This window comes from Cuculus canorus, chromosome Z (assembly GCF_017976375.1).
Source record: "Cuculus canorus isolate bCucCan1 chromosome Z, bCucCan1.pri, whole genome shotgun sequence".
NCBI lineage: Eukaryota > Metazoa > Chordata > Aves > Cuculiformes > Cuculidae > Cuculus > Cuculus canorus.
Window position 1 is genome coordinate 14,319,975 of NC_071441.1, and position 69,325 is coordinate 14,389,299.

At 39.6% G+C, this 69,325-nt stretch overlaps 1 protein-coding gene across 2 annotated transcripts; it reads right to left on the bottom strand.

The window, feature by feature from the left end:
* Positions 1-4,997: 4,997 nt before the first annotated feature.
* On the bottom strand, positions 4,998-46,045 carry SCAMP1 (secretory carrier membrane protein 1). 2 transcript variants are annotated; one of them, XM_054055482.1, is made up of 9 exons: positions 45,888-46,045; positions 34,645-34,722; positions 22,182-22,280; positions 21,836-21,947; positions 18,162-18,290; positions 13,178-13,337; positions 11,401-11,502; positions 9,438-9,555; positions 4,998-7,960 (listed from the first exon to the last, which is right to left on the bottom strand). In XM_054055482.1, exons 1-9 carry the CDS (start codon positions 45,942-45,944, stop codon positions 7,796-7,798), a joined length of 1,020 nt encoding a protein of 339 aa, XP_053911457.1. In that variant the 5' UTR covers positions 45,945-46,045; the 3' UTR covers positions 4,998-7,795. The 2 variants fall into 2 exon arrangements, with proteins under 2 accessions (XP_053911457.1, XP_053911458.1); XM_054055483.1 differs by lacking the exons at positions 34,645-34,722; positions 45,888-46,045 and adding an exon at positions 22,833-22,950.
* Between the last annotated feature and the right edge of the window lie 23,280 nt (positions 46,046-69,325).

Sequence of the window (69,325 nt, forward strand, 5' to 3'; positions counted from 1 at the left end):
ATCAAAATAACTAGCACAAAGTAGTGTCTGAGGACAGAAGCCACTAAGTCCTGCCTGGACCTGTTTCATTCTTGTTTTTTCTTGTCCCCATACATAGAGAGGGCACGCGCTTGGCTTCCACCTCAGGTCTAGCACAGCCACTGGGTGACTCAAACCATCCCGCTGACGTTCCTTCTGAGCCCTGTGCTGGGATTGTGCGCCGCAGGGCTGAGGCACCAGCTCGGCTGTGCTCTCCTGGGCTCTGCAATTAGAAAAGAGGACTAGGAAGAGTATCATGTAAGTCAGCTAAAAATTAATTGCAAAATAGAGTTACTGTTTTAGCTTTTCTTAGGTGGGTAGCAATCCAGTGTCCACACTGCCACTGCTGACAAATCTTGACACTGTATTAGTGTGACCAACGCTGCTTTGGCTTGAGCACCTGATTAGTCAGAATAAGGTCAGTGCTTCCAAAAGGTATAGAGCACAAATACTGCTTTGGCTTAGAAGAAAGCAATGACCAGCCTGCATTGACATTACTTGCTGACCTCAGAATGCTTGAAGAATTTTAATAGTGTGGTTTTTAAGTACAAAGAAAGCTTTTTCAGTGTCATGTGTTGCTTTTGTTTGCATTTGGTTTAACCGAGAAGAACCAGCTTTTCTACCAGCTTTTCTGCTTGTTGCTGGTATATTCTCCACTTGCTCTGCAACAATGTAATCCACTAATTTGTAACAATAGCCATGTTCATCTCATAGCACAGAGAAAAGACAAGCTAGTAGGAAATGAAGAAGAAAAACTACCCAGAATTTCTTTTCTCAGGGTTTTGCTTTTCTAGTGAGTGATAAGATGGTATATTGCAGATATTTTTTTTCCTGGATGAGGTTATTCATTAAATCTGACAGCTGTTAAATGCTGTTCCTGAAGTTCACCTCAGCAGCAGCTTTCAAAGATATTGTGGGGGGAAAAGAAAAAATCAGCTTCAAGCTAATTTAATTAATTTTCTGAGGAATCTGTGGAGTGTAACTGCTTCTTAATGTACATGCACTGCATACGATCTAGAAGAATTTGCTGTGGACTCTAAAACCTGTGTGCCGATTAGTTCCATTTAACTTTGTTTTTGTGGTATTGAAGAATTCTTCAAACATCTGTGGTTTGATTGACTTCATAAACTTATATTCTGTAAAGTGCCATAGACCTTTTTTTTTCTAATTAATTGTAGCATATTTAAAATACACACATATACATATATATATATATACACAAACTTGTGTGAGATGTGCAATACCAGGAATGGGTTCTGTTATTGTTTTGTTGTGGGTTTTTTTCCTCCCTCCTTAGCTTTTTTCTTTTAAACATGGTATTGGAAAAGGGACTTTCCAAGGAAGAAGTGGCTGGATTGTTGGTGTTGACAATCTAAAGCATACAATAGAATGCCTGATTTTGAAGACTAATCCAACAGCAATATCAGCACCATGAAGATTTTTGTTAAATCTCTTCTAAATGGATTTGAAATACTCAGATCTATGTAATACAGACAGTTCAAATGTGAAGCTGTTTCCATCTCTGGCTACATGTAATCTAAAATCTGAAAAGGCTCGGCAAGGTTTCTTAATGTGCTTTATTTATAATGTGGCACTGCAAAAAAACATTGCTATTGAGCTATTTCTGGGTTGTCTTTATCACCTTTGTATCTATTTTATTCAATAAAGTTCCCTGGATTCTCAACTTTTTTTCAGCCACATCATTTCCATTTTGCATTGTTATCCCACATCAGTGTATCTCGCATCCTAGTGGTAAACCGACAGGAACTCATGGCTTCCTTGAAAGCAGTGGGCACTGGTGCCTATCCTCAAGGAAAAGACAGAGCCCAACAAAAGCAGAGCGTGGCAGCAACACGTACACCACAGCCACTTGGTATAGGAGGAGCGGCTGTGGCAGTTCAGCTAGAGTAGGTTTTGAGCCATGGTTTATTTGTGGTACTGTTTTTCTGTTCTTGAGTCACCACTATGTACATTTGTTAGCATGAACAATGTACCTAACGTTATTTTTAATCTAAATTGCAATTAAAATGAGAGTTTTCAAACCTTAACAGGAGTCTGACTACCTTAATTCAAACGTACTGGACAAGTTGAGCCACAGCAAGGTAGCTTTAATAGTATTTAAGATCCCAGACCACTAATGCCATTGGCATTTCAGATTTCCACTTGACTTCAACAATTATGACCACTAAGTGATCAAAAAATGTGACCTGAAACTGTAGCTGTGTCAACACAATACAGGTGCATTAAAGAGACTTTCTAATTGAATGTTTGACTGACATTTTGTTTTTCATTTTGCACCTAAAAAAATGTTGCAGTTTTTTTGCGGTGAAGGCTATAGGACAAATATTGCTTAATCATGCAAAATTTTTACATGGTGTTTGCCACAATTTGCATTTCCTTCTACCTGTGACTGGACAAACTCTAGAGAGAGCCTCTAGTGGGTACAATACTCTTCTCTAAGCAATTCATGGCAGAACCAGGAGTAAGGCTTTTAGTAGTCTGATGAACAGCCAGGATGTCCCTTTTGTCTCATAGTGGGTACGGTCCATTTCCATTAAATTTACATATAATTAATTGCATTTAGTTTAATTGCACTTCTAACAGTTTCTAAACTTCCAAGAAGTAGCTTTTGGTTAAATCTTGGAACATGCAGAAATCTATAGTCCAGAAATAGTGGATTAGTAAGTGCCACTCAATGCACCCCATGACCTTCATGGTGATGGTTTAGTCACCTTCATGGATTCCAAAGCAGGTATAGACACACAGTTGTTCTACAAATACAAAATCCTGCCAAAAGATTACCAAGTACTGATTTGTATAGCTAAAATATTAGCTCCCTTTTTCAGCAAGGTTAATGGAGTTGGCAGTAGGGAACACAGAGTTCAGTTCTCTAATTGTGTGAATTATTAGAGATTTCTGTGTTCTGGCAACCTCTTCCCCAAGCTCCCACTAGGTTTGGAATGGTGATGCAATGAGAAAGTGAATGTATATTATTAATACCAGAGGGACAGGATCATAAAGATGTTGTCTTGCTCCTGTGATTCACTTGTGAAAGCTTGTTTTCAAATAGATGCCTTTTATTGGATTTGTGATATTTCCTGTAAGTGAAATTTTGAGAGTGAAGGAATCTGTGTCCCTAACCACTTTAAGTATCACTCAGATGCAGTATCACTCAGACTTGGGTCTAGATGAGAAAAGTAAAGTAGTTCCACATTTAATCTCATTATTCTGACCACTCCCAGTTGCTCCCTTATCCTGAACAAAAAGTATCACTTTTTTTCTCTAAAACATCAAAAACACCTGCATAGCAAAACCACAGCCCTGCACTGCAAACTGGCAACGTGTGCTGTGGCATGTGCGCGTTGACTAACTCAGACCATATACTGTTATTTAAATAGCCTATAAACATAGTAAAATCTTCTTGGGGTGCTGCCAGCCAAGCCAGCAGCAGAGCAGCTCATGCCGCAACGGCAGCTGTGGTCAGAGGCAGCTGGTTTTTTAGAACAGCCCAGGCTGCAGCCAGCACCTCCTGCCTTGCCCTAGCTGCACACATTCGCAAGGCGGAAAAGCTGAGTGAATGGTCACAAGTAACTAGACTCCAAGGCGGGCTGTGTTTTCCAGGCCTCCCATAGCCCCGTTCCAAGTACGCTGCCCATCATGCAACCTCCAAGTTTTTCACTGAAACTTGGTCTCTGAAATTTCCCATCTCACAGCTCAAAGTTTCTCTTCCTGAACTGCGGCTAAAGAGTAAAACCTGATCTTTGCAACGCTTGGTACAACAGCTCCTTTGTCTTGAAGTGTTCTCATTCACCTGTGATGTAACAGCATCGTGTTAGAACACTTGAAGCACTACATCTTGTACATACATACATTACTTAGTCAAACTGCATCACCATGTGTGTTGAATGAAGGTAAAACAAATCAATTAAAAGCACTGCTCTTTGGTGTAATCGCTATCCATTCATCCAACAGAAAGCACATTTTAGAAAACAGCTGGACAACTAATTTTCTTTTCCAGAACAAAATGTACAGCAGTGTGATCCACAAGTCATACTTCCCACCAATACAGCTTTTCTTTTCCTCAGTAGTGTCTGGCATGGTACCCAGCTTAATCCCTGCATAAAGTTAAACTAGTATTCTGCTGCCAAGGCAAGAAATCTGCACCCCTTCTTTTGTAATTCTTCCTGACTTTTATACTGGTAAGAATAAAAGCTACTTACAGACATAAAACTAACTTGTAGAAGAAAAAAGTAAAAACTAGTTCTTACCCATTCTAATGTAACTGAGTGAAACCCAAAACACATTTATTTTACTTATGCCCCATGATGCCTTACTACTGACTCAACCAGAATGCTATAGATGTGTGCCTTTTCCTTGACAGAAATCTCTTTCCAGAAGTATTGCCAAGTATTTTTATCTCTGTCCTCGTCCCTGTTGTGTTTTCTGTGTGTACACACCCTTCCAACTTTGTGCTTGCATCTTCTTCAGGAAAACTAGCCTCAGCAAACCGGAGGAACTATCTCCCCACAACCGCAATTACACTGCGTAATAATTTTAATTGTAACACATGACTGGGTCATGCTGCACACTGTGCTTACCGTTTACAGGAAAAGTACAAAAGCTGTTCCTTCAGTCTAGATCTGTAAATTACAAAGTAATGGATTAAGTTGATGAAGAATTTCACTACTGAACGATGCAAGCATGCATCACATCTGCTGTCTCCCAAAATAATCCTCACTGCACTCCAGAGCTCTGTTCTCTTTTTGTTCAAGAATTTTCTTCATAACAGTCAAGTAGACTCATTCTCAATACCCTCATGTATTATTGTGAGAGTGGACAATTTGCTTCCCCATTTCAGCAGATTCTTATAGCACTTATATACAGAATTATAAAAATGAAGTGAGACTTTTACACAGACCAGCAACCCTGGACATTATCCTAACCTTTAGAAGAAAAATCTCTGTATTGGTCAAAACTATACAGAGCAAACATCCAGGAAAAAAAGTCTTTTTTTATTCTATGACACTGTGTTAATACAATAAATATACAAAACTTCTGAACTACTCAGACATGCAACAGAGGGACAGAAGTGCATTTGTACAGAACCATGACATTCACCAGGATGGCAGAGCATTGTTAGTAATTTACAAAATATACAAACATCCCTCAGATAAATAAAACCAACTCCTAAATTACAGATCAATGACTACTGACATTCCAGTGTTTGAACTTCATACTTTGTACTCAATTTGCCACAATACTACAAAATGACAACTTCAGTGGGCGCCATACTCTGACTGTACAATCTAGTTTTCATTAGGTACAAAACATTTTAACAAATATGAACCTCCTGCTGTCAAAGCTAAACTCAAGCTTCTCCCTCCCTTTTGGGCTGCAAGGTGTCAGAGGTTTTTGGTTTAAACAATTCACATGTAACTGAACCCTGAATTTCACTCAGCTTTAACACCATACATTCAATCCATGACATTACAAATCAACGGTCCCTATACATAAAACATTAAAGTTTGTTTTGTCAAAGAGCTTTTAAACATCTGGGAAGAAAATACCTTCCAAATTTAAGTTTTATTCCTATATTTTTCCATAATATATTCTTGTAATGTTTATTATTATGCATTCTTCAACTTCATTTGAATTGCAAGGATGATGTCCCCGGGATTCCTAACCAAGAAATACCAAGAGAATTGTGCAAATTTAGATTAATAAGTAATCCATAGTAGAGTTCCGAGACAAAACTCTCAAGTTAAATTAAAAGATCATGAAAAGAACACTCTTGATGCTAGAAGGATGATGCCTGTCTTCAGCAGAAAATGCTGGCTTTTGTCTGGAAAGCTTTTAGTAACATTCCACACAAATTTTAAGTTCAATGCTAGCACGTCCACTAGGATGAAATTTTAAAGCCCCCATTACACAGAACATTTAAATTGCTTTTAACTTCATGATGCAGAAAATGTCTAGAAGGAAGTATATTCATTAATATACTTCAGCTTTGGTGAAGCTAAAATGTTTATCCAAATTCAAGTTGGATTAAAAGAAAAGAGAATATTAGGGACTTCATGCTAACAGTACAGTATCAATCCTGGGATTAAGCGAGGGGATTTACTTTCTGTCATGCTCTTCTGTTGTTACCAGGACACTGTAGTGAAAAGATCCCAGTGAGGCATGGAGGGGCCTCAGAATTCTATGCTGTCTTACTAAAGGTGATTCTCCTTAAGAGCTGAATTAATTTCAGCTACAGTCTACACAGGCTGAGGGATGTGGTCCTTCCTGTTTTCATTTTTTATAAGACTGAGTTTGAAAAAACAGCGCAAGTGTTGTGCATAAGATTCATGAGGCAATCCAAGAATACAAATAAGTCTTCAAAAGAGATATAAATGACATTATAGTAAGACCTGATTACATTCTAGAAACTTATGATGGTGGGTACAGTTCTGGATTGTTCAGTTCTCTGGCACAAATTTAACCTCTTAGGCCTCCAGTTCAACAAGTTAAAATTTAACTTTGTTAAAGATGAAGACTTCTCACTTTTCCAACTCAAAATAATTTAGAAGCTCTTTTTCCGCAGCTTAAACTATATCGCAGAGATTGGCTGAGTTACCATTAAAATAAATTCGAGTATCTATAGTCAAATGTCATTGCTTGAAAAGCTTGGGTTTAGACAATGTTCCTGTTAGAAAATTAAATACTGCATACTTTGGGTTTTGGACAAGCAGTAAACGGAGTGACCAGGCTAGCGATTTAGTACCACTGTTAAACACAAATCTACACTTAAAAAAAAAACAAAAACAAAAATGCCCCCAAAATACCAAGTACAATAAAAATACCACTGCACATAAAAGAGGGAAGGGTGCAATAAACTAGTGTTCTGAAATCAATACTGGTTTCTTTCCCAGCAAAATTATTACCCCAAGACTTGAATACTGAAATTAAAAATAGCAAATATATAATCATTTAGCTTTGTGATTGAAACCATCATTTAACTTCCTTAAGCTGTACACTGCATTACACATTCTATTACAGAGAATGTTTATGCACCATAAGTCATTTCTCACAGGTAGAGAATATTCCATGAAAACAGATAGAAACAAATGCTGTAATTATAAAGTGGTGCAGGTAACTTCTGGACCAAAACACTATTTAAACAAGATCAGATAACTCAACAGTATTCATGCAAACTTACAGGTTTATATCAAAAGAGTCATCCTAAAAAAAACCAAAACAAACCAGAAAAAAATTTATAATATCTACCTACTTTCATTCGTCCTCCAGCAGCTGTTGAAATGGCAAAAGCAGTAGCCAAACCTAACTGTCTACATTTCTAAGTCTACCCCACTTCTTACAGTAGAAATAGGGAAAACAGTTCCTAGAAAGAAAAACAATTGATCCAAAGTGCTTTCCTGAAGTTAAAAAAAACCATTAGAGTTAATGACTAAAAAAATTCCGAATTCTTAATACGTTTATTTGATCATTATACACCATGATTCATACTCAGGCCAATTGTTGAAATTGTTTATTCTCCATAAAATATGGAAGGCTTTATATTCGAGAATGTGAGTTCTTAAAGAGGGCAAAGAATGGTTATCTTTTAAATAAATAAATTTATAACAAAATAAACCAAACATTTCCCATTTTACCCATGCACAGCTGCAGAAGAGACAAACATGCTGTGTGACTTTTGATCTAGGCTCTTAGGGAATACAGTAAGTGACTGGAAAACAAAGCACAATTGAAGAGAACCATGATGACTTTTAGTATTTCCCTACAGCCGGTTACCCTTGAACGCGTTTTGAGCTGCACTGGTTGCTGCTGTTGACGCGGCATTGGCTGCAGCAGTTTGTACAGTTTTGTTGGACATCACTCCTGTTGCAAATTCCTGCTGTGCTTTCTCAAAACTAGCACCAGTCGTGCGGTACAGACCGTGAACCTACAGAGGTGGGAAAGCAAGAAAAAAAGGGTGCTGAGCATTCAATTTCTTGGTAGCATAATCACAAAGTCTCAAACATGAAGCAGAGCTTTGCGATGGGAGAATCTGGTTCACTCATGTGTTCTGGATCATGAAGATCCAGAAATGAGTAAACAGACTTTTTTCCGAAAGTCCCATAACTTTCGATTGTTTCACTGTGCACGCAGTTTGACTATAACAGTATCTGCAACTTTTTGCAAGTTCAGAGGGGTTTCACAGATCTGTACTAAAATCTGTGTGGTGTCTACTATGTGAAATAACATACTTAAAAACACAAACAGGCTGCACCTTAGCATAATGCAGGGCTCAGAGCTTGCAAAAAGATCTTCTGTCTCAATTTATGTATAACATGCAGTAGTCATTAAAAGACTTTTGTGAGTGTGCATGTTAAAAAAAACTAGCAGGAAACAAACCCAAAGAAGTACTTTTGAATACACTGCGTCAATAGCATTTTGGTGAACTTTCTTCTACATCAAATTTTAGTTTCTCTAATTGCTATAGTTACAAGAACAAGCTAAGCTATGAAGGAACATTAAAAAGTATAAAAGTCCAAATAATGCAGATATGTGTCTGCTAAACCAGTGTGATAAAAAACAACTCTATGTAATAGGCAGAGGTTTTAAAAAACATGACTTATAAACACTCTAAACAACAGAGTATAATCACTATTACAACAATAAAACCCAAATCCTTAGTAACTTCCAGTTACTCCAGTATTTACTTAAAATGCTATTTCTGACTTGAATTCAATCAAGTTACAACAAAGTTGTCAAATAACATTGCAAAAACATTTTCATTCAGGTGTAGCAGGAAAATTAATGTTGTAACTTTCTGCTTTGTTATAAGCATGACTATTTCTTATCCATAAAAATACATGACATCCTATCTGAGTATGCAGGTTTTTTAAAAGAATCCTGATATATACAGTAGGGAAGACAACAAAAAAATCCTCAACCACACATTTTTCTTGCTTCTTTCTTTCTTTCTCCTGTACCCAAGTATTTATGCAGAAAACAAATAAAGAGAAGGGACATCTCCAGTCAATGCTTAAAATTTCTAGCTTATTGTAAATACATTGGAAGAGTTTGGATATGTGAACATCTTTATGTGTAACTGTAAATAAGGTTGAATTATTAGAATTGCCAGAACATTTTATCAGTTATATTTTATCTAAACTACATCAAAAACTTACTAGCACATTAGTATCTATACTTCAGTCTTCCCCATTTTTGGTTGAGGAAGATGAATGTGTTGTACAAAGAGCATTTCATTAATTTCATAACAGCATAAGCAAAAAAGTACAGTTGTTGATCAGTAAGGCAGACTCCTAAGAATATAATATAATGCTCATTACCTTGTGACAGAGTACCTCTCAAACAGGAAAAAACAATCCAGATCAAACATAAGAAACAGGAGAAGGGAATGATATGCAACTTACCTTTTTAAACATAACTAGTGAGATAACAGCAGATGCTGTAAAAAGTGCCGCTATGATTATCATCATAATGCCAACAGGAATACTCTTATTAAGACCAGTAAGAGCTGAAATCCACCCACTGAAGGAAAAAGAAAGAACATACTTTACAAACATAGCACATGAACCATTCAACCACAGGTATCCATGTCAAAGGAGGATTTATTACCTCCTGGTTCTGATCAACTGTATTTTTTAAGAAAAAGTCATGGGAATTTTACATACGCCCATTTCGGTTCTATAATAACCTTTTAGAGCTTGGTTTCCGTTTTTCCCAATGCATGAAGTGAAACTATACGAAAAATTGTAGTAAAGAACCTTGAGCAAAATGATAAAGAAATTAAGAGATCTGATCATGAACATTTTCGTTTCTTTTTATCACACTGACATTTGAGATGATTTCACAGAAGAGAAAATGTCCCTAAAAAGATAGCTGGTAAATGCTTTAATTATAGAATAAAAACATGCCAGACACGCACCTCTACACGGGAACACTAATTTAATACTATGTAGGCAGTGATGCCTTTTTAATTGAGGTTAATACGATAATTTTTAAGTAGGTTTCATCAGATCAACTAATGGAAAAGACTGCTATGTCAATATCTACTTCAAACATTTCCACATTCTTCAAAATTAGAACACCAACAGAAAAATACAATATCAAAACTGAAACCACAAAAAGCAGGTTGCCTTAAGAAAAATAAGACGTTAAGACGGAAAAGATTCTTCCACAGAAAAAAAAGCAAAAAATGTCTGTAAACCCAAACAACCTTAAGACTTTCCTCTATATGTTTCAAACTGCTTTGATAACCCCTATGTTCAACTGGACTCTTAGCACTTACAAACCAAAATCCAAACTGTAATTGGAATATTCTGATGATCTGGCTACTTTTCATACCCCTCCCCCGAGCATCCTTAAAAGCACATTGCACAGAATTGAAGAGTTGGCCCTCTAAAATACCCTTCTATTTCGTTAATGTAAATCAACTTACCTACGAAAAAGCAAAAGATCGGATTTGAGAGAAAAAACAATAAACCACAATATTTCCTTACACTACAGTTCTAAAACAACATGGTTTTGTCTGCCTTGCACGTCTAGAGGTTAGAAGCAAAAAGCACTGGTACAGAGAAGTGTCATTACCCAGCAATAGTACTGCCAGTCACAGCTCTCCATGCTAGCAGCTGACCACTACAACCATGCTTTAGTTATTTCGATTTATTGGGTTTTTTTCCCAGACGTGGTGATCGATGCCCATTTGCTTTTCCTTGTAAAAATCTAAACATTAGACCTCAAAGACTCAAATAAAAGACATTATACATAAAAACTTCAAGTAAACACTAATATAAGCATCAAAAAGGAAAATCAACTATAACAGAATAAGGAGCTGACTTGACTTAAACAAATGACCCTTTCAAATAATATCAGATACCACTATATTCACCAAATAAACCATTGACTCACTCTTACAATTTTAGCCATAAATTCCCTTAATAAGTATTAAGTATATTACTATAATTACAAATAACTAATGATACAAAATATGCAAACAGTACACCATTACTTCCTAATATGTTTTTGCTTTCTCTAAGTTTTGCTTATGTCCTTATCTTCAATATAGAGCAAATAACATTTCCACACACCACCAAAATACAGGAGGTAATGTAGAAAGGAACAGTTAGAAGTGGTTTACGTTGAAAGATAAAGTTTTGACCAGCCTAGTAAGAGAATTACCTCACACTTGAGATGCATTTCACTCGCTTTTCCTAGTTAAGGAAAACACTTTTTGGCAGAGCTAAATGTAACAATTCCAGTGAACACAAAATTTTTTTTTCTTTTGAAAACACACAGACGGTATTGCAGTTGCTACATCAAGTATGAGTGTTTGTCTTACAGAAAGTATGATGCTACAGCAAACAGAATACTCACCAGTTTCCCCATCTTTGAAATCCTGCAGCTTGAAGTACATGCACAGCAAACTGACAGATATATACAAAGAAGAACACAAAGAACCTGAATGAACTGTCACTCCTGGAAGAGGGGGGGGAAAAATATTAAAGCAGCCAGGAAATGAGTAACTTTTTCCAAATACTGTAGTACCAATCTAAAATTTTTTTTCTGCATTAACTAGAAGACATGTCCTGTCATTTATTGACAATAACAATGAAGTATCAGTAATTCTGTGGTTTTATAGATTATTTATAAGAGAAGTTTCTTCTTTAATACAGTATTTTTGCCACCTGCACCTCTAACAGAGGTGAGAGTAGCAGCAAGATACTATTCCTCAGTGTTCTGTTCTGCACACACCAGGGCCTCTTAGGACTGAACACAGAAGTTTTGCTACAATGCACAAAGAACAGAATTCTGCTCCACTTTCAGACTGAAGTTCACAGTGCTGGCAGGATAGGAAGAAAATAATTTACTTGTAAAAGGAAATAAAATCTGGTATGGAATTACTGAAACATAATGCAGACTAAAATACTGAAGCAGCTGTTGCTTAGAACTAGAACATGCAAAATAAGTTTGCTGTTTAAATTATTAAACTGCTAACCTGACAAAGACTGGCTAAATATAAATGTACAGGCAAAATGTCAAAGATCTCAATGTACTACTATCAAAACTAATGACCATATAATATGTTTGCTACCACAGCTCTAAAGGAAGAAGACATCACTTAGTTACGTGATAGAAGTTAATGACTCTTCCTGCATAAGCAAGGTTGTCAATTTCTCCTTATTCAATCATTTCAGCTCAATAACTATTTCCTGTTCAGCAGAGCAACTGATGGAAAGTTGAATACTCAAGTAGCAGTTTTCCTTTTCCAAACAATCAATATTTACTAAAAAAACCTATGGATTTACTAGTGAGCAAATGCAAGTTAAACTAAATGATTCCTCAAAGATCTGCGAGTACAGCAGTGCCTCCTTGTTTAGCAAAACGAAACATCTCATGTAGTCTAAGTTATGCTTAACTGTAAATTCTGGCCATCAATCTGTCTCTAGAAGAATTAGTGCATTTTAACTGAGAATATCCTGAATCTCTCTTTGATATAAAAAAAAAAAATTAAAAATCTCAAGAATTACAGTTAGAAGTAGAGGATTTAGAATCTCTACATAACGATTTTCACAAAAAAGAAGTTTTGCACGCAAACCAATCTTAATCACAAAGCTACCACACCTCATGCTCATGAGGTCTGCAAAGATTGCTAAAAGCTAAGAAAAATACTAGAGTCGGATTACTATAAACCTTCTCTACTCATTCTTAGGAATTTCAGCATACTTTATTTACGGACGCAGTACGTCACTTAACAATGTAAAATTTTAAGCATAGTTTTATGAAGTTCATTCGGAAAGCCAAAAATTTAAAAGACACTCTTAACTATTAACCTACTCAAATTCTTGGTGTAAAGAGATAAAGGCTTAATGATAATTTTCCTTAAAACTGTTATCAGCCCAATGCAAAGCTAAATATTTCCTACAAATATTTTGTCAATGGTAGAAGCTAAATACTTTAAAGGACATTCCATGACATTCCTAACTATTGCCATCTTTGTTTCCAATACAACAAGTGAATTATTGGCAAATATACTATTTGTTTCTATTGAAAGCATGTAAAAGGATTATAACAATTATAATCAAGCAAATTCTGGAATATTAATGCATTTTGACAAGTTTTTAAATATCCCAAGTCAAACTGAAGTTGTTACCTGAAAGCTCCATAAAGTGGTCTGTACCAGCAGACAAAAGAACAAGGGGTAAAAAGCAAGAACCAGAGAATACTCAATCCAAAATCAACCCCTCGCGTAGCATCAACGTAAAACCAGGCCAAACATCCAAAGATATTAAGAAACAGTGTCAGTGTATCGACTGTAGAAGCAAAAGCAAAACAGTCTTAATTAAATTATGCTTATACAATACATTATTACAACTGTTAAAGTCATACCCAAGCTAAGCATATTTAAACAAAACATCCGTATGCTGAAAATAAAGCAATACCTTCTCAATACCCTCAGCAAAAAGCTGATCTTTATTTCTAACTTTTAGGTAAACCCGGTACCCCCAAGTGAAAGTACTGAACGTGAAAATTCAAGTACTGTCAGCTGTATGGTGAAGAAAAAAATCCTGTCACAAAAATACAACATTTTCAAACTTAAAATGATGTAAAAAGAGGTTTCTGCAGCTGCAACTATTGATATTTCTTCTACAGTAATAGCTGGATACAGACTACTAAGTATTTTTTGAGAGAAAGTTTATAAATTATGTAAAATGCTTCACAAATTTAGCACTGTACACATTCTAGTTTGAAAATAAAAACTTCCAAAACAATCTTTCACTGAAAAGCTTACTGTCTTCCATGTAAGAAAGCAAACAAAATCCATTTAGTAAAACTATTTCTCACTAAAAGAAGGTACGCAAGAAGCTGGTTTAGAGCCTTTAATATATACTGCGTATTCAAATAGTTCTTACTATATTGAACTTAAGCATCTGCCTTTTTGGTGTTCCATTCTTAGCTCAATACTAGCATTTTTTCATTGGCAGACCTTGTCAGAGGTTAATTACTGAATTATACTAAAGGAAACGCACTGGCATTACGACTTCACAGCTTTTTTCAAATATATTTTGTTCCTAGAGCAGAAAAAGATACAGCAGTATAAAACGTTACAACTACTACCTCCATGCTATCTGGCACAGAAGTTAGTTCTGTCAGACTTAAAAGATCAACATGAATTTCTGTCTTCATTCAGCAATAACCAGTGATTCAGGAGTTGATTTTGCTATCTCTGAGGACAGTTTCTGTCCTTGCAGACCAGGACAGAGTATTTATAATTGAGAGTGCACAAGCTGCTCCTTGTAGGCGTGATTTTTTCTTTACGTTGAAAGAAACACTAGCCATTCTACTGGAAAGTAAGGTTTAACAGAAGAACTGGCAATATAATAAAGATTCTGAAAAGTAGACTCTTCAAACTATTTGCTGCCCTCTTAACCAATAACTGAAAAAGCCTTAAATTAACTGAATGGGAACATTTCTTCAAGCAAAATGCCCACATCAACATGAAAGGTTGAGGAAACTCAAAGCACTGCCCTTGGACAAATGGTATCTTCCCCTAAGAGTCACCAGAAACAGAAAACTTTGTAGTTTTAAATAAAAAGCATTAAACGCATCTACGTATCTTAGCACCATTCCTTGAGGTCACCAAAGCATGTTTACTTCAGAATCTGTGTGTGCGCCTCACAAAGCACAATAAAGGATACAAATCCGAATTCCTGACTTTCTTTGATAAATATCAGAAAGCTTACTACAGGATATTCTTTTGTTTTCTAGTCAGTACTGGAAAACAGGGAGACCCTCCCTAGAGTACTAGAAACATTCACCATCTCCTAGAGTTTGAGCTTTCCGAAATTCCTACTTTTTTAATTGCAATTACAATAACAGGACAAGTGTTAAAATAATACTATCAGTGCAGAAGAAGGTTAAAATGTCTCAACCACTACTGACACTTACTAGCACAATAAAACCAGCAACACATAGATCTATTTCACTGCTGTCATGGAGAATCTCAGCTGTAAAAAATGAGTATTAGAGCAAGCTACAGATGAAGACACAGGACTTTACTCACAATTCTCCCTTCGCTCCACCTGCCTCTTCTCTCTGCTGCTGCAAGTTACAGAAAGACATTTGTTCTTTGATCCAACAGCTGCACTAAGCTACCTTGATAAGCTTTGCCTTCGTGTGAACAGACCGGTAGTTTTATGTTCAGGATAATGGTTTTAAGTACCTTCCACCTACTTGCTTTTTCAAATTAAACCATGATACAAGTTATTAGAAGACAATGACCACCAGGGAGCTCAAATGGCCTATGGGTTTAGAGGAAGTCTGGTATACACAATGCCTGTATGACAGTAACTTCAGAGCTATACCAGTGCAGTACTCAGTTTGATGTGATCTATGAAAGCCTTCTCCTACTTTAGTTATGGATGCAGCTGGGGTTGGAAAAAAACACAAAAGGGTATTCCCATGAACAATGGGAAATTACATTGGTTTAATAAAAACTCAGGCTCAATTTCATTTCTACTAGTATAAATCCTACTTGGATATACATTCTCCATCTTAATTAAGTACGCTTTATCATCCATTAACATCTGAAAGTTAACTGCAGATACAGACCACAAACTGCACTAACGCTATTTGACATCTACATTATTGAGATTATTATTTTGCAGCACCATCTGGGACTGTATAAAAATAGATTTTTGTAATAAATTTTGTAATGTTTTATTGATGGTATTCTTTGAAAACCAAAGTTTTCGCTAGGACACTTGGCAAATAACGTGCTTCTTCCCAGGAAGTAGCTAGACTGACATCTCTAATGGACTGCCTCAAACAGAAGGGGATGCCTACAAACCCAAGAGTTTTGAAGCAACAGGACAAATGACAGTGAGGACAAAGTTGATGAAGTCTGATCATACACAGCCTTAGAGCACAGAGTGGATTCGAGTGTATTTTAAGGCTTTTGTTCCTCCTCTGTTCTGCTCTTTTTGTAGAGGGGGTGGTGAGGCATGTGCAAACACACTTCACAAATGATAGAACTATTTTCCATAGGAAAAAATATATTCTAAACCAGGCTTAGATCAGCACATAGGCACATGCTATCAAAAATGTGAAGGTGTTTTTTTCTCTACATAGTACATAGAGAAAAAAAAAATACGTGCAAAGATAAAACCACATCAAGGACTTGGAAAACACTAATTTCTCACAGAGAAGAGATTGGTAAACTCATGGAATAGGGGGGATAAGGGTATAAAAATGGACTTGTTATCTCCTAAGACAAAGAACATGTAGACCTGAAACTGGAAAAAGTTTTATTTTCTTCAAATACATAAGACTAAGGATTTAAAAATTACTAAGGATTCAAAAATTGCTATTAACCGTGGAAACACACAGAAAACTGGAAAAGAAAGGTTTGTCTCCTAAAAACTAAGAGGAAAACTAACCTGCTTTACAAAGTGCTGAGCATGGAGATCTATATTTATCCAAATGTGATTATGTTCACAGAACCCCATGGCCTTACAAAACCTAGGAAATTCTGGAAGAGGAAATAAAATGCATGGGAGAACTACAATCAGAAGCAGGCTAGTTTGTTATGGTAATAAGCGTCTCCACTGAGGAAACATAGCCACTGTAATGAAAAACGAGCCAAGCTATGCAGGTACGAACCTGGGAAAGAAAAGTCACAAGGACTAATTCAACAGCCAGCCCTAAGGCACAGAATTCTGTACACCATCTTTTTTACGCCTGAAATAGATTTTGTCTTTCTTTTCCTTTACTATGTCCATTCCTTCCTTCCTAATATCTAAATCAGAAAATATGAGAGCTAAAGAAGGAAAAGGGCAAGAGGACTCAGTTAAAACCTCAGTCTACCTACAAGAAACTATGTCGTGTTAGTACAAAAGCATAACTCCTTTATATTTTGAAATACTATAACATTGCTGCTTTCTTTATTTATTGCCATAAGAATGAAAAAGGAAAACAGTATTCCCAATGAGTATTCCAATTCTCACTGTCTAACTTCACTTTGTGTTTGAAACATACGGTGCTTTCAGAACTCAGTCCTGCTAATGGCCAAAAGTAGTAACTATCCTAAAATTTTGGAGTTCTTGATCTTAGACCTCATGTAAATCTTAAATGTCTGTCAGATTTATGGGAGTGACTAGTCACATATTCCATAGTGGATTTAGTTGCTTATTTGAAGATTAATGGTGAAAGCTGTGCCCTATTACAAAGTCAAATTCACTTGAGTAAATGCTGACTGTGTTTTACGTGTTTCAATTACGTGGTTCAGACACAGTACTAAGATTATCAACAGGCAAAATTATAGAGATTTACTAACTATATCTGAAGCTCTGATAAAAATACAGAAAATTCTGAAATTCTTATTCCCTTAGTATCCTAAAAATATATTAAAGGCATTAAAGCACCTACATCTTTGGAATTTCCCCAATCTCTGAGTAATTATTGGGCTCTCATCACACTGGACAAGGCAGAAGAAACAAATCTTGCAGCATTTGTCCATTTGGCATATCCAGCATATCTCCAGTTAAAACACAGCATATGGATGAGAGCACGCTTAACCTCACAAAGACAGTGTAGAGCATTCTTGGTGTACAAAGCACAGTTTTAACATGAACTGATTCTTTAGCTAATTCACTTTGAGCTACTTTTTAAAAAAGACTAAAATGAAATTAAGCCTCCACTTTAGATTAAAAATTATATTAAACTATATAACTATGTATCTTAAAGCAAATTAATATTGTACTTCTTAAACTCGCAAGTTCATTACCAGTGATTGTGAATCATATTTGTTAATATATAGGCTGATTTTAGAAAGTATCTCTAAGTTAATAAATGGTCAAAGCTCAGTTTACAACAACCAAGATACTTAAAACCAGAAAACTGCAATATACTAGATCCAAACTGCTTTAGCATAAAACTTCTCCTTTTTTTCTGTGGAAGTTTCTATGAAATAATTCAACAATTTTAAAATTGAGACTAACAAAAAGATTTCATTTCAATGTTTGAATTCTGGATTTAAAAAAACTTCTCATTACAGATATTGCAAGAGCCAAAGTAGCATGTACGTGTCATCAAGTCTGAATAGGGACATCATTTTCTTCTTCTGAAAAAATACTTACACATCCACAAATAGTACATAATCTTCACTGTCTTCTGGAATTCTACAGGAATGTCTACAGAGAAGTCCTGGTAGAAACAAGGACCTACTGGAAAATTCTCAGGAAGAGGTGGCCAGTTATTTTTTCTACCTGCAAAACAGGAAAAAAAAAAAAGAACTTTAAAATACGGTTTTAATCACTGTATACTAGAAAGTGGCATAGGTTTATTCAATTTGTTTTATGCATAAGCTTCACAAGCACGGATGCTCTGGGCTACCAAAACCCAAGAGTTTTATCAGCTATCCTCACACAATACTGAAAATAAACTTCAGAAATAAAATACAATGAAGTGCAGATGGACGAAGGAAAGTACAGTATTTTATCCATGTTAAACTCCAACCAGGCATCTGACAGTACCTACAAAATAATGAGAAAAGAGACGTCTTCATAAAACAGGCAGATATGGACAGAAAAGCCATTTCTCAGAGTTCTTTGACTTCTAAATACACATTCCCCTGACGTCCCACCACACTCACATAGTCTGTTGAATACAAGAACTGGGGAGCGAAAAGCATTCTCTATTCTTGAAGTCCTGATGTTTTTAACACTCAGCTATCTCAAATACTTCAAACTAGTTCCCAATATAGTTTACAGTCAATGCTTTACCTAAAAGCCCATAAGCCTCAACTAAGGCAGCTACTGAAATGGTCTAAACTACTTTCTTGTTACAAGAAGATGTCCTACAGAATCATTGTATTTTGATACAATTGTGTGACAGAGTGAGGACACCACAAAGGACACAGTATCAGACACCTGGATTTTCTGTATGCTGATCTGTTCACAGACACATTCTGCAGAACTCAAATCATACCAAGCACAGACTTATGAGAGTCAACTGAGATGGTAACTGTAACAAACCTTTACCACAGCATTTCAAATTATGGATGCAAGAGATACATTAGTATCTCTTCTGTGTTCCAAGATTGGAGCTGAAATAGAGATCTAAGCCAAAGGCGCCTTTATTTCAACTTCTGACAAGTTTTTACTATCAATTTTTATCTTGAATCGCATCTGATAAGGACAAAAAACTTGCAGAATTATTTCTTGTTCCCCGACTCAGACAAGACGAAGCTGTAATTTCTGCCTGCACAGTTCCAAAGCACGGACTATCTATTAAGTTTTCTGCCTCTTCTACTGAATTTTTCACCAAGCCTTTCCAAAAAGGTGACTGGCAGAGGGAGCATACAGAAGGTAATCAAGTAACATTCCCATGCACATTAAAAACTACTTTGGGATCTCTTATGTGAGAAGTATCCAATAATAATTCAGACCTTCAGTCCACAGTATACAGTTACTTCTCTTGGAACTGATAGTTTCAAGACAGAGATATGGAAAGATTCAGGTATCTTGTAATAATTTTTATTTAAGAATTGTATTTCATGTGCTTTCTTGCTGCTGTTGTACAAGTTTCACGATTTTCAACTTAGACTGAAAGACAGCTTGGTGAGACAGTTTGAGATCAAAGCCCAAGTCATCTATTTGTAACAAGACTTTTGACAGTCTCATTCCAAGATTGTACCCTGACATGCCAAGCCCTAGCTCAGAGTTACTTCATTTGACACAAGCTACCACCTCAACGCCCACTAACATAACTTCAGCAGCATGTCTATACTATGAATGCAGACACCCTCAAACCAGCTTCACGCACGCACAGGAAGGGATTTTCAGGTACGCCAAATGAACTACCTTAAACAGGAAGCAACACATTTCAGTTAGCTCAAATGCAATACTACACAGAAATGGAGCAGAGAATACCGAAGGCATTGAGCTGAGCTGACGTACCAGCTAGAACAATTTTGCTCTGTAGTCAACTGTGTATGATGACAGCTTCCTAGATGTGCAGCCAGCGTCTTAAATTTAATGCAAATATGCGGGTTATTGCCGAAAACCTCGTCCTCCAATGAATACAGCTCAACAGTGTTTCCAAAGGAGTCCAAGTAAGTGTGTAAAAGAAAAAAAATCAGAAGGGAAAGATATTGTTCTCCTCAGTCACAACATATAATTTCTGACTTGCAGTATCTTTTACACAGTCACTTGGTAAAAAAATATCTCTAAAGCTTTAACAGCTCTCTCTCCTCTGTTCAGCCTTCTTAAAGAATCCTTTAGAATCTTCAAGAATTCTTCAAGCAATTTGATGAGAACAACTGCAACCTAATAAAAAACACTCATTTCAGAAATATCCTGAAACATGTATGGGGCATCAGAGTTAGGTCCCCTAAGATAGAGATGAACAAAACTGTCCCTAAAGCACAGAAAAGTAATCAATGTAAGTTAGAAGTGAAATTAGATGAAGGGCAATACATGGACAAGGAAATGAAAAACAACCAAAAAAAATCATTAGCTGGGAGAAGAAGTATAGAGATTTAATAAAGAGACTGAAAAGAATTAATACTAAGAAAATTAAAATGGTTTAGTGAAGGGACAATATCACCATGATTCTTCTCCTTAGTAGAAGACCAAGTCCCTATTCCAAGAACCTCATATGACTGGCATGTATGTGTTTCCTACAGCTTTCTGAGAAGGAGAAATGAAGAAGGAGGTGCTGGTCTCTTCTCTCTGGTACCCAGTGGGAATGGTTCAAAGTTGTGCCGGGGGAGGTTTAGACTGGACATTGGGAAGCACTTCCTTACAGAGAGACTGTTCAAACCCTGGAACAGGCTTCCTAGAGAGCTGGTTGATGGGCCAAGCCTACCAGTGTTTAAGAAGCTCTCAGTAACCATGCTCTCAATAACATGCTTTGACTTCTGGTCAGCCCTAAAGTGGTCGACCAGGCAGCTGGACTACATTATCACTGTAGGTCTCTTCCACCTTAGTATTCTATCCTGCTCCGTTCTACTCTATTATATTCTATAAAATTTGAATGACTACACAATTATGCAATATGGAATTATACCACTGGATATTCAAAAGAAACAGCACAGGTGGAAATAGACAGAATTCTAGATACAAGTAAAAACTACAGATGGCACACATAGGGTTTTTTCGTAACTTAAGATCTTCCATTTGAAAAGGAATAATATTCTCATAGACCTACTTCTAGCAAAGTATTTTCAGGTAAGGAGATGTAAATCTTCTAATTTTTTTAATTTCTGTAAGGTTTTGCACAGCACATTTACAGTTTGTGGCAAAACAAGATACTGATCTTGATATGAGTTCCAAAATGTCAGATGAAAAACTAAGAAAAGATTAATAATGGAATACATATTTTTGCTATTTGCATAGAATAATATTTCTGTAACAAAGCAAAAGATAATGAAGTGTTTCAAAACAGGAAAGTTTTCCAACAGATATAAATACTGACAGAAGAGAAATCAAAGACTTGTTAACTTATGAAGTTACTTTTGCTTCTTCTCAAAATGATTAAGTTCTATTCAACAGTATTACTTAGATATTAACCTAGAACAAAACCAGCTGATAACAGGAAGTTACATCTAACAGAGACTACATTTAAAATTTTTATAGCAAAAACCTGCACTGGCCAGGTCAGTTTCTATTTACTGCATGCACTGTCTCAAACAAGATAAAACTTCCTTTTTCCTCTGTGATCTGTTTCACAATATAATTTTAAAACTAAAACAGTTTCTTAGAAAAAAATAGATTTCTGTAATTTAAAGAACTATTTTTTTCTTGCATACCCCCCTGCTGATTGAGACTCTGCATCTCTCTTTCTCTGCGATCCAGTTCAGCTGCTTTTCTCTCCAGTTCTTCTTGACGCTTTAGCAGTTCTGCCTGGGCCAAGGCATGCTCCTGAGCAAAATACGTTTTGTTAGATATTGATAAAAAATATGGACAAGAAATAAATATTCCAAGTCTGCTTTCTATAAGAAAGCATCTCCAGTTATGGATGAAGATTGACCTAACATTATTAATTATCATAAAACACTAAGAAAGCAATGCGTATTTATAAAAGACATTACTCCTTACGGATATTTAAATATTTATAATTAAAAGGAGTGTAGTGCTTGAAAGCTATAGACAAACCTTTGCAATTTGTGTGTAAGCAGCTGGTTCTTCTGTTGGTTTCATTATTGCTGGCTGGGTACTGGGTACATTAGGCATTTTCACATTTCCTGGAGGAGGCTGAGAAAACAAGACACAATTATAGTGAAAAAGTCTCCTATTCTAATAAACATCTTCTCATTAACTCTGTAAGAGCCAATCCAGTTGCTTTAGAGGAAGCGTTATTGATAAACTGAAAATCTGATATGCTCCTTGCAATATTTACAACCTTTAGAAAAAAGAACTACACTCTGTGCTGCAGCTTTCTGCTTATTTGGTTTTACACACCACTACATTCCATCAACACACATGGAATTCTAGGAATAAGGAAAAAGTAAACAGTTTTCATTTTGTTCAGACATGAGTATGAGTAAAGACAGCTACTGTTCAAAAGAATTGCAGGATTTAACAGTGATCTAATTTGTATGCTGAAACACCATGCCATTTATTAGTAATGTCTTCCAGAGCTTTCTGCTTAAAAAAGGCTTTTATTACCTGGCTAACTAGAGAAGCAATGCACAGTATTACATTTTTCTATTCAAGATCCATAATCTACTGCTTAACTATTCCACTAGTATGCATCATACTATCTAGTTTTAGGCACCACCAGCAATTCATTCACTTCATCATTACCCGTAAAAATACAGCTTACAGCTTTTCTTTTTCTTTAAAATCTCATTCTCATTTGTCATCTTCTCTGACTCTTCCTCCACATCTCTCTAACATGCAGGATGTTAACCAGTAGCTAACAAACCAAGGAAAAAAATAGTGCCCATTGAAGTTATCAAATGAACTTTACCACTACAGACCAGTATAGTAATACCATGAAGTTATTTTATTCTTAAATATGCTCTGGGGAAAACCACAATTCTTTCTTTGTGTAGAGCTTGCAACATCAAAGATCTCCCTGTTCTGTGATCTTGTAATACAAAGAATCACTTGTCCCAAATAAGACTGAAATCAAGAACAAAAATACTGAAAAGCATGGTATTTTTAAAACAAAAGTACCCTAAAACGAAGCAGGAATCAACTAAATACCTCTAACTTGACAAATTATGACTTGGTCCACATTAAGCTGATCTTTGCTAACCATGTTTTGAAAGGTACAAATGCAATACACAAAGGAGAAAACAACATGCCTGAATAAACGCCACCTCTGTGTGTGACATTGCAGCATCTCTGCAACATCAGCTGATTCCAGAATTTCAAAGTTATCTTTTCATCCCTATAAACCAGCTCCTGACGGAATACTGAGATATCAGACAGTTCTCATTTCTCAGCAATTCTCAGTGATTTATGCTTTTCATCCTAAGAAAGATTACTCAGTGTTGTAGGATGAAGACAACCAAAGGCTAGGTGTCAAGTCCCACACTTGGGTCACCAGTCCCTAAGTCCCTGCAACACTATAGGCTTGGGATGAATGACTGGAAAACTGCCTGGAGGAAAAGGACCTAGCAGCATTGGTCAACAGCCCTTGAATGTGAGCCAGCAGTGTGCCCATGTGGCCAAGACGACCAACAGCATCTTGGCCTGCATCAGGAATACTGCATCCAGTAGGAGTAGGGAAGTGATCGACCCCCTCTACTCGGCCCTGGTGAAGCTGCACATCACATACTGTTCAATTTTGCACCCCTCAGCACAAGAAAGACATTGAGGTGCTGGAGCATGTCCAGAGATGGGCAACCAAAGCTAGTGAAGGGCCTGAAGCCTTATGAGGAGCAGCTGAGTGAACTGGGGCTGTTTAGTTTGGAGAAAAGGAGGCTAAGGGGAGACCTTATTGCCTCCTACAATTACCTGAAAGGAGGTTCTGGTGAGGTGGGTGTTGGTCTCTTCTGTGAAATAGCAAGCGATATGATGAGAAAAAATGGCCTCAAGTTGCAGGGAGGTTTAGATTGGAAATTAGGAAAAATTACTTTGCTGAAAGGGTTGTCAGGCTCCGGAACAGACTGCCAAGGGAAAGGGATGAGTTACCATCCCTGGAGGTATTTAAAAAAACGGTAGATGTGGCACTTAGAGACATAGTTTAGGGGTAGACTTAGCAGTGCTAGGTAAATGGTGGCACTCGATGGTATTAAGGGTGTTTCTCAAGCTAAATAATTCCATGATTCTACAAAGCTGGTTAAAGACAGTTAGTACTGCTGTTTCTTATGTTGGAGCATTCTGTGATAAGGGAAAGAGTGTGTATTAGGACCCCTACAAAAACTGGACAACCCTCAAGAGTCTTATCTTCAAACATGAGATACAAAACCTGCATAAGAGTAACAAAAAGCTACCGAACAAAAACTCTTATGCATTATGCATTGTACCCCAAAGCAATGCTACAAAAGCCAAAAAAAAAGTCTAATTATCGCAGCTTTGTGGCTCAAGTAACAATAGCTTTCAAAGCATAACTGGTTAGCAGCTGCCTGCTAGAATAATGAGTAAGACTGTTCGCTATCTCCAGCAAGGACCTCAGCAGCCCTCCTATAATACTGTAAAAAGTAACAGTAATAGTGGTTATTACCTTGTAATAGGGTAACAAACGGGATTGTCAGACTATAAAATAGTTGAACAATGAGTTACAAATATTCATTCTTGAAAGACATTTTGTCCAAACAGTCTGCAGTGCTGCTAATGACTGGAACAGGGATATATGCTTAAGGGTAGAAGAATCAATCAGAAAGCTCACTAGAGCTACATGATTGAAGATGTTAGCCAACACCATACATGATATATGGCATTAACGTAACATACTAATTACATACAAAGTTCTTCAATTCAGATTTCTACATTTCTTCTCCCAAGTGACAGGGGACAGGACAAGAGGGAATGGCCTCAAGCTCCACCAGGGGAGGTTCAGGCTGGACATCAGGAAAAAAATTTTCACAGAAAGTGTCATTGGGCACTGGCAGAGGCTGCCCAGGGAGGCGGTTGAGTCCTCTTCCCTGTAGGTGTTTAAGGGACGGGTGGATGAGGTGTTGAGGGGCATGGTTTAGGGACTGATAGGAATGGTTGGACTCGATGATCCAGTAGGTACTTTCCAACCTTGTGATTCTATGATTGCGTAGGTTGCACTCCATGCTAGCCGGCCATCTATACAGTGTTAGACTTGTTATCTAATGCACACAACAACAATTGTGTATAACACCTGGTACCTAGGTAGTCCCTGGAAGAAGTAAGACTACAGCAGTGATTTGTAGCAGAGGCCGTGCATCCTGGAAGACTAAGAAAGTAAAGAGAGGCTGGTAGTCAAAAGCTGTTAAGGGGTATTATTAATAAAAAGGCTACTACTTCAAGCAGACTCTGAGACCTGCAGACTCTTCCTTTCAACTGCTGGAGCTGAGACCAGTGCACCCTGAGACCCTTTGAGGATTCTGCTTTACAGGCTGATAGATACAGCTATTGCTTTCCTGTTTCCAGGTTCAGCTAGTAGCAAGTTGAGTATGCATTCCAGCGATGTACACAAACCTACACATACCAAGGACACTAGGATGGCCAGCTACACAAGCTGCCGCAGGTAGGGCACTGCCTTTAACAACATCCCCACATAATACTATTAGAACTACACAGAACACAGGCGCACAGTCATATCCCATCCCTCCTCTCCAGCTGATAAGCACAGAAGGTCACTATTGAAAGCATATGCGTCACTCTAGATTTATAAGCACATGAACATCTGCAGATCCCTCCGATATGGGCGGTAGGCCCTCAGCATGTCTGATATACCTGTCTGGATCTGGAGTTCTCTTACTTGGTATAAAGGTTTCATCCTTGACTTTTACTACAAGATTCATGCATTCATACTATTCATATGACAAGCAACCTCCACATCTGCAGCTCCCTCAAGCACCAGCATGGGCTCTCAAATATCCAAGTCCGACAGAGTTTAAGCTCCAACATTTTCTTTGAAAACAGCTTCCACTTTTCTAAAGGCTGTCTTAGCCCAGTAGCACACTTGACAAAGCAGCAAAAAGCCAGAACAGTTAATCTCTTCTTATGGCGCATCCAAAGCAGCTATTTTTGAGCTACAGTAAGTATGTCTACATCCTCCAGGAATGTTATTGTGTTTAACATCACTCATAAGTTATTTAATATCACTTGATGGAATTAGTGTATGATGTTAAAAGAAGCAGAGAGCTTGTAAAAGAGTCAGAGATAGTAATGCAAAATAAGAAAAATCATATATCTTGTTCAACATCTGCAATTTTTGCTTAGTATCACTCCAGAATTTCTGCTAGGTTGGTATATGTATTAAGAATATAAACCTAGTAAAAGTTGCATCTTTTTGTATACTACTATGTTTTCATAATTACTTAGCTTCCTAAACGTACGCACAGGGTAATAAAGTGTCAGTGTTCAAATCTACCTCAAACGGTGGAAGTTCAATATTGCTTTAATGTGTTTACTTCTCTAGTTTATTATTCAAAGATCACAACTCAATATAGAAGCACCCACAACTGCACACAGTCCTTGAGTTGGGGCTGCACCAACGCGGTGTTGAGTGGAATAATCGCCTGCCTGGATTGGCCAGCTATGCTGTGCTTGGTGCATCAATGGATACTGTTGACTCATATTTAACTTGTCATCAACCTAACCCCCCAGATCTCCTTTTATGGGACTGCTCTCCAGCCTCTCATCCCTCAATTTGTACCCAAATTGTCGCCCCAATCTCAGTCTGTGCAGATGTATCCAAAAGGTCTCTCTGCCCTCAGAGGCAGTCAACAGCTCCCTCTAGTTTAGTATCATCGGCAAACTTACTTTATGTACATTTTATTCCTGCATTCAGATTATTTACAGAAGTATGAGAGCACTGGCCCTAAAAATTGAGCCTTCAGGAGCCCCACTGGTGACTGGCCACCAGCCCGAGGTAACCCCATTTACTCTAACTCTTTGAGTCTTACCTGTCAGCCAATTACTCACCCAATGTATTATGGACCTGTCTAGCTGTGTGCTGGATATTCTGTTCAGTGGAATACTATGAGAGACAGTATGAAAAGCTGTTTACTTCCATTGGTCAGCTAGATGGGTAACCTTGTCATAAAAGGAAATGAAGTTGGTTAAGCAGGATGTTCCCCTCATGAACCTGTGCTGGCTATGACCCATGACTATATCATCTCTCAAGTGTTCTTCAGTAACTCAGAATAACCTTCCCTGTAATTTAATCAGGCGTTGAAGTGAGACTAACAGGACTGTAACTATCAGGGTCTTCCTTCTTATCCTTCCTGAAAACTGGGACAACATTTGCCAGCTTCTAGTCAACTGGTACCTTCCCAAAGACCATTGAAAAATAAGGGAGAGAGGTTCCACAACAACACTGGCCAGCTCTTCGAGTACCCTGGGATGAATCCCATCAGGCCCCATAGACTTAGGTGCATCCAGGCGGAGCAGCGAGTCACAAATAACTTCAGAGTCAGATGAGAGTTTATCATCCCCATCAAGTCACAGGGCTCCGAGGGTTCCAAAGCCCATCACTGCTGTTAAAGACAGAGGCAAAGACGGCATGAAACATCTCTGCTTTGTCTACATCCTTATTTGTGAGGTGACCATCCTCACCATGTAACAGACCAATGTTATCTTTGATCCTCCTTTTGCTGTTAATACATTTTAAAAAGTTCTTTTTGATATCTTTCACGGTCCTGGCCAGCCTGAACTCTAATCAAGCTTCGGCATCCCAAATTTTCACCCTACAGTGGCAAATACTATGTCTACAATATGCCTGTGTTGCCTCTCTGTGCTTCCAATGTCCGTACACTTTTCCACCTAAGTTCTAGAAGATCTTTGCTTAGCCAAGCCAGCCTTCTGCTCCACTTACTTGACTTCTGACACCTCAGAACTGCCTGCTCCTGTGCTCTTAAAGAGATGGCTCTTAAAAGTGTCCAGTATGCAAAACATTTTTATAACACTAATCAAAGCTAATCAAAACCCCCAAAATGGAAGTATCCAGTTGCACTGGAAAATCAATCGGCTATCAAAAAAACTCACAATCAACCCAACAAGACAAAACAGAAAACACAGTTATACAGTTTGGTACTTTCCTAGAAGCAAGATGTACTGAAGTTAAATCAAGAGGAGTTAAATCTTCAAGTTGTAGTATGGTGCAGCAGATCCAGAGCACTGCATGGACAAGAAAGTTCAGCCAACATAGAAGATTATCTGTTATTAGACTTACATAGGTAGCAAGAAAAGGGTACAGGAAAAAAAGGAGGGAAAAAATGTAATTTGTCATAACATTTTGTCAGAAACCACTTAACATCTTCTTTTGTACTGTAAATGTATTTCCCAGTATTCAGCAACCACTGGAAAAACAAGTGTTCAATAAAAATGTATAAACACAAATAAGTAAGAACCACAGAGAACAGAGGTTATGCTCACTAAGCCTTGATGCAAACAAGGTACACAAAACAAGTTTTGCTTCGTGCACGCCATTAAAACATACTCAAAAGTCAAAGAAATAATAATTTATTGGCTTGGTAAACAAAACAGTAAGCCAGACCATTCTTTGTACATCAATTAAAAAAGAAATACAAAGCATAATTCTAGACCTTAATGTTTCACATCAATTTCCAAATATAGAGTAAGCACAGGCTTGCTCTAATTGCCACCTCAATTAGCTCAATTAAGAACTCAGCTAACTTCATAAAAGGAGCTGCAAAATAATTCCAGTAAAAATATTTATTGGCATGTTAGCTAGCATACAGGAGGTTCTTTGCATTCTGAAGTAGAGGCATATTTGCAAGCTGTTTTATTGAAAAATTTTCTGAAATTATCTAAGTGCTATGGTACAAGATGCAGAAAGTCTAAAATTGGAGGTATTCTGGAAATCAATAGCTCAAGATTTAGGTTTTTAAAAGGTTGGCAAGGGACAGACATTTAATACAGACAAAACCTGTACATACTAAATGTAAATCTTACTGAAGGAATACTATTACCAAGTGGTCAGATTAAAGCCAGTTATAGGGGCAACTGATGTGCTATTTAGAACCAGAAGAAAACATCCACTTTCTAAGGTCATTTCAAATGTTTTATCGATACAAAAGATGCAAGCAGGCAAGAGATACTTGGTCAGTAAGTATTAAAATCCTGAAGATGTCAAACTAGGTAACTGTAAGAACTAGTTTTGAGAATTAAGGGATATTTCATAATGACACTGAGACCCATAACTACTAAGCAAGCAGAACAGGAATTCTCATCTGTAAGTGTATTTCTGCCTATTTTATTTTTATTAACAAAGGATTTCTAGGAATAAAAATGGCTGAAGCACCTTTGAAGGAAACCAGTGATTCTGGCACTTGCCACGTAGCTTCTTTAGTCTCAACAAACATCTTCTGAGTTCATTCAAGAGCTTCCCCCAGACTACTGTGCATTCTTTTGCCTTAGATTAGCTAAGCAGAGACACATGCTTCTCAGCTACCTTTAGGGCAGCAGATGTTTAGCCTCTTCCTCTCCCTCTCCAATTTAACAGTCCAATCCACCTGGAACTTGGAAGACTTGGCTTCACATGAGGCATAATGAAAATCTGAAGAGATTTGATCAGTTCTTCTTACCTGAGCAGAATGTCATAGTTATCCTGCAAAAATTCTTTCATTTCCTAATTTCATACTTACTGGACTGAAGTCTGGCTTACTCAATAATCAGGAAAAAGCTGTAGAATTCTGCCATAAGTATTACATAATTTACTAAGTATAAGGAATGAGACAGATACATTTTGCTTCCCTTATGGATCAGCATACACATGGGGTTACTGGGAAAAGATGATGCTGCTTATGTTACACACCATGTTACTTGTTGGAACACAGCAAATTAATTAGACACTATGGAGAAAAAAAAAAAAAGTCTGTAAGAACTGTCAAACATGTTGCCCAGTGAGGTTCCACTCCATCCTCATATACATTCAAACCTCCCCAGGACAAGATGCTGAGCAATGCGATTTGGAGACCAACTTTGCATAGGGTGGACTGAAAAAGATGACTTCCAGAGGTCTCTCGCAACCTATGACTTGGCACTTATTTTGTCATACCTGTCTGTCCATGTACTATCGGTGGCTTAGAGTTTTGGGTATGGAAGAGTGATATGGACTGACTTACAGCCTGCACAAGACAGACAAGATATTCACAGCAAGACAGATGGTCAGCAATCCTGTTTTTCCAAGGGTGCAACTTGAACACTAATTATTCAGATTGTTATTTTGAGGACTTCACTAACCTCCAGCTATCCACTTATATAATTATCATATCATTATTATATCATTATCATATCATGATATACCACCCACTTCTAGACAGGGCAACTAGGTCAACTGTTTGTGAGACTTTACTTACTAAATCTATGGTCTCTGAACCTCACTGACACATTACAATAAAGTACTTACATCTTGAAATTCAACCAACTTCACTGTACAAAACTCCTTTTTGTTCCTACTCCAAATAGTACTTCTGGGATAGATCTTATTTTATGCCTTGTTCTCACAGCTGCACTTGGGAAAGAAGCAAATCATTATGACCTCTCTTGAAGAGAAGAGGCTGGTTGGATATAAGTGTTCAAAACGATCTCTTTCGAATAGATTTCCCCATGTGGGTAAAGTAGTTTGTTTACTGTGAGCAGGGAAAAGACTTCCAGAAGAAGCCAGATATGGATGATCAGTCTGGTTCCTCATAAACACCTCACTCTGTTCAGATGCAAGACAGGAGCAGAGCTGCCTAGGAATTTACTGAAAATAAATCCATTAAAATATGTACCTTAATATGGTTGGTTGACCCTGTCTGGATGCCAGGTGCCCACCACAGCTGCTCTATCACTCCACTTCCTCAGCTGGAAAGCGAAGAGAAAATATAACAAAATGCTCATGGGTCAAGATAAAGAGAGCGAGGTTGCTCAGCGATTACCATCATGGGCAAAACAGACTCAGATTGGGGAAATTAATTTAATTTATTACCAATCAAATCAGAACAGGGCAATAAGAAATAAAACAAAATCCTAAAACACCTTTCTCCACACCTCCTTTCTTCCCAGGCTCAACTTCACTTCCCAATTCTCTACCTCCTCCTCCCACGACTGGCGCAGGGGGCCAGGGAACAGGGGTCGCAACACCTTCCTCCTCCTCGGTGTGAAGACTTCTCATACTCTTCCCCTGCTCCAGTGTGGAGTCCTCACATGGGAGACATTACCCTGCAGATTTCTCCAACATGTGTCCTTCCTACAGGCTGCAGTTCTTCATTAACTCCTCCAGCAGGGGTCTCTTCCATGGGACACAGTTCACAAGGAACAGAATGCTTCAATGCAGGTCCTCCACGGTGTCACAAGTCCTGCCAGAAAACCTGCTCCAGCGTGGGCTCCTCACTCCACAGGTCCTGTCCAAAGCCTGCTCCTGCATGGGCTTCCCACGGTGGTCACAGCCTCCGTCAGCATTCATCTGCTCTGGCTGGGTCCCTCACACACTGCAGGTGGGTATCTGCTCCATCCTGGCCCTCCATAGGCTGGCAGGGGTACACCTTGCCTCACCGTGACCTTCTTAATGGGCTGCGAGGGAATCTCTTCTCTGGCACCTGCTGCATTCACCAAGGTCAGTGAAGAATTCTGTCTCATATATTCTCCTTCCTCTTTCCCAGTTGCTGTTGTGCAGCAGTCTTTTTTCCCCTTCTTAAATATGTTATCCCAGAGGCGCTATCACTGTCACTGCCAGGCTCAGCCTTGGCCAGATGCAGGTCAGTTGTGGAGCCAGCTAGCACTGGCTCTATTGCACACAGGGGAAACTTCTGGCAACTTCTAACAGAAGCCACCCCTGTAGACCCCCTACTACCAAAACCTTGCCATGCAAACCCAACACACTTAAAAACAATAAAAACCCAACTCTAAGGATGTTTTCCCACATTTTAATGCAACAATTTGAAAGTGACTGCTATTTGCACTACTGTCTAGACATGTTATACACACAGAGTGCTCAGAGGAGTTTAACAAGCATTAGCAAAATTTGCAGAAGCAGGAAGAGACTGACAACTGTCTTTAACAGTAGTTTCACTGAATGATGAAGCAGAGATGCTAATTGTCATCTGTTCCTTGTTGATTTCAGAAACATGACAAAAGACACAAAGTCATCTCCACGGTGACTGTTAGAGCTGGAGACAAAAACCACTAAAGATACACACAATGATATTTAATCTGACATTTATACCATTCACTGAAAAAATTGTTTGTTTTAACAACTGAAAACAAGACAGACTTCAAAATTTGACAAGAAGCAAAAAACCCCATTCCTGATTTCTCATGTTAGATATAAAGGTGTTGACACTTGAGACCTAACATCTTCTATTCCCATCCTCATGCCTATTCTTTCCTCATCATGCCTTACATGTTCTTTTCCTACAAGATGTCCCATTGCAGGTGTGAAGGACATAAGTTGATTAAGAATCACTGAATCCACTGAAATACTAGAAAAAAACTAAACCACCAAACAGAATAAGGAATGCTGAGAAAAAGTAGAATTTACTCTCTGTTTTTCTCTTCTATCCTGATAACCAAGAAAGAACCAATAGGAAGCATCTCCCTTCGCAAAAGGAGAACACAACTGAGCTAAGAAAATGAATGTTAGTATTCAGAAGTCACTTTCTCACAGAAGAAACATCCTTGTCTGGATTTGCAATGGAGACTATTTCTTGCCATCCAGCATGCTTTATTAACTTTGGAGTGAAGAGGGAAAGAAGGTTAACGCTGTGTTAATGCTATAGACTGCAAGTCATCATTTTAACCACTACAAATGCGGATTTTTAAAGTACAGATTCTCAGCTTCCTTAAAAGCTAAAACTCTACATTGTTACTTACAGTGAAACAAACATCATTTTAAGCTATTTTAATGAACGGACAACCAATTTTCAAACAATAGAGCATAAAAAACTCCAGGACATATTTTGCTACCACCAGCTCGTATGCTTTCTGCTCACTAGCACCATTACAGTTTTCAGATGTTAGAAGTGGGATTACCTGCACAAAACTGTTCAAGGTGACTCATTTTTCCAACACAGGCAAATTTCTCAGAAACCATTTGGGTATTTTTGCTCTGAGCAGCACACAAAATACAGAGTTACCCCTACTGTAAAGAACACCGTAGTCCTCCAACTCTAAAATTGGCAGACCCTGCTTCCAGCTCTGTTCATCCATCCTTGAAGGTATTCACTTTCACTGCCTCTTCCTTACTCCTGTCACATACATTTATTTTTACATCCACGGTACACTCTTCCCTTGCATACAAAGCTGGTAGGAAAACAGAGGTACACACACAGAATTGTGAGTCTATCTTCAGACACCTAAGCACACTTCTGTGAATGCATATAATTACATGGAATTTATTATAGACACAAAGCTGACTGTTCAAAAGCCAGATAACCTTAGCCATATGCTTCAGTCTTTCTTTTCCCACAGAAGAGCATGTTAAAATAAGTATACAAGTAATGAAAAGAGTCAGAATAGCTCTAGAATTTTTTTAAACAAGACTTACTGTCTTTATAACTTCAGAAAGATAAATTAATCATATTTATTAATACTGTGAATTAGGAGAAAAATTTCAGAGATATATTTAATATGTTTGCTCATACTAAATTCTCTGTCTTAAACACCTGATCGAAGAGATATTCAAAAACAAGTTTCTTCCAGTCTAGCATTTTAGCATTCAATGAAACCTTACTTTTCCATGTGAAAAACTCAAATACCATTACTCCCTATCAGCACTACTACATTTTCCATGGGAAATAAGCTTACATTTGAAAAGTGCAGTACTTCGATGTTTATAAATAATACTGATGGATGGTAATCATCCACACATTTTGCTAATCTTGCACAAGATCCTCACTATCAAAAGTAACCACTGAAAAACGCCATTACAGTATGAATTTCCTACTTCATTCACTGTATTTCCCCCCTATGGCTGAAAATAAGCACAAGGTAAATTAAAACTATACAAATTTGAGGCAAAACCCGACAGTGTTTCTTGGACATAAATTATGCCTTTTACTATGGCACAACTACTCATTGGCCATGGACTGTACTCAAATGCAATGTTTTTCTTATTCTGAGCAGCACTTTCATTAAGTGAAGTTGAAATCAATTTCCTCAGTCAAGAGACTGAGGAAGCATGTCTCACCCACAAGCTTTAAAACAAGTAAAATTCAGAAAAGCATAAGCACGGGCTACCAAAAATATGTACTGAACAGGGAAAAAAAACCCTCAGTTCTGTTTTGGCCCTTTTTCAGAGAGCTGTTCTTCCTTAAAAGGTCAAAGCTCACTTAGGCAACTTGCTTACTGAATACTCCGAATAAATCATGGGACTATCTATAGTTAAACATCTTCCACGACCTCCAGCTAGCCCATCATGTATTTTAGAACATCAGTCCCAAACTCTGAAAACAATCTTACTTGGATCTCATAAATCCTACCTAGAAAGATAAACAGCATGATTACAAAAAAAAAATGTGCTTACTGTTCTTGTATCAGAGAAAGGATTGTACTCATCTAGCCCTGGAGGAACATTTCTTGTCACTTGTGTAACAGAAGGATCCTAGAAGAGAAAACAGTTCTGTAAATGTATGCACATGTATTTAAGCAACAAGTCAACACTCACACCACTGCATCATATAATACTCAGCTTCTGTCTCAACCCAAAAAAGGTTTGTTTTCACTAAAAATACCTTTAAATATCCACCTCTTTCTCCATCTCGAAAATGACAATTCCATTCTGAGCTTCTTAACTCAGTCTAAAAGAAAATTCATCTGTTGTACATTCAATTTACAATGAAAAAAGTCTCAACAGCAAGGGAAGAAAACTGTATCCTGCTATGTTAACCACTGACAAAAAGCACAACAGAAAAGAGCTTTCTATACAGAAAGCTCTGTATAGACAGTTTCTACCCAGAACTGTCTTCAACACTATCATAAACAGGAAAAGCATTTCAGGAAAATGAAGTTGAGGAATCACAACTGCTTGATGTCAAAAGCACCTCTGGTTCAGCTTCAACCTGCACTGGTAAAATTAAGAAAAAAGTGACTTTTTTTCTCCAATGAACTATATAATAAAAAAGACTGCTTCAGGTTTTGCTTGAGAAATCTATTTCAGGAACGAAAAATTTCTCTGTGCTAGAGACAGGCAAGGCTTGGTTCTGCAAGAGCAGAATTGCCCACTACCAGAGACCACATAAACTTTATAAGAAGAAAAACTGTACTCATTCCATGTGATGCCTGGTTCCACTACCTTGTTTCTCCGCCTTAATTAAAGGGAACTGAATCTTCAGAACATAACAATGGGTAAAAGAAGGTTTTCTTGAAAATTAATACCCCTTACTCAAAACAGTTAGTTATATTTGTATTAACAGAAAGATACAAAACAAGTATACAATATTTTACATGTACATCAAATACACAAAGTAGTTGTAAATATATTATTTATAGATATACATTTTCTTAATTTCAACAGTCTTGTTCAACATTAGAAAATAAAATGGAGTCGATAAAAACTGGGAAGAACGTACGTATTTACATTGATACACACTGACATTCATATTTCCCTTAAAGACTGCTACATTTAAAACCTCTACATGGAATATTTGCCTAATTTATTAAAAATAGTGACTTAATCTACACTTAAGTAAATATGCAAACTATTAAGCTACTGAAAAATAAAATCTAGATTCTTAGAATCACCACCTACTACAGCATTAGCTTAATCTTGGTAGCAGAAACTTAATCTACAGATGCAAAACCAGTATTTTCTTAATGGCTGCAGCTAACTTAATTACAGCTAGAAAAAAATAGGAAGAATTTCTAGCACCTCAAAAATCCTGAAGGCTACAGCAAATGAGAAGTCTGTTTTTTCCATCAGCTATAGTCACAGATTTATTAATACAAGGCAATTAAAGGCTTTTTAACATAACAAATGTTTAAGACAAAGAAATCACTGCTTTAAAAATTAAAAAAAAAATATGTTGCATATTTTCACAGAATCACAGAATCACAGAATCACAAGGTTGGAAAGGACCCATTGGATCATCGAGTCCAACCATGGACCATTTTAATCAAATTCACATGCACAAGCATATATAAGAACTACTCTCCAGGTCACGTAAAAAGCTTCCACTATTGGCTAAAACACACATTTAGCTGCAAAGCAGTATTTTAATGATGACTAAATAACAATTACCCTTTCTACAAACTTACACAAAACAATGTTACATGCAATTCAAAATCAGCTTTCCTACATGGTTTACTAGTGATTTTAATAGAGCCACCATGGTGACACTCTCTTCCCCAAGTTCACCATATTTTTTGGTTCCCATCCTAGATCTGAATGCATTGTTACAATTAAAATCTCATTAGAACTTGCATAAACTGATGGACTACTCCATTGCAACATGACCTTTAATTAAATGACTGGCAAAAAATAGTGTGCAGATGAACAACAAAAACAAGGGAAAGCGTGCGTATGTGAAGAATGTTTGTTGTCAAAATTCAATTAGGAGTCATTTGAGACATCAACAAAAAGATCATAAATAAAGGAAGAATTAAATCTGACATTTGAAATACGCAGTAGTTTAGTAGATTTGTCAGTACAAGATAAAAAAGATGAACTTAAAGTGAATACAAATAAGGTAATCTCATAATTCAATATACAGGATGGTACAAGTTGTATACAGTTGAAAACTTTTAACTTACTATGGTGGGTCCACCCTAGCCAGCTGCTAATCCCCCACCTATTCGCTTGTGCACAGCACTCCTCAGAGGGATTGTGGAAAGAATTGGAAAGTGAAAAGCAAGTAAAACTCATGAGTGTCAAGAAAAAGACAGTTTAATAAGGGGGGGGGAAGGGTAGAGGCATTTTATTTTTTAAGTTGATATCTTGAAATAGCAATCGCTATACTTCTGCCAAATATTGCTACTGTTTGCAAAAGTAGCAGCAGCTCTGAAAAAAAGCTGAGTGAATCGGAGACATGCAGTATCAGCTCTATCTAGGAAAAGTTTTGTTACTTAATAAAAAATAAAAAATCAGTTGTATTGAAATACACAAATTGAAACCCACCATGGCAAGTAGCATTCAAATTCTATTCTTGCAGAACTCCAATTACACAGTCTGTACTTCAACAGAAATTTATGGCCTGATCTCTCCCAACAAGCAGAAAAACTCAAGAAGTAAACGAGATCACAGGAAAAAGAGGAATAACCTCACAGTTGAAGGAGGCAAGTACTACTAGCCTGAAGATCTGTATCTCTCCCATGCTCACTCACTCCAAGCTTCTCTAATGCTAGACCAATCCTCAGCATGGAAAGAAAGAAGCTCTTCAAGGTTTGCAAACCCAGATGCAGGCTGCTAGTCTCCAAGTTGTTCTGAAGTTCATCAATCAACTGATGCCAAGAGGAGCTGCACCTCACATTTCAAAACGCTATGTCCTAGTTTCAGCTGGGATCGAGTCAGTTTTCTTCCTAATAGGTGGTACAGCGCTGTGTTTTGGATTTAGGATGAGAATAATGTTGACAGCAACAAGTAAAAACATCCATGTGTTAAGTAGTGCATAGACTAAGCCAAGGATTTCTCAGCTTCTCAGCACCAGGAGGTGCAAAAGAAGCTGGGAGGGGACACGGCCAGGACAGCTGAACCAAACTCGCCAAAGGGACATTCCATACTATATGATGTCTGCTCCATATACAAACTGGGAGGCAATTGCTGCTCAGGAACAGGCTGGACATCGGTCAGCAGGTGGTGAGCAATCGCATCATGCAGCAGTTGCTTGGAATAGTCTTTTATTATTATTACATCTTCCTTTGCTGTCCTATTAAACTGTCTTTATCTCAAGCCACGATTCTTACCCTTTTTTTTTTCCCCTATTCACCACGTGATTTTCCTCTGTCACCGAGCAAGTCCCAGTCCCTGCTCCTTTCAGTGCTGATGCCCGTAATTTTTCATCTTGTTCACCTCCTTGTTCCTTCCTTTCAATTCTTATTTCCTTCTCCAACCCTATCTCACCCACACACCAGCCAGTTCAGCCCTGAGTTTCTGATCTTTCTATTTAATTGTTAGTGATACCAGCCAAGGAACAGAGTTTAAGAACAAGCCGTTTTTCAAACCTAGTTACTGTAGCTATTGGTCTGTTTAAGTCAGACATGGTCATTTCAGATGATGTTTCGAAGATCTGAATTAGTTCAGGAGACTGGAGTTTTAAGAACAGCACAACCTAATTAACTATTTTCCATCTAATCCTTCATTTTACCTGTTTCTTGTAGTCTGTCTTCTATGTGAGTTTCAAAAGCAAAGATTAGCATCACACCCTTTGAACCACTACAAGCCATATGCAAGAAGCACCCCACATTTACATTAAGAATGTAACAGTGAGCCAGAAAAAATACCAAAAGCACAAACAAACAAAACAATATCAGAAAATACAACATATTTATATCTCACATTGGAAAGAACACCTATAGAACTGCTAAAAATGTCTCCTTAAGAAATTACACTTGCATCACTCAGATACAGATGAAACTAACTGAATACCCAGTTATCACAAAGCATATTCAAACAAAATTAATTGTGAGAATGTTTAAAATGGAGCACAATAATCCATTCTACACAACTTTTTACAGCTTTTTAAAAACCAAACTAAAGGGAATAAAGACCTCTGTTGTCTAGGAAACCAAAACTAGTCATCAGCTACCATGCTTCATTAATAGAGATGAGTAAATGAAAGACTAAAGTAATAGGCACATCTATGATTCAATGATTCTATGTATTCCCGTTCACTGGAATGGATCCAGCATTGTTCCAACAGAAGATGCTCTGATAGAACAAAGACAACTAATAAGAAAATCAGATAATACAGTTAATTTTTAACACCGATTGTCTAGGACAAGTAAGCAAGACAACTGTCTTCCAAGACTTGGATACCAGGAGTATTGCAGACCAAAAGAATACAATAATTATGTTGTTTGGAAAAAGCGTAAAACTGAAATGCTGCACTTAGAAGCGATAAAGTTTTTCATTTAGTTCCTTTTCTTCTTTACATGGAATTCACAGGATAACACCAAATAGCAAACTCACAGAAGTACATCTGGTTAGTGCTAGGAAAAAGGGAGGAAGGAGAAATAATATATTATAGGAAAAAAACCAAACAACCAAACATTAAAAGAGGAGGATTAATTACTTTTAGTAAATGAAATCAGAAAACGAAAATAGAGAAAACACCTCATCAGTTACACAGTGTTGTGACCCAGCTCCTTAAGTACAGCCAAAGAAGGAATAAGATACTGCAGATGACTGTAGAAATCTCCATTTTTGACCCTAGCTCTATGTTAAACACAAGTGCCAAGAATGATTTTGTAACAACTGGAGTAGTTACAATCCAAGCTGAGAAAACTGTTCTCCTCATCACAAAAACTGTTTGAAGATGAAATCTCTTTTTTATCAATAATTCACTGTAGCAATCCTATCACGTCCCTCATCAGTCATTGGCTACCCTTCAGTCCTGTCAACATACAGTTTTTCTCTTCAAGATCTCCACAAACAGGTTTATCCAGCTTAGCCGCTTTACCAGTCACTGATATGAAACAGCCTTCACTTTATCAACTTCTTTGGCATCTACTGTTTCATAACCAGCTTCACCTATGTATGCTTTTTCCCTGTTGCTTATTGTGCTTGGAAGAAAGTTCCCAGAAAGCAGAAGAGACACAATCCCAATCTTATCCTGCAAACTACTTAACATGCTCAGCAAAGATGTTATTTCTTAAAAAAATTCTGACTATAAACAGAACAGAGCAGAAGCCAGAGGTCTACCAGGTCTGCACAATCCACCCTGGGGAAATTAAAAGCTTAGATCCACAAATCTAGCAAAGTCAATCTTGACCATCTAGAATTCCTTATCCCTACCACTGCTACTAAAAGGCTTTGTCTAGCTACATGAAAAGGACAAGCTGTTTTCATCTCAAGTGAAGCTCTTCATTGATTATCATAACTTTTCTCTATACCCAATTCGTATTAGTATTTTCTAAATGTGACTAACACTAATTGTACACTTACCAGTAAGAATTAATCCTGAGGTCTGGCTTTTAGTCTGTTGGGTTTGAGTTTTTTTCATTTCAACACTAACAGTTGTACTTATTGCTCTTTACTGAGCACTTCCTAAGAAACACTGGCTCAGAAAATTAAGCAAAAATGCAATGAAAAATGACTGAAACAATGCTTGTTGGTCAAAGCTTTTTTATTTCCTGATCAAAGAGAAAACTATTCATCCCATTTTTCATAGATGAGTTCTGGACAGCAATCAAAGCTATTGCTACTCCTATTGAAACTCTCCATTTTACTTTCAGAATGCCCTCCTGAGCATTTCTGCGGAGAGATTTCTGACAAAGCTTAGCTTGTAAGAACAAAAATGAGAGGGGGTAAAAAAAAGTACTTGACTAGTAATAGATATTGAAGCTTTTTTTTCCCCTCCTTTGTTCACTGCTGAATTTCAGCTTTTAAATTAGGACCTGACACGTAGAGAGCCTGCACATGAAGGATGCATTTTCCAGTCCTGTAATACTCTATACTGAGCCAGGCTAAGCCCCTGAAAATTTGCACATGATCGATAAACATTTAGTATGTTTATCGGTCATAACATGTTTTAGTATGAGCAAAACTCCCCAAAGACTTTCTCCCTGTTTATGCCACAACAAGGGAATAGGAGAGTTATATATAGAGAAAAGAAAGTTTCAAGAAGCTACTAATGTTTTGACGCACTGTCAAACGTTGGTGCTTTATGCTTGCTTGCTTGCTTCATCATCCCAGGCCGAAGATCAAGTAAAAGTACAGAAACTTCACAAAGGACAACTAAATTGAGATTTCACATCTCACTATCCTAATAGTACACTAACAGTGTAACCAATATACATTCAAACAATATAAAGGAAGCCTTAGGTGTATTGGACCTACGATAATAAATTTTAACCTATGATTAAAAACCACTTACTACAACAAAGAATTGTCCTGAAAGGTAACATGTATAACACCTAGAGGAATTAACGACTCAGAGGCAAAATAAAGACTATTTATTGTTCTAAGTACAGACAAAAAAGAAATCTGAGTAACCACTATAACAGCTCTTCCATAATTTCAGGTTCAACATCTCATTCACTGATCATCCATTTCCCACACCCCTCACAGAGTGATATACAAAAGATTTTCACTCTAGCACTAGTAAAATACAATTATCAAATAGGACTGCACAAAAGCAGCCAACTGAGGTTTCTAATGCTTGGCTCTCAAGTAGTTCCTGCTATATACCACATTATCACACAGAAGCAGAGCTATGAAGGGTTCGGAGCTACCGAGCAAGGCAAATTCTCCACTGCTGAAACCAAAAAGAATTTCAGAGACTCACAAGTCCGTATTTGTCCTGAAGCTTGCACCAGTCACATCTTGCAATGGAGCATTAGACACCTAACAATGCATCATCTTTATCTCACAGCTACTCTCAAATCTCTCTCCTTCTCTGAAACCTAATTTTTTCCTTTTTGTAGCATTAAATATCAATGTATAGTTTAATAATACTACTAATGCAACATGTGCTAACATTTTAGTTAAAATCTGGGGAAAAAAATGCAACTGTAACTGATACCAAATATCTATTAAAACACTTCACAGTTTTAATATATTATAGTGCTGTTACAGCACTGATGAAGTGTGCTCTTGAAAGCCAACTATCATCCAGGACACCTAAAGGACACTTCCAATACCATGATGTTCAGCATTAAATTATGCAAGACTTGAAGGAATTTATAAATTTTGAAGTCATGGAGAGAAATCAGGTAACCAAGTCAGAAAAAATACTTATATTTTATATCCTTCACTAATTTGAAGCATGAATAATTAAATTTGGTATATATTATAGTTACATAAAAGAATTAAAACTCAGTTATCCATATAGGCACACAAAAACCCTTTTCATTTCTAAAGCATAAATACTGTAGAAACACTAAAAGTAAATAGGGTTCCGATAATTCAAAAATAACTAAGATTTCTCTTTCTTCCTGTAAGTTTCTACCACTTTAGCTTCACTTGAGGAACTGGGGTGTAAACTCTTATCGATTCTGGTGCCACAAGAGGCAGCGGCCACCTGCACTATTCAGAATCAAACCCCCAGCTTGTACCTCCTGCCAAACTACACAGAAGATAAGTCTGTGCTCATGTGAGTCAGATTAAATGTAATATCCAAATTATAACTGCAATTACCACTGTAGCAAATTTAATCTCTAACGTATACTTAGGTCTAGTGACTCAAGTTATCTTCTGATCTCAGTCAGAGTGATTCAGGTTTCTAATGCCATTTTTAGATATCTTAGAGCACCTCCAACATCCATACAAGAATGGCAGTCATGAAGAACTACAAATTATGTCTTTCTGGAGCTGGTGGCTGACCTTGGTTACTTTCAACAGACTCCATCCAGACCCTGACTTGACCTTCTAACTCGGGCTGAGATCTGTCTCCTCTCCATGGACTTGCCTAGCACTCTTGACTCCTGGATGAATGCACTTACCACCACTAGATCTGTTCTATTCATCTTGTTTGGGTGCTCTGGGACTGCATCATTCATATGCAAGAACTTTACCAAGTGTGAGTTCTTACTCACAAACTACAACAAGTGCTTGTCAGTGAAAGACACTAAACAGTTTTCATTATTGATCTGTTTTCATCCATGACACTTGACGGCACATCAAATGTGTATTTCTTCACAACACTGCTACACCAAATTATAGCAGGATTATCACATCTATATTTGTAAAGTATATGGATGCATTTTCTTCTACACAACCTTAATGTGATCAAAAGCTTTGTAATGTTAGTGCACTAGTTATCTGTTTGTTTCATTAACTCTTGCCTTTCAAACTAAAATATCTCTTTTGTTGGTACAGTATCCGGAGGACAGCTATTTATAGAGGAATACTATGACTTCAGAAGCCTTTGCATTCAGTTTGGGGTTTTGGTTTTCTTTTTGTCAAAGAATGAAAAAAAACCCAGACACTAAGTAGCCAGTCTCAAAATCGTTCAATGAACAATCCAAGTAAGCTATTACTTGAAATAAGGAATTCTTATTTAGAAACTAAATTCCATTACTTCCAGTAGACACTGAAATGGAAACATAATTTAATTTTAGGCATCAAAAAGAATTAGCTACACAAAATACTGAGCAAACTAGATCTTTCTGCTTTATCTTTACCTTCTCAGATAACTGATTTATTTGACTCAACACCAAACAAGACTCTCTGCTGAAATCTTTTTATTGAAAGGCATAAGAACAGTCACAAGAAACCTCACAAGTAGATAACAGACAACTAGCAAAACATTTTAAAAACAGAAGGATCTATCTTTAGACTCTTCCTCATGATGTCTCCCGCCCCACTTGCCCTGCCATACTAGTTTGCAATTTTACATTATTGCACAAAAAGCCTTCAAAAGTAAGGAAAACAACTAAACATTTCATACATAAAATTATTAAGCAAAGATATAAAATCTGAGTACATTTGAATAATGTATTCAGACAGCATGACTTAGGTTGTTAGGGTCCATCTGGAAATACTGGTCCTATTTTAACACACACAGTCATACAAAACCTAAATGCAGACATGCATTAATACCACTAATCCCAAAGCTGTTATGCCAATGAGATGGTAATCAAGGTTTGGTTCATACACAAGGCCTTCCTCCCCTTGAAGATAATTGTGTGGATAACTAAAGGCATGCAAGATTACCTTTTGTGGGCAGTGGAATGTGATGGAAACAAGCAAAGATTGAAGGAAGTTAAAAAAGCCCCTGAAAACAGAAAAGTATACAGCCTTCCTAAACCAACTTCTGCAAACAGAAGAAATCCAGAACTGTGTCTAGCAGTGAGCTTCAAGTCACAGAAAAGTTGTTATGGAATCTTTTTACCGTGATGCATTGCAGATGAGTGTGCATTCTGCCTGATAGCTACAGTAGAAGTCTTTCGCTGAAGTGAAAATGGAATAAACTACTGTGCTTTGAGCAATGCCTTCAAACTATGTATGGTAAGTATGGTTGAGGTAGATCCCCAGCTTGGGTCTCAGAAACACTACACAGGACAAGTTACCTGTGCAAGTGAGCAGTGCAGGCAACCACAATGTTTCCAATACCCGTAACAGCTCTGGATATCTACACACAACAAATTTTACTAGATGTTATTCCCGTAACTATTGCAACAAGTGCGGAAAGGCATGACATATTTTTGTTAATGAAGATGCATTCTAGAACAGTAACACCTTTTCAGTGCTTAGTGCTGAAAGTCTTTTTAAAAACAGTGCTCACTGCCATTTATTCCCAGTCCAAACTATTTCTGGCAGTAACTCAACACCAGGGCTGCTGTTCACCTGGCAGGTCACTGCACTGTGTACAACACCAAGTAAAAACAGTGACTAGCCTAAAGAACACTCTTGCCTAAACTTTATGAACATATAAACTAAACTAATGATTCAGACAGACTCTAGTGAGTAAGTGTCAGTAATGCTATGCTTCCAGCAGCTACCTGCACAGAAGTATGCTTGAAATGTGACAGCTCAATTTTTAAAAGGCTTAATTATTCCAACCAACATCCTAAACTCACTGGCATATACTATGTTTGTGCTTTGAAGTGTCAGCATGAAATAAAATACAGCAGAAAAAGTTTTCTCAGATTATTAAAGTAAGGATCCAAATAACAAAGAAAGAAAACATAAGGAGGGGAAGCATCCAAGGAGGTCACCTCATTTTGACAGCTGAGGCCAAGACAGTGAGTGAAGAAAAAATTCAAGTCAATAGTGCAAAACCTAAAAGCTTTAGAATACATTACAACACAGCATTTTGAGATGCCAAGCAGAACTTGTGCGTAGGTATCAGTACCCTGCATGCTTTGGAAATAGCGTAAAGAAGTAAGTAAGCTTCATGGGGGCTGGGAGGAGGCTAGAGAGGAAAAAGGGAGTAAATTCACTATCTGGGTCAGCCAAATAGAAGAAAAAAAAAGACTGTAGTAATATTATGCACGCTTCAAGTTACTGCCAAAATCCGGGAAACTTATGTTTTTCCCTAAAAATAACGCACCCGAGATGCGATTTGTGCGTGCTACTCTAGCAAAAGAAAGGCAACACAGAAACCCGAACGTGTGAAGAAGCAGCTGCGTCCGTTTCCAGGGCTTCCAAACCCGCTGCTCACCCTAGGAACGCCCCCCTCCCGCCGCAGCCCAGGCCTCGGCAGGGCAGCCCCCCCTTCCCTCAATGCTGCTGCCAGGGCACCCCCAGCGAAGGCAGTCCCTCCCCCACCCCCCCAGTCCGCGAGGGACTCTCCCAATGCCCTCCCTACAGCGAGGGCTCCCCTCTCAGCGAGAGGGCAGCCCACTGAATGCCCCCCCCCCCCCCATCAGGGCACCTCTCTAATGTCCCGTTCCCCCGCCAGGGCACCCCTCTAATGCCTCCTTCTCCAGCGAGGGCAGCTCCTCCGGTACCCCCACCCCCAGGGCAGCTCCCCAACGCCCACACCCCAGCGAGAGCAGCCCTCCCCCCTTCTCACTGCCCGCTCCCCCCCCCGAAGGCAGCCCAACCCCCCCGCCGCCCAGCCCCTCAGGCACAGCGCTACCCCGCGACCCTGCCCGGACCCCGCACCCAGCTGGAGGAGGGCCGGGCCTCTCTTTCCTTCCGTCTTTCTCACCGGGCTCAGGTCTCACCTTGAAGGGGTTGTTGAGGTCCGGGTCGGCGAAGGGATTGCTGTCGAAGTCCGCCATGGCGCGGGCCGCGGTGCGCGCTGGCCGCTCCGGCCCGGGCCGAGCCCGCCCCCAACGCCCGCCGAGCGGCGCCCAAGATGGCCGACCCGGAAGTGAGGGTAGCAGGGGGGGTGATGGCGGGGATGGGAAGTGGCTGGGGGGTCGTGAGGCCGAGAACGTCTGTCCGATACCGACCGGAGATGATCAGAGGGCTGGAGCACCTCTGCCGTGGGGACAGGCTGGGAGAGTGGGGTTGTTGAGCCTCGAGAATAGAAGGCTTTGAGGAGACCTTAGAGCGACCTTCCAGTACCTGAAGGGTCTAAAAGCAAGCTGGGGAGGGGCTTGAAGGAAGAGATTGTTATAAGTTACTAACCTATTATAGGTTTGAATATTATGTATAGTTTTAGTGATTTTAGAACTAAAATATAGGATTAGCCTGAATAATAACTTTTAGCTAGCCTGCACCTGGATACTTACGCTTAATCGTAGATAATCATAGAATCACCAGGTTTGAAGGGACCCACTGGGTCATTGAGTCCAACGATTTGTAACACTCCCTAAACCATGCCCCTCAGCACCTCATCCACCCATCCCTTAAACACCTCCAGGGAAGGTGACTCAACCACCTGCCTGGGCAGCCTGTGCCAGTGCCCAATGAGCCTTTCCATGAAAATTTTTTTCCTGATGTCCAGCCTGAACCTCCCCTGATGGAGCTTCAGGCTGTTCCCCCTTGTCCTGTCCCCTATCACTTGGGAAGAAAGGCCAGCTCCCTCCTCTCTACAACTACCTGAAAGGGTCAGCCTCCTCTTCTCCAGGCTAAACAACCCCAGCTCTCTCAGCTGCTCCTCATAAGACTTGTTCTCCAGCCCCTTAACCAGCTTCGTTGCTCTTCTCTGGACACCCTCCAGAGTCTCAACATCATCCTTGTGGTGAGGGGCCACAGCATTCAAGGTGTGGTCTCACCAGTGCCGAGTACAGAGGGAGAATAACCTCCCTGGACCTGCTGGTCACACCGTTTCTGATACAAGCCAAGATGCCATTGGCCTTCTTGGCCCCCTGGGCACATTGCTGGCTCATGTTCAGTCGGCTTTCAACCAACACCCCCAGGTCCTTCTCCTCTAGGGAGTTTTCTAGCCAGACTTCTCCTAGTCTATAGCGCTGCATAGGGTTGTTGTGCCCCAAGTGCAGGACCCGGCATTTGGCCTTGTTAAACCTCATGCCATTGGTCTCGGCCCAGCAGTCCAGCCTGTTCAGATCACTTTGCAGAGCCTTCCTACCCTCCAGCAGATCCACACTTCCACCCAGCTTAGTGTTATCTGCAAACTTGCTAAGGGTGCACTCAATGCCTTCATCCAGGTCATTGATAAAGACATTGAACAGAGCTGGACCCAGTACCGAGCCCTGAGGAACCCCACGTGTAACTGGCCTCCAGCTGGAGTTAACTCCATTTACCACCACTCTCTGGGCCCAGCCATCCAACCAGTTTTCAACCCAGGAGAGTGTGCGCCTGTCCAGGCCAGAGGCTGACAGTTTCTGAAGCAGAACAGTGTGAGAAACTGTGTCAAAGGCTTTACTGATGTCCAAGAAGACTACATCCACAGCCTTTCCTTCATCCAGTAGTCGAGTCACTTTGTCATAGAAGGCAATCAGGTTAGTTTGTCAAGACCTGGGCCTGATCAGCTGGTTCTGCATGTGAGAAAGTTGGGGAGGGACTGTACACAAAGGCTTATAGTGATAGGACTAGGGGAATGGCTCTAAATTGGAAGAGGAGAGATTTAGACTAGACATAAGGAAGAATTTCTTCACCATGATGTTGGTGAGGCAGTGGCAGAGGTTGCCCAGGGAAGCTGTGGCTGCCCCATTCAAGGCCAGGTTGGATGGGGCCTTGGGCAGCCTGATCTAGTGGGAGGTTTCCCTGCCCATGGCAGGGGAGTTGGAACTGGATGATAGCCAATTCTGGGTCCCTCACTACAAGAAGGATGTTGAGGCTCTGGAGCATGTCCAGAGAAGAGCAATGAAGCTGGTGAACAGGCTGGAGAACAAGTCTTATGAGGAGCAGATGAGGGAACTGGAGTTGTTTAGCCTTGAGAAGAGGAGGCTGAGGGGAGACCTTATTGCCCTCTACAACTACCTGAAAGGAGGTTGTAGAGAGGTGGGTGCTGGCCTCTTCTCCAAACCGACAGGAGATACGACAAAGGGGAATGGCACAAGCTCCACCGTGGGAGGTTCAGATTGGATATAAGGAAAAGATTTTTCACAGAAAGGGTCGTTGGGCACTGGCAGAGGCTGCCCAGGGAGGTGGTTGAGTCACCATCCCTGGAGGTATTTAAAAGGCACATAGACGAGGTGCTCAAGGACATGGTTTAGTGGAAGATAGGAATGGTTGGACTCGATGATCCAAGAGGTCTTTTCCAACTTGGTGATTCTATGATCTTTAAGGTCCCTTCCAACCCAAACTATTTTGTGATTCTGTGATAACTGAAATTCCCTCTGTTGTTTCCATCTAGCTTCTGAGCATGTGGCTCCTCTTGCGTCTTGCACAAAGGTTCAACAAGGGCTGTAGGGAGGGTGTAGCTTTGAACCACAGTCACAAAATTCTGTTTCCATGTGTAGACATTTTAGAAGAGCTTTTTGGAAATGTTCAGCCATTTGAACTGATTGGAGGATTTCTGAAATACTTGATCAGAAGTATACTGCACTTGAAGAACCTGGTCCAAATGATGCAAATAAAAGGAAGCAGCTGCTGGAAACACTGAAGAACCTTTAGTTCAAAGCTAACATTGAAATCTGAAATCACATACAGTCAATATCAAACAGTCAGCATTGATTCAATGCTTTTGAAAATGGTGAATGCTGAATTTCTTCACATGATTTCTGAAGAAATTATTTAAATGTTAACTTAAGTGTAAAAATAGAAAAAGACAGATTTGAGGCAGGCCAGATGAAAAGAAATTGCCGTGAGAGTAAAACTGGCCTTCTGTCTTTTTAGTATTCAAGTGTGATTTTTCCCAAGTAGTAATCATAGACTAACCATAGGTCACACTTTCCAGGGTTTTTTGAAGGCCGACTCAGAATGCTAACACTTTTATGTATTTGAATGATTCTCCATATATTATTACACTGATCCTAACACCAGCAGTCATTACAATGGTGGTGTTCTGTCAACAAGTCAGGAAAAATGACTTGCGTACAGGAGAATTGATTTTGCATGGATCAGTAAAGAAAGCAATAATTGCCTCAAGTCTTGTTCTAATTTATACAGAAGCTTCTCAATTATTTGTGAAGAACTGTCAGATATAAGATGGTATGTAAATGGCACAAATCATAGAAGCATAGCTTCTAAATAACAAAACACTTTCAACTTTTTTCTTGCTATGAAGTGTAAAATACTTCATACTTAGAAAAACAGAAAAGTAACTTTTGTACAATCATCAAGAGTACATTAAAGTATTAGTCACAATCATTCATATATTTCACTTATGGTGACAGCAAATTAAATTGTGTTGTTTTCCAATATTAGCCCATGTCTCAATATATAATATCTCAATTATACGTGTTGATAGTTCAAAAGCTGCATGCACTGGTAGCTGTGTATTTCAGTTCTCTCAACTGAACTCTTTCAAATGAACGTGATTGAATTAATGCGTGAATGGTTGAAGGTTTGGCTAAAAAGAATATCTTTCCTATGTAGTTGCTGGTGCTTCAGATCATGGACATTGCAAGATTTCTTTGATAATAATTTGTTAACACTTAAAATGGAATAACCTATCAACTCATATGAGTTTCAAAGCAATAATGAAATGGCATTACAATGTTTTTTTTTAAAGGATAAATATTTTACAATTAAATTATAGAACTTTGATAATGCATCTTTGTTTGCTACTAAAACAGATAACTTGGGGAGATACTAGCTTATTGCAAGTTAATAGAAAATGAGAATTAATATATGTTTCCAACCAGTTGAGTAGTTTGTACTATACGTAAACAACATGGGCAATATAAATGGTCATCATTCGATGCTGAAGGTTGACAGTGTCAATTATTTTCCTCATCTTCCAATGTAGTTTCAGAATTAGAAAAGAGACATGATATCCAAGGATGACACCCCCCAACAAGTTCTTTCTACACCATGTTTTCTAAATAGTAGTTTGTTTGTTTTTTCCTAAGAATTGCCTACTTGCAGTTAATTATTTCTAAGTCTGGTACAAGATATAATGCATAAATGCATTAATCTGATTTTTAATATGCTACTAAGTTCATTGAAAAATAGGTTCTAGTAGAGTAGGGGTGATGTTATTTAGATAAAAATACCCTCTCAACTAGAAATTCCTCATCCTTCTGGAACTGGTGTCTCTCAGTAATTTTGAAATAGTTGCCTTCTGAGCAAACAAAATTATCTTAATCTAGTTGGCCATTTTCTCATATGGAAGAGTTTATACTTCAATGATCAGTAGATTTTAACTGCTTGTGTGTATAACCTGCTTGTATATTGTGTTTAATGACCTTGTGTAAGGAACTAACTTGCTATTATTCCTTCAACTGGTTTTCTCAGTTTTCTGTCACTTGTGGAATTTACAGTGTTTCTGCCAACCAGAGATGGTGGCGGGAAGTGCTTAGGTCAACTGAGAGGAAAATCCATAATTTTTTTTTCGCTCAAGAATGTTCAAATGCTGAGCAGACAACCAGCTGATCCTGATCAGCTCTCTGTTCCAATAAAGTAGATCACAGTTTTGTAGAAGATGGACCTTCAAAAAATGAGAACAAGACATAACAAGTAAGAGCTAGTAACCCTTCTAAAGAAGTGTTTCCTTTCATAAAATGGAGTGGTCTGTGCAGCATCAAATGCAAGCATAATTGTTAAAAGAAAGCAAGGATGGAGAATGTCAGTGTGCTACATGAGCATTTAGCTAAGGCTGTGCTACAGAAATTGGGTGAAATGTGTGGCACAGAAGACTGAATGTCTGCTTGAAACTCACGCAGAAAAAAGCAAAAGAACTGTATTGTAGTGTAAGTGCAAGTTACAGCTTCAGATTAGATCATGCACAGACAGGAATTTTAATGTCATGCGGAAAGTTAAGGCAGAAGACACCTAGTTTGTTAGGTAAAACTTCTCTAGAAAAGTTGTTCAATAACAGCTGTTGGAACAATTTAAAATATCAAGAACCTTTTTTTCTAGGTTTTACAGCAGAGAGATCTACTTGCAAAGTATTGGAAAGATTTTAATTTAGGAGGGAGGGAAGAGAAGTGTAATAAACAGGCATTTCAATATCACATTTCAAGGTCATTAGGTACAATATTCCCCAAAGTCTTTTACTTCAATTTAGAGGAAGACTGTATGGAGAAGGTAGAAGAAAGGGCAGAAATCACAGCAGCATTTAGAACTCAAAAAACCTGTTACATGCATATTCCTATTTAACTTCTCTTTCTCTTTCTTTCAATCAGTGAAACTGTGATTTCACAAGATAATAAATTCAGCTTTAGTGTGCCAATTGCTGAATCAAAATCTTTGTGTTTCTGTCATGCAAAGTGTTGAACAAAAATAAGCTTGTTTTAAATAGTCTGAAGAGGTAGCTATAGTCTTTTTTTTCCTACCAGTGGGGCAGCTTCTCCAGTTCTCCTGTCAGAAGGAACACTTACACCCTTTTCTGAGTAGGACCAGCTTAGCCAGTTTACAGGAGGTGGTGCATGACCAAAACGAAACTCTGGGGTCAGCTAACAAGTGTAACAGTGAATTCTCACTGGCTAGTGAGTGTCATGCCCTTTTCATGAGAACACTGACTACTTACTGAAGCCCCACACTTAGATTTTCCCATTGTGTTCCAGAATTGTAGCAGAGTATTTGGAATTCTTCTCTGTGGACAGCTCTGCTTGTTTATGTAGAAGTATTCCCAGGGCAACAGTTGAATTGCAGCAGGGAATGGGTAACTGATGCATAGCCAGGTTGTAGTCATTTTGCCAAAGGTCAGTCTAGTACTGCCAGTGGTCTCGTGCCCTGCATGCTTATGCTGTACCCCAGTCTTGTGCTGTGACGGACCCTGCCCTGTAAGCTCTACTCCAGACCCACATCGACATAAGGACATGCTCCTTGGGGGAATCAGAACTGAGCTTTAGTTCTCAGTGGGGAAATGGTATATTTGCTACTCAGAGTAGGTGACTCCCCAATGTCCAGGTGCTCTAGAGGCACGCTGTATAATAACAAAATTGGTTCATTCTTAGCTTAAGCAAAGAATGTTTTGCTGACCTAGAATGACATTGCTCAATGTCATGTCATTTGGAGCAAAGCTTAGATATAAAAAGTAAAACTGTCCCCAGTGGGGCCATTATTCTCTGCCATTCTTCCTGTTCCACTTTGGTCCTATTATGCTATATCTGTTCTGGGACTCTACGAAGAGTAGATTATTAGCAAATCATCCCTCTCTCTGCTTCTTCGCGCTGCACACCAGTTGCTGGTCTTCATCTAAGGGGTAGAGCCCTCTGCCATGGCAGGGGATGCCTGTGTTTTGGGAATGTGCAGGCACAGCATAGCTATCACCAACAAGGTGTCTTCATTTTTCTCCCAGACTGAACTTGTCTGATTGTTTCCCATCCCACAGATAGCAAAGCACACGTACAAAGCCCAGCGATCATTAGCACTGGCCAAGGCAGCAGGATTTAATAATACAAGAAGAGTAATCCTGCTCCCTGTATGTACCTATTTAACTGGGGACGGAACAGAAGCAATTTCCCACCGCTTGTCTAAAGAGTTGTGACACCTGTGGATGAAGCCACACACTGCCACAAAAGATGCCTTTAAGAGAATGGCTAACCTACTGTGGAAGCCAGTGTGTGGGAGCACCGAATAGTAAGCTGCCGTTATAAGGGAAGATACAGCAAAGTGAACACATGCTGTTTGGGAGTGTGGAGAGCATTCCAGGCAGCTGTGAATTGAAGCAAAGCCGCACTAGCAGTCTGTGTCGTTTGTGCTGTTTGCATATATTCCTGTACCAACACAAGAGTGGGAGGAAGAGCAGAAGCTAAGGCAGGTGATAAAAATCTGGTTCGGGCACTGAGCAGACCACTGAGCAGCTCACCTGGCTCCTCCTCTCACTCTGTTATCTCTTGCTGTATTAGTCTGGAGATGTCTGGCTTCTGCAGTCCTTTCCTCACACTTCCCCATCCTTATCTCATATCCATACCCTTCAAGAGTATCTACACTGGTGGACTTCGGTGGAAATTGTCTAGACAGTAATGGGGCTTCTGTTATGATCCCTTCCAGCCAAACAATTCTGGCAAAGAACTTTTCAAGCATGTCTCTCATCCATTCCAATTTCAGACTGTACATAAATAGGTAAACATAAATACTTGTCTGCATTTTGAATATTTTATATTTTGCATTGCTTTTTAATCGCTCCTATCTTCTTCATTGCATGATTATTAAGTTGTAATTATTAAGCAATTAAATTCCAATTAGAAAGCAATCAAATTGCAATACTGGGATCTGGAAAACAATTTGTGAAGTAATCTGTCTACGTGTAAGAAGTGATTCAAAACTGTAGTCCTCAAATGTCTATTCTGTTCTGCAATAAATAAGACAAAGGATTGAGAACAGAAGGTGTGGGGAATGATGATTTCTTGGTTTCAATTCAACTGTACACAGTTTTGCAGAACAAATGTGGGATTTTACCTAAAATAGCTCAGAAGGCATCCTTCACAGTTTGACTCTCTTAATTCTGATGCTCAGGTGCAAGTAGTTACTAATCTTCACACAAAGCCCAACAACATGTTGATAATTTTGGGGGTTGGAGCAGCCTGCCCTGGTGTCATTCCATCTCTGCATGTACCTATACTCCCTGCATGTGACCATTAGTGGGTAAGAAGTCTCATGCCTGGCACAGAAGCATAGGGTTGTTGTGCCCCAAGTGCAGGACCCGGCATTTGGCCTTGTTAAACCTTGTGCCATTGGTCTCAGCCCAGCAGTCCAGCCTGTTCAGATCCCTTTGCAGAGCCTCCCTACCCTCCAGCAGATCCACGCTTCCACCCAGCTTAGTGTCATCTGCAAACTTGCTAAGGGTGCACTCAATGCCTTCATCCAGGTCATTGATAAAGACATTGAATAGGGCTGGACCCAGTACCGAGCCCCGAGGAACCCCACTTGTAACTGGCCTCCAGCTGGAGTTAACTCCATTTACCACCACTCTCTGGGCTTGGCCGTCCAACCAGTTTTCAACCCAGGAGAGTGTGCACCTGTCCAGTCCAGAGGCTGACAGTTTCTGAAGCAGAACAGTGTGAGAAACTGTGTCAAAGGCTTTACTGATGTCCAAGAAGACTACATCCACAGCCTTTCCCCCATCCAGTAGTCGAGTGTTTTTGTCATAGAAGGTGGTCAGGTTAGTTTGGCAAGAGCCTGCCTTTCGTGAACCCATGTTGACTGGGACTGACCATCCTGTTCTCTTGCATGTGCTTCATGATAGCGCTCAACATCACCTGTTCCATGACTTTCCCTGGCACTGAAGTCAGACTGACAGGCCTGTAGTTCCCTGGATACTCCCTGCAACCCTTCTTGTAGATGGGCAGAACATCAGCTAGCCTCCAGTCCAGTGCAACTTCCCCAGTCAGCCAGGACTGCTAGAAGATGGTGAGTAGTCTGATACTATAAACAGAAGGCCAGATCTTCCAAAGACACCAATCTGCAGGGAGCCCCACAGAGAAAGGATGGACAAGCAAACAGCCATGTGTGTAGCAGTTGGAGCATCAGGTTTCTTACCATCCAAAAACTTTTGCCATCTACTCTTGCTAATGGTGTTGGAAAAGTGCCTTTGTGTCTGCACTGACTCAAACTTGTACTCCAAGGTAATATTACAACACACAACCACAAGTGTGGAACCATAGCTTTAGACAAAAAAGAAAACTTAGTCACCTGCAGTCCGAAGCTAAATCTTGGATGTAAAAAAAAAGATAATTCTGAGATTAAATGTAAGGATCATCTGGTGAAATTATTCTTGCAGATTACCACACTGCTGGGGAGATACAGAGATATTCTGAAAGCTGCAATAGCGGACTTGAAGTGAAGCTGACAGAAGAATTAATATCTATGATTTAAACATTAAATAGGAAAGGCACAATGTTGAAGGAAAGTAAGACAGATTTTGGTTTACTTTGGACTGGTATCATTCTTATGTGTTGATACCTGCTTGTTATGTGAAGAAGAAAAAAGGAGTGTTTCCCAGAAATGTTAGCAACTGGAAGGAGCAGAGATGACAGTAAATCATAAGTTAGGTAACAAGATATCCTAGTTTGGGTAGGCCTATCTTCTTATGCAGGATTTTTTCTTGTTTTTCTTTGCTTTAACTTTATTCCTGAGAGTATGCGTTTCTCCCATGCCATTCTGCAGAACACACATACATAAGTAGAGTACCCTGTTGATTTGACTAGCAGAAAAACTGCAACTGCATATCCAAATGTTCTGTTCATAAGTGAGTATAAAAATAAGTGTACTACGGAAAATGTTTTTAGTATTGAAAATGAGAGAGTCTCTGCTCCAGTGTGGTTTTGAGTCATCTAAAGAGATTTCAGTTTTCAGGGGTAAAGTGCTGTATGAAAGTCAGTTTTCTTTGGGCCTTTTTTAAAGCCACATTCTTTATTAAGCTGTACAATAAAGTTCCTGATGTTAGAGCTGTTTTCTGAAAAGGTGTTGCTGTCGAGCTTGTTTAGCCTTTTAACCTAAGGCTGTCATATCTGTGGGTTAAAAGTGGTCGACTCATAGTTGAATTGCATATAAGGCTCCTTATTGGTGTTCACTGTGTGGTCTGGCTTCGGGGGCGCTGTTACATCCTCTGGAGACTGAACCAAACCACCGTTGGCTTGGTAGAAGGCAGGAAGAGGGGGGATATTGGGGAACACATCCATTAAATGCAGGAAGTGGAGGAAGATTTAGCAGGGAAAGGCATGATATGCTGTTTTTGTGTGGCAGAAGAGAGGGAGAGAGAGATCATTTATTACCTGTGTTACATGGAGGGGTTAACTGGGGAGAGGGAGCAAATTATAACAGCCTGTAAAGGCTGTCCCTTCATTGAATCTATGGTTTCTAATATCTACTAGAGTTATTGTTTCACTATGCTGCTTTATTCATTGAAGATGCTTTACAGAACTCGCTTGAAGATGAGAAGAAGAGGTTAGAAGTGAATGAAATGGATATGTGAGAATTGCCTCCCTTGGGTACCAAGTTGTTCTTAACTTTGTGGCTTGCATGTGAATTCATTCAGCAGGCATAATAATAGTTTGGTTTGTTATTATTTATTTCCACAGACGTGCTTTTGGGGATACGTATAGTATGCTGGATGAAGTATACTACATTTTGGGAAGTACTTATATAGCATTTTGTGATAGTGTCAATTCTGTTAAGAGGCATGATGGGATGGAGATATGTTGGGAAGTTCTGCTTGTTTCTCAGGCTTGGTTTAATTTTACTCATTGCATGATGGTCAGCAAAGAGTTTGTTTCCAGCAGTCAACTTAGTGAGGTTGGGAGCTATTTGAAGGTTAGGTAGAGTTTTGAGGACAGGACAAGTGAAGGAGGGACATGTCCCTTAGGTGTGTCAACCCCACTATTCATTTTCATATCGGCTGCAAACTTGCTGAGGGTGCACTCAAGCCCACTGTCATTGCTGAAGGTACCAAACAGTACTAGTCCCAATACAGACCCTGAAGGCACACCATTTGTCACTTATCTCTATCTGGACATGAAGCTGTTTACCACTACTCTCCGGATGCACCCATCCATCCAAATCCTTATACACTGAGCAGTCAATCCATCAAATTTATGACTATCCAACTTAGAGAGGAGGATGTTATGGGGGACTGTGTAGTCCTCCATTCACAAATAGTAAGCCTAAGAGGGCATCTTTCCTCAGTGGCTTGCTGAGTATTTGTGACAAGAAGTTATCTTCCACAAACTTCCAAGAGATTCCCTGACCTACTTATCACAGCAGTACAGAGTGCCCCAGCCTGGCACAGCTCTTGTTCCCCTCTCCAGGCCTGCACGTGGCTCCGTATGGGCGCCTTCACGCCCCCACAATGTTCCACATCAAAGGTCCGGCCAACGACATACCCACGGCCATCACGAGGCTTGGCCGTGGGGCGTCTCGTCAGCGCCTCCGGGGCTTCAGAGCTCCCAGGGCCAGCCACAGCGCCCTGGGCAGAGACACCCCGATATTCCCCGTGCAGCCACAATCCACTCCTGGGTATGAGGAGATGGAGAGGCAATTCTCCCACCTCGGCTTCTCCATGATGACTGCCCCACTGGGGCCCCTGCTGAGCAGCAGCATCTTCAGTGCCTTTGCTGCATCCCACATCCCAGCCGGTGGTCACCCAGGCAGCAGCAACAGAGACATCACCAAGCACGACATCCAGGGGCTCTCACTGTGCATGGAGCTGTTGACCATCGACAACACCATCTGCGACAGCTGCAGTGCAGGCCTGATCTTGGAGCTGCTCAGTCTTGGTATATGGCCCCAGGAGCCGTGTTGGGATATGAGCAAGCACTTGCCACCCACCCAGCCTCAGCTGCCCAGAAAGAGCACCACTGCGACCCCCGCATCCAGCAAGCGCAGGGCTGGGGCCATCAAAGCTGGGCTGGGAATGTGGGGTTAGACCCACGTCAGGGATGGGAGGGGGAGATCGGTTGCGTGGAAGTGGCGTCATTGGGTGGGGAGACGTGGGGAAAAGGGGAGAGGATAGTTTGGAGGGTGGTATTAGAGTTTGTCATTGGGTTCTTTGCTTCTGTGTTACAGTTCTATCTTCTTTGGGGATTCTGGTAATGTTCTGTCAGTGTTCGATTACATATTAACAGCAATAATAAAAAAAATAAAAAAAATTAAGTGTACATAAATGCATGTTAACAACAATGACTAATCTCTTTGTGCACAAAAGCTGCCTTGTGGAAAAATAGATTTCTCTTTAATAATTTCACTGCTTCTTGCACCGTATCTTACTATCTCCCTAATGCCAATCCTGAAAAACAGTAGGCACTACATAATTCAGAAATGAAAATCCATCAGTGCTTTCACGGATTAAACTGTATTAATACAATTTTCATATTTGTATTTGACCTGCTAGGAACTACACAAACAGATATTCTTTGCTCAGCCTGACTAAACTTTTGGAAATACACTACCTAATTTGAAAACACACTCCAGGAAGATGCTCAATGCACAGATGTTAATTAAACTTTTATCTTTGTAGGTTCAATTTGGCTGGTTTATCAAATGGAAGATGATAAACTACTTTATTAGGATGGGCTTGTATGTCATACATCGAAATAAAAATTAACAAAGAATTATATCTTCCAAGATAAACACAATAGCAATTATTTGCAATAATGCCATAAAAATAAAAAAATAATCTCCTTGTCCATAAAAATTGAGGTAGCTCATTACTGGAACGAAACAGCATATTCAGGTGAGGGCTAAGTATCTATTTTCTTCATCAGACTCGTTTAGCTCAAACCTGGATTAACAAAATAATGTTTTATGGCCTGTGTTGCATGGAAGATCTAACTCAATGAGCTCATGATTATACCTGATCTTTAGCAACTGTGGTTCCATGATAATTATTTTTAGGAAAAAAGTAGTTCTACAGGCTAGGTTACTAAAGCAGTTGTATATACCAGTCACCATTATAATATTGGAACGTATTTTTATTGTACCTACCAAGTAAATTCCTTTGTCCTTCATAACTGGACAAAACCTGTCCTTGGATTTTTGAGTAGTTATCACTATCCTTTCCCTTCTCTCTGGTATTGTCAGTTACTGTATGTAAAGGACTCAACCCTAGTCTTGGAAAGGAGTCACTGTGTGGTCTGCTTGAGAAATTAATGTGGATGGCTATTGCATAAGAATGGAGATACTGAGAGGTAGTTTAGGAAGCTGATGAATATGATGGACAGCTACTTAATTGCACAGGAGGAAGTTAATTCACTACTGAAATGTCATTATTTAAGTAATGCTTGTCTGTTCAACAGGCATCTACTTAATAGAAATGTTATTAAAGCTAAACTACGGCAAAGCTGTGAGATGTCTCTTTCAAAACAAGACAGGCAAGTCAAAATGTATAATGACATACTCATTTTAGTAACTTTCAGTTTAGCCATTTATTGTAATTACTGTTGAATGCTATATCTTTGGATCTGAACAGGCTGGACTGCTGGGCCGAGACCAATGGGATGAGGTTTAACAAGGCCAAATGCCGGGTCCTGCACTTGGGGCACAACAACCCTATGCAGCGCTACAGACTGGGGGAAGAATGGCTGGAGAGCTGCACGGAAGAGAAGGACCTGGGGGTGCTGGTTGACAGCCAACTGAACATGAGCCAGCAGTGTGCCCAGGTGGCCAAGAAGGCCAATGGCATCTTGGCTTGTATCAGAAATGGGGTCACCAGCAGGTCCAGGGAGGTTATTCTCCCTCTGTACTCAGCACTGGTGAGACCGCACCTTGAATGCTGTGTTCAGTTCTGGGCCCCTCACTGCAAGAAGGATGTTGAGGCTCTGGAGCGTGTCCAGAGAAGAGCAACAAAGCTGGTGAGGGGGCTGGAGAACAAGTCTTACAAGGAGCGGCTGAGAGAGCTGGGGTTGTTTAGCCTGGAGAAGAGGAGGCTGAGGGGAGACCTTATTACTCTCTACAACTACCTGAAAGGAGGTTGTGGAGAGGAGGGAGCTGGCCTCTTCTCCCAGGTAACAGAGGACAGGACAAGAGGGAACGGCCTCAAGCTCCGTCAGGGGAGGTTCAGGTTGGATATCAGAAAAAAATTCTTCACAGTAAGAGTCATTGGGTACTGGAACAGGCTGCCCAGGGAGGTGGTCGAGTCACCTTCCCTGGAGGTGTTTAAGGAACGGGTGGATGAAGTGCTTAGAGACATGGTTTAGGGAGTGTTAGGAATGGTTGGACTCGATGATCCAATGGGTCCTTTCCAACCTTGTGATTCTGTGATTCTGTGATTCTGTGATCTTTTGTTGCTTCATTTGTCACTTGATGTTTGGAGCCACCTGGTTTGTATTTTTGTGTTTCAAGTACAAAAGTAATATAAAGTAATATTTTTTTTTCCTTGTAACTGTTATTTAGTTGAAGAAGTGATAAGAAAGAGGATAAGATATGAAGCAACAGCAATTCGGATTTCATATGAACTAATATAACCTGAACTGCTAGACGAAAATGAGCTTGTGGGAATATGAACTTGTAATTTTCAGTCTCACATGGCTGCAACAGAAAAGCTAAAACTGTAATAAAAGTGCTACCTGCAAGATACAGAATTAGAATACATATTAAACCCCCTCTGCTGCTATTATTTAAATCTAATTGTCTTTAAGGCAAGATTTTTTTTTGGAGCAGAGAGAGGAGTTAGAGATTAATATAAATAACAGACCATAGTAATATGGATCTTGATTACTAAAGTTGTAACAACACATACCTAATACACTCAAAGCCGTAAAAGCGTGGACCAAAGATATTTAAGGGAGAGACAATTACTTTGAAGCACTCTTGTGCATTTCTTTTTACCTTCATATTTATAGTATCCCCCAAAACAGCAGTAATACAATGTAATGATTTCAAAGGCTTTTACTGCCAGTCTGCATTAGAAGCTAACTGCAACATGTACACTGCCATATTTTGCTAGTAATACAAAACTGAATTTCTTTTCTTTTCTACTTTTATGCTTATTATATCAAGAGATCAATATATGGGGACAGCCTCACAAATTCTGTTATTGTCAGAAGGTATTCTGCGCTAACATAAATGAGAATACAGTCTAAAACTAGAGTTTTCAAATTTCATATAAAGGGATGCTAAGATTGTTTTCCTAATAATCTAGATTCTTTGTACAGAATCTTCTCTGTTTAAAGCAGGTGGAATGGGAAAATTGAAATTATTTATATTTGTTATATTTTTATTTAAATACATAATAAGATTTATATATTTATCTTGTTTTTGAATTTTAAGTCAAACCAGACAATTGTCTTCTACATTAATGTGTTCCAGCCAATTGTCTTTTACATTAATGTGTTCATATGTTTTGCTCCCTTGGTTATCGAGGTACAACACAGTGATGTAACAACTTGTATAAAACAGAAAAGGCTGCTGATGTTTAAACAAGTTGTTTCAACTGTGTTTTCCATTTACATATTTTCTTTTTAATGTTAGAGTTTGTGAAATAGTTCAATTCAAAATTCGTTCTTCACATATACCATTAGACTTTTAAATTGCTTAGTGTATTTATTCTCATAAATTATTCATTCTTTTAGTAATACTAAGTATTATTTTAGTAACATTTAAGATATAATGACTACTGATAGAACAAGTTTTTTCATTTAAGACTTGGCATAGAATAACTTTGTTTTCTCCACTTTCAAAGAATGGATAAACAATACAATATGTTTATTTATTCCTGGGTCACATGGTTTGACATTAGCTTTGAATGTATTCTGTTGCCCACAAAATGATATATATTTTTTTCTGTCTTAAATATTATTTCTGCTGTGACTGTTGCATTGACACCAGATACTATGTTTAGCTTTGTCCAAATTTCTTCTATTTTATTTTCAAACATCATAGAGTAGATTTTGTTACACTGACTTAGCCAGTGTAACACCATCTTAGGTACTGACATATTACTCCCGTTTGAAGCTGCTGAAGAGGGTTACTGCTTTGCTGAGTTGTGAGGTGAAGGGGAGCAAGATGAAGATCTGGTGGCCACTCCACATCAGCTGCCACTTCGAAGCCGATGCGTGCAGTAAGGATGAGTCCGGGAGAATAAGCTAGCCATTATGTCTCTACCACTTGTTTGCCTATCAGGATGACCACACTGGCCCCTGGTCACCTCCTCCTGCATATCAAAGCAAGTGTGCGCATATAGCAGAGTTACACCATAGCCACAGAGCAAAGAATCAGAGGTGATCCGGAAAAGGGAAGTATTAACAAGATTTATGAATAGAAACCAACATATGTTGTACTTGGGTGTCTTATGGATGTGGAAAGTGTGTTTTTATGTGTTAGAAATGGCTTGATGTATGGTCCTGGGTTTTTTCAGATACCATGTCCCTTATTAGCGGTGCCACTGATCAGAGGCAAAGAATTATCTGATAAGGAGCTGGGCCAACTGATACTCCTGATGTTATCACTCTAGAATGGACTATAAGAGGATGAGAGGAGCAGGTCATAATTGGAACTCCCTCTCAGCTGGCCTGAGACCCCCACTGACGTCAACATAACATCATGGATCCCACCCCTCCGAACACCAGAGCATCTGCAAAATCTTCACCTGCAGCAACCTCATGGAAACATCTACAAAGACTTTATCACTAAACTCCGGACAGGTCGTACAGTCCCTCAGAAACCCTTACATGATGTTAATATTGGTCTAGACTTAAGCTTACACCCTTGACTTAGAATTGTAACATTACAGGTTATAAACTAACTGTTTAAGTGCAGTTCTGAGTCCTACTCTGTCTCTGTTGGGGGGTGTGACATGTACACCCTCACCTTCTTTAAGAAAGGTATTGTTACCGTTATCAGTACAGCTTGGTCAATGGGAGTTACTCAGAGTTTCAGTTGGATGTGTTCTCAGGAAGATTAATTGACAGCAACTAAAACAATGGTTAATATACTGTTCCACAGCTACCAGCCTTTCTGGAACTGTTTCGACAGGGACAACAATGGGGGATTTTTAAGGTAGTTTCCTAATGCAGGCTCTGTAGTTGTATTCTGATTTTTTTGTAGCCTCCAAGTGGAGGGTTGATTAAACCCTAGTTCCTATTGACCTACAAGCTGTTCTAGTGTTAAGTCTGCCTTGGGACCCTCTGATAAAACAACAGCAAAACAATTGGATTTCTCTGGTGACATCCAGTGAACTCTGGTTTTGTGCCAAATGTATACATCCCTTCCTGTAGCAGAGCTTGATCCTCTGAGGCCATTTGAAGCGCTATAGACCCACAGAGATGTTCCTTCTAAAATGGTTAATGGACTTCAAAATCCATTTTAAAGACCTATTTTGAAACCGGTTGCCTCTAATTAAAGAGATGACTGGAATGTCACGAGTTGCCTGTCATTTCTTAACCCCACTCTTGTTCTTGTTTGGATCAGAGAGTTTTGCACTCTTACCCAGACTATACTAGCAAATGAAATACCAGTATTTCAAGGAATCTGTTTGATGCAAATCTGCTTTCTTTTAGAGTGTTGAGCTAGGAATCTGTGCTGCTATATATTTATCCTTAGGGCAACGCTGCAAAGAAGCAGCAGAAAATCAACTATTCATGTTAGACAATGATTGCAGCAAAAGCAGCAAGATACAGACTTCGGGGCACATTCTGCAGTTCTGTGCTCTGAGAGACCACAGCCACGGAAGAAGGAACAACTGTCTCGTTGGCAAGTGACTGTGGGTCTTATAGGCAAACTACTTTGCTGCACCTAGTCGGCCAGTAATGTATCTCACATAGAGTAGAAGATGACCCCCCTGAAAGGGATTTCCCAGTTCCTACAGCATCCTGAGGAGCAAGAGGCTGTCAAGCACAAGGGTGCTTCCCATGGGTACTATTGGCTGCCCTCCCAAACACTGAGGAGGCATTTGAATGCCCATGTTTACTCCATCCTCAAATCTAGCAGGAGTGATCGAAGATGTGGCAGACCACCCTGTTGCTTCTTTGGCACACATTCAGCAGTGGGAATGGCTGATCCCAAGGTTCAAGGCTAAACAATATGTAGAATACAACTTAGTTAATTTAGATCAAGCGTCACTACATGGAGCTTATGAAACATTCATTAAGGATGTAGAGCAGCTTTTTGATCATTTACACCATCTGTTTGAAGCTGATGATTATGCTCAGCTGTCTCGAAAGTACCAGCACGCATAACTCTTCATAATTTCATACTATTAATTTATGCTATATGAAGGCTGGAAGTTTTCAGACTAGGTCAGTACTGTTTTGCAGAGTAAAAGAGAGCTATGCTTTAATCAGCCTTTCTACCTAGCTGCCATTATGAATGAGTTCTGCAGAATCCTACAATCTGTCTTCCATTCCAAAACCATGGACAAAATTTGCTGTTACTTAGTTCATCTAATTAGCAGTCAAGATAGTCTCTTTTAGTGGGATTCTTACACAGAGCTTCCAGTTGTGAGGGATCTAATAGATACAGAATTGTTAAGCAGAGCAAAAGGGTGACATGACAAACTAGGCTGGGCTGTGCACAGGAAGGTCACACTGAATGACAGCTCCTTGTCTGAGAATCTGCAATATGGAAACATACTCATGATCCTCCTGATGGAGGGGAAAAGCTGTGGAGGGACTTTTAGGTTTGGTTTCATGGGTTTCAGTATTGCAAGATTAGTTTCCTCCTTTTACATAATTAATGTTATTATGGTGTTAAGGATGTCAGGAAGGTATTTGGGGTGAGAAACTTATGTGAAATTTGTCATACATTATATAAACATAGCCATAGCTGTAAATATTATTACTGTCTCTGCTTGCTTATGACTGTGCAGTTAACCTGGGGACAGATAAGGTGCTGTAGCTGAAGGCTGCTGTGCAGATTGGGGAAATGTTTGCAGGGGCATAAGGCCTCAACCAAATTGTCTGACTAAAATTTTCTGTGAAACATGTAAATCCTATGTAGAAAAACATCACAAAAGTAAAGTGAGGAAGTGTGGGCTGTGAGGTGGATAGACTTGTAATATAAACTAGCACAAGTGCTTGGTGCGTTTGATCTAAAACCCAGAAGCAGAGCCAGGGCTATATTATCTATGATGTGTAATACATGTGGCAGACTGGGACATATAACCCAAAATACATTTTTGACATGAAGTTAACACCAGATGCTCCTTGGAATGAAGAAGAAAGGGCAGAAATGAAAACTGAGCAAGAATGGGAGCACACATGTCTTATGGACTTCATTCAGTTGTTCATGGACACAAAGATTCGGGGCTACACCTCCCTAGCACTCAGTGCCAAAGGTTAGGATGGCTACTCTGTTGTTAGTCAGCTTCTGCAGGCGAGAGTGGATGTACAGTTGGGATGTACCCAAGACAGTGAACTCATATGCATAGAGGCACCCAGTCTGAGCATATGCTTCAGCGACTCGTTACGTTTTTTACCCAATAAATTAAGCAGCCCTCCTCAGACTTTGGGTATTGAACACTGTAAAGGTTATTTCCCCCATTTCTTCAACTGATGGAAAACAAATTTACATGGGGCCTCTTCCACCACTGGAACGCTATGGGTTGGACAACATGATGTTTAAAGAGAAAAAGCAGTTCTGAGCTTGGCACACAGCTAGTCAGGAGAAGATTTTTGACTAGCAAAACCAGCTGAGTAACTATTGCCAGCAGAACAAAAAACTTTTGAAATCATACATGAATGAGATTACGGTGGCAATCCATCACACATTCTATGAGAAAGAAGAGAGTGAAAATGTGAAGATCCATTACAGTGCACTACACTGGCCTCTGCTGGCATGTTCACATGCTAGTTTATGTTCCTTAAACCTGATGTAGTAGCACTCTTCCTTCAGATGGCCATCATTTCAGCAAAAAGAGATATACGACCCCCTTCAGTGGCATATATATATATATATATATATATGTGGCTGAAAAGGAAAATATTCAGATCTGTCAAGCATTACAAGGTGGTAAATGTCAAATATGATCCTGCTTCTTGCATGGCTATGCAGTAATCGTGAGATGCCAAAAGCTTTTGAATTTAATAGAGTTTTTTTTTTTTTGCCACAACTGTAAAAAAAGCTGCTATGAAAATGACCAGAACCCTCTAGCAGGGACCACCTTTGGATATTTGTATTATACAACACAACAAAAGAAGGGACTACCTAAAGAGAGACTGTTTTCAGATCGGATCTATATAGAAGCATGAACGGCCCACCACTATGACAAAATCAGAGGTGAAGCTTGTGCAGTTCTTAGCCAGGTCCAAACTGCCCACACTGGTGGTCTCCAGAGATGTTCTTGTTGGTCACAGGACAAATACCATTTGTCCATATTACAAAGAGCTCTCAATGAAAAGATAAATTTCTATGATTTTACTAGCTTCTCTCCCTTCATGAACAAAACAACAGCCTGTTGGACTCTGCAAAATTGAGAATTTTGACACTCTGACAACCTGCTTTGGGATGGTCGAAGTGAAGGTGCACTTGCCTTGTGAGCTTTTTTGCCTTTGTGCTCTCTGTGCAGACAGAAGTGGAAAACCGCCTTGAGACTCCTGAGGCTTCCAACTGTGTAGTTCAGAAGGTGCTGGATTATGTGCACACACAGTATCATAAGAATGCACAAGTACACCAAGTTAACACAAACATATTTCTTCCTGGGTCAACCAGATGAGTTTTACTATTCATAACTATACCTGCTGGTCCTGGAGAAGCACTGGCCCCAGGGAGACATTTGCTCATGTAAATACCTAGAAATATTTCTTTGGTGTAGGGGTCTACTGAAAAAAAGTCAAGGAAGCTGTCCAACGTCCATCCTTCCATGCAGTCGAAGAATACATTTCACCACTGGTTTATTTCTATCACGTTGTCAAATATCTTGTACATAACCATATTGACAGTAGTGTTCAAAGCCTCTGCAAAGTGCACAGGTTTCTTGTTTTAATCTGAGAGTAGTGATTGCACATTCTTTGTCTAGAGACAGGTCAAAGACAAATGGAATAGCCACTGACAAACTGCTCCCTGTCAGACACCAAGGAATGGCCTTTCATATGGCTGCCAATAATCGTAGAATCATAGAATGGTTTGGGTTGGAAGGGACCTTAAAGATCATCCAGTTCCAACCCCCCCTGCCATGGGCAGGGACACTTCCCACTAGATCCGGCTGCCTAAGGCCCATCCAACCTGGCCTTGGACACAGGGGCAGCCACAGCTCCAGGGATGGGGCATCCACAGCTTCCCCGGGCAGTATTTTCTACCTTTTTTAAAAATGGGCACAATGGGACTTCTGACTGCCATGACTTTTCATATATCATGGAGAGCAGCTTGGCCACCACATCAGCCAATTCCTTCAGGGCTCTGGGATGCATCTCATCATGTCCCAAAGACTTACATATGTTCAAGTTCCTCAAATGGTCATGAACCTGATCCTCCCCTATAGTGGGAGGGGCTTTAACTCCTTGGTCCCCATCCTGTTGTCCATTGAATCAAGGGGAGGAGGAGAGCAATTGTCAGCGAAGACTGAGGCAAAAGAGTTGAGTACCTCAGCCTTCTCATAGTCTGTTGATAAAAGGTCAGCATTTTTGTTCATCAGTCGGGATACGCTTTCTTTAATATTCCTTTTCTGGTTGATGTACCTGTAGAAGTCATTCTTGTTAGTCCTCTCTGCCCTTGCCTAGTTCAGCTCCAGCTGTGCTTTGGCTTTCCTAATCCTATCCCTATACACTTCCCAGTTTCTCTGTCCCTGCTTGCACTGCCTGTGCAGCTCACTTTTACTCTTCAGTTTGACCAGCAGGTCTCAACTTAGCCATGCTGGTCTCCTCCCTTCCCTGCTGATTTCCTACATGTGGGGACTGAGCGCTCTTGCACTCTATAGAAAGCATCCTTAAATATTTACCAGCTCTGCTCTGCTCCATTGATCTTAAGGACCGTTTCCCAGGGGGTCCTACTGAGTAACACCTTGAAGAGCCAGATGTTTGCTTTCCTAAAATTTGGGGTCCCGACTACACTTCTCACCTGTTTCCCTCAGGACTTTGAACTCCACCAACATGTGATCACTGCAGCCCAGGCTGCATCCAATCTTGATGTCACTGATGAACTCACTTGCACTGGTGACCATCAGGTCCAGTATTGCATCCCCTCAGGTGGGTATATCTGTTAGCTGGGTTGAGAAATTATCTTCAATGCACTCTTGGAGTCCCCTGGATTGCCTACAGCTTGCCATGCTACTTTTCCAGCATATGTAAGGATGGCTGAAGTCCCCTAGTAAGATGAGAGCTTGTGAGCGTGAAGCCCTCTGTATTTGGAGGAAGGCTTCATTGGCAGGCTCTCCTTGATGAGGTGGCCTATAGTAGACACCAGCCACAAGGTTCCTTTTGTTACCTTGGTCTTTAATTCTCACCAATAAGCTTTCAACAGGTTCATGGTTATTCTTCAAAGACACCTCTTCACATTCAGTCCATTTTCTGATATAGAGGGCAATGCCTCCACCCCTCTGTCCTGGTCTGTCCCTTCTGAACAGCATGTAGCCAAACTTCAGTCATGGGATTCGTCCCACCAAGTTTCAGTGATGGCAATCAGATCAAAGCTTTCTAGCAGCACAGTAGCTTCCAGCTCCTCTGGTTTGTTGCCCAAGCTCTGTGCATTTGCATTGAGGCACTTCAGCTGGGCTGTTGGCCACACCACCTTCTTCGTGGAACACCCCTTATATCCATTAAGGTGTTCTGTGTAAGTTTCCTTCCTGGCACATGCTACCTCAGGAGCCTCCTGCTCATCTCTGTAAGACTTCAACTGTGTTACAGCATCCCCAGAATGCCCTGTGGCAGCAGGAGGAGGGCCCATACCAGCACCCCATCCCTCCAGCACCCACACAGCGTGTCCTCTTCAGCTTGTCATAGTCAAGCCTGATGTTGTCCCTCTACTCCTTCACATATAGTTTAAAACCCTATCAATGAGCCCTGCAAGCTCCTGAGCAAACCTGGGAGAAAGGCGGTTCCCATCTGATACTTGTAAACCTGGTGTTGTATAGGCCATCCCATTGTCAAAACCCCCGAAGTTATTACAGTGACACCAGCCATGGAGCCATTTATTAATAGCGTGGACCTGTCTGATCCTTCCAATGTCACCACCTGTAACTGGAAGGAGGGGGGAAAAAATCACCTGGGCCCCAAGTTCCCTCACTAGCTATGCCAAGGACCTGAAGTCTCTTTTGAGACCTGGGCTACTTACTGCAGCTTTGTCATCTCCCACACAGAAAAGCAGGAATGGGTAGGAGTCTGATGGCCTTACCAGACTGGAGTTTCCTAGTGATATGCCTAACCCAGGCTCCTGGGAGGCAGCAGACATCCCTATGAGTAGGGTCTGATCGATGTATTGGACCCTCTGTTTCCTCTCCTACAACTATGACCAACCCTTTCCTCCTCATGGCAGTTGTAGTAATAGGGGGAGGGGCAGGTGTCGTTCTGGTCTTGGCTCTTCCTCTGATGTAGATGGATTGGCACCCACATTGTGCACATCTTGAGCCTCTTACCTGTTGTGTAGAGGCACCTGGGGAGGTGTGGGCAAGGAAAGGGTTCATTTTTCTGCCCCACTGGCAGACTTGTTTCCACTCACTGCTTCCCTTTAAGTCCCTGCCTACATCCTGGTGGGGGAAGGATACCAAACTGCTTTGATGAGGGGCTTTTCCTGGTGGTCATCTCTATTCCTGTTTCAGGAAGCTCAGGGTGCGGTT

Coding starts and splice junctions, on each gene's coding strand:
- SCAMP1 (XM_054055482.1), bottom strand. CDS start 45,944: ATGGCGGACTTCGACAGCAATCCCTTCGCCGACCCGGACCTCAACAAC. Junction 22,281..34,644: donor CTTTCTCTGATACAAGAACA/GTAAGCACATTT, acceptor TTGTTTTCTCAG/CCTCCTCCAGGAAATGTGAA. Junction 18,291..21,835: donor GAGTCTCAATCAGCAGGGGG/GTATGCAAGAAA, acceptor CCTGTTTTGCAG/GTAGAAAAAATAACTGGCCA.